This window comes from Benincasa hispida, chromosome 6, assembly GCF_009727055.1.
Source record: "Benincasa hispida cultivar B227 chromosome 6, ASM972705v1, whole genome shotgun sequence".
Classification (NCBI taxonomy): Eukaryota; Viridiplantae; Streptophyta; class Magnoliopsida; order Cucurbitales; family Cucurbitaceae; genus Benincasa; species Benincasa hispida.
This window is the reverse complement of record NC_052354.1, coordinates 4,774,841-4,846,929: the sequence shown is the minus strand read 5'-3', so window position 1 is coordinate 4,846,929 and position 72,089 is coordinate 4,774,841. Positions and strand designations below refer to the sequence as shown.

The window sequence follows — 72,089 nt, the reverse complement described above, 5'->3', positions numbered from 1 at the left end:
ATACACAAAAGTCATGTACTTTGTTTGCAAGGTCATGATAAGCAAGAACCAACAACATGGTTTATCCCTGAGTTGCAGTATACAGCTAGGAAACTTTGATTCGATGACTAGATTATATGCCTCACGATGGAGAGCACAATACCCACAAAAATACGATGTCCCTGCAAACACCAAAAAGGAACTAAACAAATGTCAAAATACTAGAAAAATAAAGAACTATAAGAGAATGATAAACATTGCATAAACATTAAAATTTAATTATTCATTCAATAATTCTTAGATAATACATAGCCACGCCAATATCAAATTCATAACATCTCTACTTTTAGAAGTAGATTCATAATAATTCTACTTATTCCTATAATTTACAGGTGCAGTGACACAAGCCATCCCTTCTACTTTTATCATTTCTGATTTCTCAAGACCCATCATTTCTTTACTTTAACATGATTTTTCTAAGCCCATTCTTTCCTAATCTCCCCATGGGAGCTGCACAAAGCTTCACCCAAATCAAAATCGAATAGTAAAAATATTTAACAAGATTCTAACCAAATTGGGTAAGGCTTAAGGGTCATCGCTGCCCCATAAAAACTCACCAAAGGGACTCAGTTCCTTGCTGTACAGTGTTCCATGCTGTACGGTGTTCCAAATTGTACAAAAACTGGGATCAAACGCCAGAATAAACTGGATGGATCGATTCAAGGTCCAACAGGTCGTGGGTAACGAAAATGAACGCTCAAAACCGAGAGAAAACGGCACTGTTAAACCACCGAGGAGCAAGAGAGAAGTAGTGTACTGCTGGCGGGTCCAAACACCGACGGAAGGCTGGACTGCAACCGTCGCGCGGCGGACGATAGACAGAAAGGGCGGACGGAAAGTGAGAGAGAGATTAAACCCTAAACAGGTATAACTTACGGCATGTTGGGTTATAAATCGGAGAACAAAGGGTAATTCAAAAATAACCTTTTTCAAATTTTGATTTTGACTTTTGAACCATTTTTAAAAAGGTTGTTTTTTTGACCCACAATTTTGAAAATGAATGAAAATAACCCTAATACCCTTCACAATTCAAAATTCACTAAACCCTCCAAACCCTCACTTTTCTTTTCCATTTTCACTCTTCTCCATTTCAAAAGTCCTCAATCTCACTCCATTTCTCTTTTCCCATTCTACATTTCCTTGTCATTCTCCTTTTCATTAAAGATCATTTGGGATTTTTCAACTAAGGTATGAATTTTCATTTTTTTCACTCAATGTGTTAGTTTATGTTAGGTGTTCTTGTGTGAATATTTGAAATCTATGTTAGATCTATGTTGAATGTTATTTTTTTTTCCTAAAAACATTATGTTCGACATTTTCTGAATAAGTTTGAGCCTAAAATGCGTTTCCAGAAATCGGTCTTACCCGGCCAGGCTTCATACCATTGTGACCGGATATGTGACCAGGCGGGCAAGTTTGAGGTTGCTTTGGGATAGATTTGGGGAAAATGGGAAGATTATGCCCGGTGGTAAACCGGGCGGGCCATATGTGTATTTCGACCAGGTATAGGCGGGAAAGAGAGGAAAGAACGAGGGGGAAGGGGGCAAAACTGCCCCCAGGTAGGAGTAGGTGGCGTTCAATCCTGACACGGCCGGGTAGGGGGAGGGCATCGGGTAGAGGAGGGTGTGCGTGGAAGTATTGGGACTAGACAATTGCTTAATACCATCGCCTAGTACTAAACGATTGTTTAGCTATTACTTAGCTATGATCGCTTAGTACTAAACGATATGTTGGATTTTCTAAACGATGGCACTACACGATTGTTTAGCTATGACGCGCGCTAAGCGATGTGATGAAGTGCTACGTGATAGCACTGAGCGATCGTTTAGATGTAGAGCTAAGCGATTGTGGCGTGGGAACTAAACGATACGTTTGATTTTCTAAACGATGACACTACACGATTGTTTAGCTACGACACACGTTAAATGATGTGATGAAGTGCTACGTGATAGGGTTAAGCGATCGTTTAGATGCAAAGCTAAGCGATTGTGTAGTGTCATCGTTTAGAAAATCCAACATATTGTTTAGTACTAAGCGATCGTTTAGTAATAGGCGATGGTACTAAGCGATCGTTTAGCTTTAGCAAACACTAGATGATAGCCATGTAGGGGGAGAGGAGCTGGGTAGAGGGGGCGGGCCGTGTAGGGGATAGCTAAGCAATCGTTTAGTACTAGGCGATAGTACTAAATGATCATTTAGCTTCAGCAAACACTAGATGATAGCCGTGTAGGGGGAGAGGAACCGGGTAGAGAGGGGCGGGCCATGTAGGGGATGCTTCGGGAATTTGGCCTGGTCAATATTGGATCAGGTAAGGGTATTTTGTTTTTTCGCTTGGCCCCGTATCCGGCTGGGTATGGGCCAGGCCATTTTTTAAAATTTATATTTATATATAATTTTTATGTTTTTTTTTTAGTATGCATTGATTTGATTGAATAACTCTATTCTTTATACATATATAATAATTTTATTCTTTATTTGATTGAATAACTCTATAATTGACATAGAAGTATAGCCATCATTTGTGTAGGTTGATTGAACACCACTATTCTTATAAGTTCACTACAAATTTTATTGTGTAGGTTGTTGATATAAGTTCACAAGACACGGAAAATGTAAATGTAATAGAAGGTCACAGTGATCGAATTAGGAAAATTTCTTGAAAATTTCTTGAAATGACACAATAAATGAATCAAAAGTACGATCTCCTCATTAACATACCTGAAGATCTTATCATTAAATTTCAAAAGTGGATGGACAACGTAGACCCTACTACGATGATTCGGAGGAATGCATATACTCAAATGGATCAAAAATGGTTTAATAGTCTGTTAACACCGTCCCAATGGATGAATGACGAGGTATATAACCTTTAATGTAGATTCTCATGTGTATATATGTGTCCCTATTTACTTAAACACTCTCATCGTGCAGGTAATAGACACATTGTTTATGTTCATAAAAATGAAAATGCAAGCCCAACCAAGTTTGTGTCATCGAAAATTTGCTATAGTTGACATTGTAGTTACGGTATATTATCTGACATTGTAGTTACGCTATATATTAGGCCATTGTCTGATTTTCTCGTTGATTTAAAACTTCTTAAGACGCGATCACCATAATATCGATTGGAGTAAGGTGACAAACGTATTAAAGTACGTTCATGGTAAACACACTGACTACGATGTAGCTTGGAGCAACATCGATGCTGTTTACATGCCTTTCAACCTCTTTAGGATGCATTGGGTGCTTCTTTGTGCAGACTTCCAGGTCAGAGCATTAATCGTGTTTGATTCATTGATCGCATTACATTCGAATGCATACTTGGAACGTGAAATGAGATCAGTGTACAAAAACTTTCCCGATCTACTTATTGTTGGTACGGTAATGGAGTCTCATAATCTTCTAATTGATCATTGGACTCTACGTCGAGATGCTTTCGTGCCTCAACAACATGAGAGTGGTGACTATGGTATGTTCACATATAATTTTTTTGAATATGATGTAACAGGGTCCAAAATAGACACCTTAACACAAGATAGAATGCAATATTTTCATAGACAATATGTCATTCAGATCTGGGCAAATAAAGCGTTGTTTTAAAAGTTTGTAAACTTCTTTGTAATTAATAGTTGAAGTGATTAATGAAAATTTATACTTAAAGTTTATAGTTGGGAGTGGTTTGCTAGATAAAATTTATTGTTATTCATCAAAGTATACCAATTCTCGACTGGGTGCATGTAAATTAGCGCCAATTCTCAGTCGGGCGCATGCAAAAATGAAAAAATTATACAAATTCTTGGGCGGACGCATGTAAATTGGTGCCAATTCCCAGTCGGGCGCATGTAAAAAAACAACAAGAATATACTAAATTCACAAAAATCTCATCCAAATTAAAAAAAAATATATCATCCAAATTCACAAAAATATTATCCAAATTCACAAAAATCTCATCCAAATTCACAAAAATATCATCCAAAATAAAGAATATCCATACTTCACTCGGCAATATTAAAAGGTTGATTGCATGTCGTTTTGTTGTGATCCAATAGTTCTCACAAAAGTCAAATGTACGAGGAAGTCCAATTCATTTGTTTATTTTTTTAAGAAAAAAGACTTCTTTTTTTATTGTGCAACGAACGATTTAAAAAATAAAAAATCATTATTATAATTAATTGCTGTTTCATTTTTTTTATGAAAACTATCTAGCAAAATAATTAGATAAAATAACTTCAACCTTGTCAACTGATAGTGAGAAAACAAAATCTAGATAAATACCAATACCTATGACAGATATAAGGATAGAGATCGCAACAAACAACTCTTGTGGGCCCGAATAAAAAAAATAAGAATTTTGAGCATTAAAAAGCTTGTATCCATAGAACATATGGCGTAACATAGATAATAAATAAATAGGAGTTAATATCATTCCAATTGCCATTACCAAAGTAATTAGTATTTTTGTGTTGCCCACATCTAGAACACCTGTGGACTTGACGAAATTCACCTGTAGAAGGAAATCTTGTTGTTTGTGGGCGATCTATTCTTGGAACTCTTTTTGGAGACAATGTTTCAACATCGACAAAGGTCGATGATTGTTTCCACTCCGAAAAGTGTCCAAGTAGTCGTACAGGTTTAGCATACACAACTAACACTGCATCAATAGAGTATACCCGTGAACAAAGAGAGGTAGTGTAACACCCCACACTTTTTTTTTATAATAATGTAATTTCAGTAACTTTATTTGGAATTTCAGTAATTGTTATTAGTTGGAAGGTATTTTTGGAATTTTGGACTTTAAGTATAAGTGCGGGAATTTAATTTTTGGCGTGAAATTATTCAATTTAAAAATTAATGGCAGGAATTAATTTTTTTTTTGAAACGGAAAGGAATTTAATAGTATAAAGTAGAATAAGGAAAAGAATTAAATATAATTATACTTATTTCCTTTTTTAGTTATTATTATTATTGTTATTATTATTATTATTATTCTTTTAAAAAACAAGATCTTTTCTCCTTCTTCCTCTCGCACAGTACCCCCTCCCGATTTCTTTTCTCTTCTTCTTCCTCACGCATGAAGACCCATCCGACCCAGCCTCGCTCACTGCTGATTCTTCCCTTCGGCCACCACAGACCTCACCGTGTAACCCTCTCCCATACCCTTCTCTATCCAGCTATCTGAGTCGCGCCGCCGCCCTCTTCGAGCCCAAACTGGAGGGGCCGCCGCTCTTCAGTTCGCGCCGCCCAGCCTTGTCCACGTTCGCAACCGCGTGCTGCCCAACCCTTGATTCGCGCGCCACTCATCCGTCCAGCCCTGCAGACCCTCGCGCCGTCGGTCCACCATCGTAGATCTGTCCTACGGATTGCTCGGGTTTCTGTCATGGGGCTGCCATTCAACTCCCTTCGCCAGTTTCTGCCGCCGACTCTTGGTTTTGACCAGATCTTGGATTTAGGTAAGGTCGATTTTGTGAGATGGATTTCTTGAAGGATTTTGACACCCATTGATTATTGGATTAAATAATCATTTAATTCATGTTTTGAAGGTTTGATTTTGGAGTCGAAATCTTGAGAGTGGTTGTTGATCAAGTTTCTTTGAGTAAGCTTTTGGGTATTTTGGATTTGAATATGAGGTTTCATAATTATTATTGGACTAAAATCTAATGGTTGTATTCATATGTTATGGTTGTTACTTCAAACCGCTGTCATCGTTTGGTTGTCTGATTTTATTTGTGTATTTTTTATTAGGGTAAGTAATCTTACTACTGGAACTGCCCACGGGTCAGCCATTAAATGTATGCTAGCATGATAAATGTATGTTATGACAGAATATTAACATGATAGACTGATTGTATGATATGATCAAAGTATGTTCTGATACAAGATCTGAGCTATTTAATTATATACAAAGACACTTAAATGCTAGTATGAGATGGTATGTGCTTTCATATGATTATATTTGATCTGATGATGTTGAGGTATACATGTAGTAGAACTATGATGTTGAGGTATACATGTATGTTGTAGAACTATGATGTTGAGGTATATATGTATGTTGTAGAACTATGATGTTGAGGTATACATGTATGTTGTAGAACTATGATGTTGAGGTATAATGTATGTTGTAGAACTATGATGTTGAGGTATATATGTATGTTGTAGAACTATGATGTTGAGGTATACATGTATGTTGTAGAACCATGATGTTGAGGTATATGTGTATGTGGTAGAGCCATGATATTGAGAATTATATGTATGTCATAGATTCGTACGGTGATGATTATGATATTGAGACTGTGCAAATGTTCTTACTGATTAGTTAGATGTCCATTAGATTTTGTGTTTCTTTCGGGATTCACCAGTTTGTGTTTCTTTCGGGATTCACCAGTTTATGTCTCCTTCGGGATTCATCAGAGGTAGTGGGCTAGGATAGGACTTAGTCTCCTTCTTGTTTCATGTGTATATGTGCCAAAGGTGAGAATCTAGAGGACATAGATGCTCAGCTTGACCCCAGTAGTGGGGTTACTTATTTTATACTCATTTTTTTTCATGTTGTTGTTTCAGGTAATGGTAGAGATGCACCGGCGATGGACAAGCAGAATTCGTGATCGAGCCACTAGGACTAGTTTTTTACGCTTCCGCATCATGAGATTTAGAGTTCTTTACATGTTTCTTTTAATGTTTAGTTTTGATGTTTGAAACTTATTATTAATAATTGTTTTTCATACTTATTTATTAACCTTTATAATTTATGGGTACCCTATTATTGTTTTTAATATTTGCATTTAATAAAGGACTTTTGAACTCCCCTTATCTATTTAGCATTTATTTCATCATAAAGGAGTAGGGGTGTTAAAAAAACCCGATAACTTGACTAACCCAGACTATTCAACCCAAACTGCAAAGGTTGGGTTAGGTTAAAGATGTTAAAAAATATTAAATTCGAGTTGGGTCTCGGGTTACCCCATTTCAGGGTCGGGTCAACCCAACCCAACCCGAATGTATATATATAAATAAAAGTTTAAAAAAAAACAGAACCAGTGACCCAACCCAGAAATTTTTGGTTGGGTTGACCCTCCAAAAAAGAACTAATAGAGTTCATTATTAGCTGACCCAAATTTTTGGGTTGGTCCACAAAAATCTTCCAACCCGGCCCAACCCAGACTATGTATACCCCTATAAAGGAGTGTCGTTTTAAGTTCTATGCATGTATGTTTTTCGTAACGGCCTAACTTAAGTCCTAGAGGGTCGGGTCGTTATAGGTAAGATCAATAATTCAAACCCTGCATGCAACAATGGCGTGTGAACAAGAGATTTCATAATAATCAAACATGTGACAAGTGCATGTTCTTGCGTGAATATTGACACGGCCTCCCAAACCTCCATCTATCACCTCGTACTCATGTTGGTCAATTGGCCGAACTTCATGTCGCTCACTTTGTTCGCCCCGTCACGAATTATTGCCATCGCATAGTCCAACAGTCTTAACGTACTGTTTGATGCTTCCATTTGACGTTTGTAATACAAGTCTTGTAACCAACCTCTAATATGGTCTAGAAATGAAGTGATTGGTAACTGTCGTGCATCTTTTAACACTCCATTTATGCACTCGACGAGATTTATTGTCATTTGATTGTACATTCTATTACATTGGTACACCCTAGCCTACCGCTCAAGACCAATATCCTCTGGGTATTTGCATGCACCTGGATACTCTGCAAATTGACTCCAATGGTACTTGAACACAGACTCACTACTTGCTTTTGGCTGTTTTATCGAAAATATCGAAAATATCTTTATTCTTAGAATTAACTAATAAATTAGCTTTCAAATGATGGATGCAGATACCATGAAATGCTTCTGGGAAGATTGTGATAATTACCTTTTTTATGCTAGGGTGTCTATCTGATACGATAACCAAATCATGAACTTACCCAATTGCACATCTTAATTGCTGAAGGAACCACACCCAAGATTCATCAGTTTCTCCACTAGATATACTCAATGCAACTTGGTATATTTGATTATTTCCATCGACCCCAGTCGCAAGTAGGAGTTTACCACTGTATTTACCCCTTAAATGTGTTCCATCATGCAGTTTAGAGACCCCCTAATGGAAGCACCAGGAGCCATAAAGACGTGCTTGAAATATTTATCTTCTTGTAGATCATATTTAAAAGCTGAACCAGGATTTTCAATTTGTAAGGCTTCACCAAATTTAGGTAACTTCTTGTACGATTCGTTTGATAACTCCCAAACAAGCACTAACGCTTCTTCCCTTGCCTCCATGCCTTGTCATAACTTAAACTCACACCATACTCTTGTTTTATATATTTGACAATGTCTTTCAGTCTATATGAACGACTAACATCTTCAAATTTTGACGAAATTAAATATCCGAGAACCCAACTAGAAGCTTGTTTATGATCGTTAGTCAATATTTCATTTCTACATGTGTGGACAATGTCATACTTAGAGATCTTAAATATTTCACAATTTTTCAATTTAGTGGCTCGAAGTCTCCATTTTCATTCTTTAACTAAGCATACAATTTTGCATAATGTTGTGGTCGACTTCTTCACCCTAAACTGAAAGTTTTCTCTAATTGCTAACATAGATAACCACATCTTTAAATCCTTCTTAAATATAAATATGTCACCAACTTGCACATCTTCAGAAGAATAAGATTGACCTGACATGGTGATTGTGCTACTAGAAGGATGTGACAAGTCACGACCCGTTGCATGTGACGAGCCTCCGTAGTCTTCGATTGTTCGCTCTTCTGCATGAGGTGTTTGGTGGGTGCTAATCTTGGGTTCTTCTTCATCGTCCTTCTCCCTCTAAGACCAATCATTGAAATATTGACCTTGGTCTACATCACCCCCTAAGTTATGACTCGCCAAATTACTAGGCGACGAAGTAAATGATAGGTTAAAATATATGGGGGAAAATTGACTATCTAACTCCATCTTCCAGCCTAGATGTTGAAGGGATTTCTTCAGTTCGTCGAACATATAAATTATTTGGATGAAATCCTTAGTTTGTTGAACACTTTGGAAGCGTGGATACGTAAAGAGGTATTATTGAGACCTCTTCTCATGTAAGGAATGTGTGTAGATCTTCATCATTCCAAATTACAAATGTAGAGGCTTTGGATCTCAATTAAAGTATACATCTTATAACAAGATTATACTCATCCGACATTATACCACTTATCCTATAAACTTTGGTCAGGAATTTATTATAGGTCATGCCCAACTCAATGTCAAACCCCTGCAACTCTTCTCCATTGTAATCCTTTTCCTTTTCATTCCAAATGCCAACGAAACAAATACAAACACGAGGCATTTTCCTAAATTTTATATAAAAAATGTATTAATATAATACAATTAAAAAAAATTAAAAAAACAAAAAAAAATATGATTATGTTTTTTGGCTCGGTGGTCCACCCGTTTTTTTGTGTGCACCCGGTCGGGTAACCTAGTGGAGTCGGGAATCTAACTTATTCAAACATTTATATTGCTTCCGGTGAAGCCCAGACGGGTAATTTGAACTCTTTTGCTTCCTCCCCAGTGAAACCCGATCGGGTATAAAAAAAATAACATTTTTTTTAATATTTCTTTTATAAATTTATAAATAAATATCAAATGCAAGGCATTATTAACAAAAAAATACATACAATTAACAAAGCAATCATAACTCAAACTCCAAAAATCAACCTCTAAAAATTTATAAATAAATATAAAATGTAGGGCATTGTTAATTTTCTCAGTAATTAGTGAACTATTGAGAATACATATAAAAATGAAATACATACCTTCTTATGACGAAATGTACAAAATTACAGCTTCATGAAATACAAGCTTTGGACTTCGCGAATTCGTTCTAGAAACAATTTGATGAAGAGAACTTTTTGTGGGGTTGTAAAAAAAAATTTGGTGGAGAATTTTTGGTGAGAAAAGTTTTTGTTTAATGGTTTTTGGATAAATTAATTTTAGGTGGAGAATATGAATTAATTTGGTAGTTGGTGGTTGAAATTGAAAGTGGGAATTTAATAAGGGGCATAAACTGCTTCAAAAACCCTTTGAGGCTGAACCGGATTAGACCTTGAGAAAACCGGTCGCTTAGCTCCATCGTATAGAACATTATCGCGTTGCTTAGTAATTCATCTATACGACCGTGTAGTGCCATCATTTAGAAAATCCAACGTATCATTTAGTTCCCACTCCACGATCGCTTAGCTCTACATCTAAATGATCGCTCAGCGCTATCGTATAGAACTTCATCGCATCGCTTAGCGCACGTCGTAGCTAAATGATCGTGTAGTGCTATCGTTTAGAAAATCCAACGTATTGTTTAGTTCCCATGTCACGATCGCTTAACTCTACATCTAAACGTTCACTCAGTGCTATCGCGTAGCACTTCATCGCATCGCTTAGTGCGCATCGTAGCTAAACGATCGTGTAGTTGCCATAGTTTAGAAAATCCAATGTATCGTTTAGTTTCTACGCCAATTTCAATACTTCCACGCACGTTCCTCTTTACCCGGTGCCCTCCCTCTTCTCGGTCCAATACCCGATCGGGGACTAGGCGCCACCTACTCCTACCCGATTTTGTCGCTTCCCCCTTGTCCTTTCCTCTCTTTCCGCCCATACCAGGTTGAAATACACATACGGCCCCGCCGTCTACCACCGAGCACAATCGTTAGCGCGCGTCATAGCTAAACGATCATGTAGTGCATCATTTAGCAAATACAACGTATCATTTAGTTCCTACGCCAAAGCTAAAACGATCGTGTAGTGCTATCATATAGCATTTAAACGCATCGCTTAGCTCCCGCAGGTACACGGTCGTTTAGCGTTCAACATCACAATGACCTGCACCCATTGCTATACAATCGTCTAACTTTTCTTCACATCATGTAACGTCTGGAATTAAACGATCGCTTAGCAACTGAACCTCAAAATGGGATACGATCGTTTAACTTTTCTTCACATTGCTATACGATCGTCTAACTATTTTTTCATGTTTTTTATATAAATATCAAATGCAGAGCATTATAAAAAAAAAAAAAAGAAAGAAAGAAAGAAAGAAAGAAACAATCAATAAAGAAAGCCTAAATCAAACTCCAAAAAGGTCATTATTTTTGTCAATTTTTTTTCAAAAATTATCGAACTATTAAATACATATAAAATGAAATACATACTTTCTTGCGGAGTATACAAAATTACAACTTCGTGAAATACAAGTTTTAGACTTGACGAAAGACTTTTTATTCTGGAAATAATTTGGTGAAGAGAACTTTTTGTGGGGTTGCAAACAAATTAAATTCGGTGGAGAATTTTTAGTGTTGGAATGTGAAATTTTTTTTTGTCAATTAATTTTGGATAAAATAATTTTTTTGTGAATTAATTTGGTAGGTTGGTTGTTGAAATTGAAGGTGAGAATTTAATAAGGGGCATAAGAGTAATTGTATAACCAATATTTTCCATGTTTACATCATTTTCATCATCAAGGGGTAAAAAAAAACTTGTTTTTAAAAAATAGGTCAGATACAAAATCAAACTCCAAATAGGTCATTTTTGTCAATTTTCCGAGAACAAATATGATTTTTACATAAAAATCATTTTAGGTCTTATATTTCAAAAATGTCTTTAAATTCGAATTTTTTCAAGAAAAACTTTTAATATTATTTTTGAACAAATTTAACTTTTCTTATTATTTTTATTTCTGATTTTTATATATATTTTCCTATTTTCAAACTACATTTATTATGGAAAGAAAAGATTCATTTTCATATTTTCAAATGGAGAGAGAAAATGCATTTATTTGTAAATACATTTAATGAATTTTTTCTGTTTTCATTGGTTACACATTTTTTTGCGGATTCATGATTATTTAAAATATCACTCCGAACATTTTGTTAGGAATTTGAAAATATTATAACCAATCTATAGAAGGACCTTTAATATTAATATTGTTGTTTTCAAAACTTATTAGAGAAATATTGTTGTTTTGAAACTTATTAGAGAAATATTGTTGTTTTGGGAATCCGAGGCTAGAGGTCGAACGTTGAGAACTCGACGAACAAAGAAAAAACCGTTGGAAAACAAACATAAGCCGAAAACTTCAACCTCGCAAGGAAAATCTAGGAATCTCGCTTAGGTTGTCGAATGGTTGAAGTTTCGACACACATCCACCTCGAGATTGCAAAGGTTTATTACTTTTCTTTTTTCCTCATAAGGAAATAAAGTATGAGGTGGTATAAGCTAGATTTGTGTACTCGCAACTGCTGTCTAACAAACTTATGCATTTTGTTATCAATTTTCGAATTAGACGGGAGGGTTTGTGGGATTGACGTGAGGGCGGTGGGGAATGGCTATATTTCTGGGAGCGAACTCACGAGATATGAGAGCCATGGATACAATTATGCCTTAGAATGAAAGACAATTCCCGAATTAGCTTTGTCTACGAACAAAGAGTAGATCCATAATAAAAAAAAGTGTTTGTGATGTTCCAGAAGATTGAAGCTGTAATACAATTAATGAAAAAATAAAACAAATAACAGAAGAGAGCGAGAGCGAGATTCCTTAGAAGAGAGCAATACTGAGGGAGCGAGATCTTAGGAAAGACGAGAGTCTTCACTTTATTTGAACTTTCCATAGATAATATATATAATATATATAATATATATAATATATATATATAATAAAAAAAAGAAGCTAATATCGATACTATAATTGAATAATTCCATTAACTATAATTGAATAATATTAGATTATTATACCATAATTGAAAATCATGTAGACAATAAATTGAAATATATTAGATTAATTATACTATAATTGAATAATTCATTAGACAACAAATGAATAATATTAGATTATTATACTATAATTGAATATCATTAACAATAATTGAATAAATTGAATATATTAGATTATTAATACTAATAAATTGAATATAATTAGATTATTATAATGTAAAACTTTAATTGATTACAAAAAAAAAAAAAATGAATATAAGTAATTATTATAAAAAGAAATTGAATATAACCAATAATTATAATAAAAAAAATTGAATATTACAATAAAATGAATATATAAAAAAAATTATATTATTATCATCAATCCCTAACTATCTGGAGCTCGTCTTTGAACGGAAGGGACACTTCCTTCGATTATTCCTAACTGGTTACAAAATCCACCATTCGTTTATTGAGTAGCTATTCCTGTCCAATCCTTCTCGTTGTGATAACGTGAACTTTTCGGGTGGTCAGTTTATTTTATGGTCGGGTGTCATTTCAATATTCAAAAGTTCAACAAGCAATTTGAAGATATCAAAAGAAATAAACGAAGCTGTCTAAGTTTTTTTGAACAACACTAGTTTAGAAGCAACTGACTTACACATGAGGAGGATTTCAGATATGGTGGAATGACGACAAATCTATCAGAGGTGCATAAATGGAGGTCTCAAAGAAGCTCAAAATGTTGCCTATAAATGCTTTTTGCTCAGATAACAATTTTTTCAAATGCAATGAACTAATTTTGAGAAAAAAAGAAGAGCAGAAATAAGGGATGCATTGGAGCATCAAAAATACCCCTAGGACCTTTGATCCCGATGTTTTGTACGACCAGTCCAATTCATCGATCATATGTTGTATTTGGCGGATTCGTACTACTGGAGATATCTTTGTAGACGTCCGAGAAGGCCAGGATTTATTTCGTTGGACTGGCATCTGATCATAGCCTTGGGTCGAGAGATGGAGGCCGAGACGCATACAGTTCCCATATGATCGTTGGAGAGTGCCACTATTCACTCTATAAGTCATAGAAAGTGTTGTTGGGGTTACCCTGTTGACGGTGAGCCCGGTCATTGGAGTGATGTACGAATGAACTAGGTTTAGAAGTTTGTCAACTGTACCTCGGTGCGACCCCACCTGCCGACAAGATTAAAGGATTGAGGTTAAGTTAAAATGGTTAGGGACACTGGACAATTTCGTGAGCTCACAGATGATGCAAGCGAAGAAAACCGTTCATAAGATATGCGCGAGCATATATACTACAAATGATGGATGGAAGTCTGTTTTTCAGATAAACGTCATTTTGTTCACTCGATGTTCTCTGCCACGTTAGCCTAACCTCCAATGATGGGCGGCGGTATTCGTGAGGGTGGGCCATGCTTGCCAATGGTTGTAAGACAACTAATGCAAAAAGCAACAAGACCTGAGGTTTGAGAGATAGCTGGGCCTCTCATACTTTTGCAACTATGGGCTTGGGAGCGATTTCAACAGTGGCTCCAACAAGCACATCATGTTAATGACGCTCAGTTAGTTTGGGACGGAGCCTACGATTTCTCGGTATGTTGCTTTTAATTCAATTTAATTTTATATAACTGATCTAGTTCATTTAAATTCTCAATTATATATTTAAAAATTTAAGTGTGAGAGAGACAAAATTTGTGTGACTAGGAAGCCACACATGTATCAAAAAGTAAGATACATGTTGATCTGCTTTCAACCTGACAGGTACATTCACTAAACCTAAAATTTGTTATTTTATTTACCCATTTTTAATTGTATTTGTCTTAATTTCTCCTAATATAAATGATTTGTGTTTCAGGTTATTTGGGAGTCCGTACAAAATTATTTGTGCATACTTTGCCTAATTTTGTATGAATGATTAAAACATATGGCGGACGATGATCCTCTCATATGTTTCAACTTGGTGAGTGGCATCTTCCTGACAGGGTGATGGACAATTCGGTTTTCGAGCAATATCCCATCGCCTTGAATATTGTGAATACCAGTAAATGCTGGCATGATATTGACGTAAGGGCTGGAGATTAGTCTAAAAAAGTTTGCAATTCTTGGTAGTGCGAAATGGCACTATCTGTGCAAGGTATTATTGACAGTGGTGGGCCTCGAATAGTTTGACGTAGATGTCACTCCAGAATCATAATTCCATTGGTATAATAATATCACAAGGACCGCTACATCACTCGTCGGGAGCAAGCTGGGGACATTGTAGTAAATGAATGAATATAATCTATTTTTTTAATTTAAATTTATTTTAAATTTGTTAATTTTTAATAATTCATTAGAGAAGTTGAACAACAGTAGACTTTGTGACGGTTGCGACAATGTCCGAACTAGAGGTTCCTGCTATAATGTAGTGTACAACCAAGTGATATGGAGATTAATTCCTATATGTACGATTATACCTATTGTTCTTTCCACCAGCTCCTAAACGTAGAGGACCTGTTTGGGAAGAGGATGAGTTGATGAGGTTGCACATAATGTAGAAGAGTTGCCCCTTATGACGCAGACGCAGAGTCAAACTGATTATGTTAGTCCGATGATGATGATCCAGCATTTGGTTCAGGAGATTATGACTCAGAGGTTGGTCCTTCGTCTTCATACGTGCATGGACACTGGTCGGGGTCGTGGAGAGCATAATGAATATTTATATTATGAAACGCCTGCAGAGGTACCAGAGCAACATCAAGAAGAACCCGAGCAACCTCAAGTTCAAAGTCGACGACGCACAAGCCAGCTCGAAATCGACGACATCCGTCTTGAGAACACATTGATTTTTGTAATTATTTTATATAAATGAGATATTTAATTTACATTTTTTATATTTTTATGAGTTATTTTATTTTTAATTTATTCTTTTTAGAGTTTAATAAAATAATAAATAAATATTTTTAGATTTTTTTTTTATAAAATGGAAAGTTAAAAAAAAGAAGAAGAAAGGATTAGAAAGAAGAAGGCGGAATGTGTAATAATTAAAAAGGAAAAAAAAAAAAAAAAATTTGTACGGTATTTCTCGCTCTCTATCAAAATCTCGCTCTCACTCTCGCTCACGTTCACGCTCACATGCTCATGCTCACTCTCGCTCCTCCGCTCAAAAATCTCATTCCGCTAAAAATCCCGCTCTCTCAAACTCTCACTGTCTCTCATAATCTCGCTCTCGAATTTAATTAGCTCGTTAGCGGCAAAAAGAAGGAGATTCATTAGCTCGTTATTTAGTCAGACTTGCTGAGATGACAGAATCCGTTTGAAAACAACAATATTTTCCCAAGAAAAAAAAAGGAAGGTCGAGGGATCAAAATTTGACCTATCCAGGTCGAATTTTCAACCCTCGATTTATTTAAAACAACGATATTTTTACAAATAGTTTGAAAACAACAATATTTTCCTAAATAGTTTCTAAAAGTACAATATCCTTTTAATTTTTCCTCTATAGAATATACCACAATATATAAATTCAATGTTTGACATAAATAACCATATAATACATTTATTATGAAGAGAGAAAATGCATTTGTTATGATTTTTTTCTCTTTTTCGATTGTAAAGATAAAATACATTTGATATATTTTTTCCATTTTTATTTGAGGAGAGAAAATGACATTTAATATGATTTTATTTTCTATTTAGTTTTTTATGTTGATTTTTGTTATTATGTGAAATATTTCATTGTTTGTTCACTTATATTCCGTTGCTTATTTGTACATATGAATTTATTGGTTTTTTCTTAACGGATTAATGGTTATTTTAAATATACCTTAGAACATTTTAACAGATTCATGATTATTTTAAATATACCTTAGAACATTTTGTTAGGTATTTGAAAATATTGTAACCAATATATGAAATATACTTCAGTTTACAAATTAGATATTGACTCAATTCTTGACATAAATCACAGTATAAACCAATATATAAAATATACTATAATATATAAATCGTCATAAATCTTATTTAACAACAATATATATATCATAATATAATAAGTCTGAATTAAAAAAAAAAAAAAAAACTCATTTACAATTTCCTACAAAAGCTAAAAAAAATGTACATATATATCACTATATATATAAAAAATAGGGAAAAAATAAAGTTCATCTTCCTATGGAGGTTTATAATACATAACCCTCAATCTTCACCTCTTCTTCTTTAGTCATGACTGTCATGGATCTTTCTCCTCGTCATCATCGACCAGATTTGCTTGCCCCACCATGCCATCGACCGATTCTACTCAACCTGTCATGGTTGATTCGTCCCATGATGTCTACGCCATTGATTTGTCCCAAGTCGTTCGTGACACCTTGTGTTGAGCCATCAATTCACTCCATACCATTGTCTACTGCCTACAACTCACATCAGGAAAGAGAGGAAGGAGGAAGGAGAAAAGAGAGGGAAGAGGAAGAAATGATTGTGAATTATGGGGGAGAAAATATATGAAATATATTATTGGAGGAAAGAACATATGCATGAGGGAAAGAGAGTATGCGTGGGAGAGAGAATATGCATGGAGGAGAGAGAAATACATAAATAATATCTATATATATATATATATATATATAAACGTATATGAGGGCTAAATTGTAAATAGTCACTTATATTAGTGAAAATAGAGAGGCAAATAGTTTTTTTTTTTTTTTTTTTTTTTTTTTTTTGGTAAAAAAATGAAATGTTCAAAACTTGTGTCTATTCGTAAGGCCTTTTATGTAGAAATCTCAACAAATATTTGCGAACAACCGGCCCATTTGGTAATGATTTCGATACCGTTTGAATCATTTGGTCGCGTTTGGTAACTATTTGGACCGTTTGATAATCATTTCATTTTTTATTTTTGGTTTTTCAAAATTAAGTCTATTTTCTCTCAATTTCTTTTTTAAGTACAATGGTTGAATTCTTGTCTAAATTTCAAAAATAAAAGCAGATTTTTAAAAGCTATTTTTTTTTAGTTTTCAAAATTTGGCTTAGTTTTTTAAACCATCGGTAAAAAGTGACAACAAAGAAAGAAATTTGGAGTTGGAAGTAGTATATATTGGCTTAATTTAAAAAAACAAAAACAAAAAACTAAATAGTTATCAAACGAGCTCTTAGTTCATTGTTTTTATTCTTGAAAATTAAGCATATAAATATTATTTTCACATCCAAATTTCTTAATTTGTTATCTACTTTTTATTGATGATTTAAAAACTCAAGTCAAAATTTGAGAACTAAAAAAAGTAGCTTTAAAAAACTTGTTTTTGTTTTTGAAATTTGGCTAAGAATTCAACCATGGTAAGAAATGGGAAGGGAATATGCTTAATTTTCAAAAACCAAAAAACAAAAAATGAAATGGGTAACTGCAACAAATGAAAAAAAAGGATTTTTTAGGAAAATCTTTACATATATATAAATTTATCTAGTATGATTTGTTAAATAAAAGGATAAAGAAAATATTTATCTTTCTATTTATTTATTTAGTTAAAATAAAAAAATAAAAAAAAACCTTTATGGTTTTAAATAGGGTTTCTTTATAAACACCACTTAAAATCCTAACTCTATTTTTAGAAAGCTTTTGACTACAAAGAAAGAAGAGAAGAAGTGCTAGATTTTTCCTCCCAAGAAAAGAAAAGAAAAAAAGAAAAAAGTAAGTGTTGCTTTCAATTTGGCTATTGACGTTTTTGCTAAAGGGGATTGTGAATTCTAAATTCTTTTGTTAATTTGGGATCGAACAATTTTTAATATTTTCTATAAAAAGTTTTATTATGGTTCCGCTACTTTTCTTAGTCAAAATTTCTTTTTCTAGGGTTCTTAATCATGATTTAAAGAGTTGGCAAGTGTGGGGTTTTTCCCCCAAAATTTACGACTTTAAATTTCTTGCAATTTAGGGATTGTTTTGGATCTTTTTGCACAAAAAGCTTACCAATTGATTTCAATATTAAATGTTAACTTTAGTTCTTAGTTTTGCTTTAAAAAGGTTGTGTTTGTACTGTTTTACAGCAGTTTAATTCTTAGTTTTGGATTTAAAAGTGTCAATTCTTTAATTAAATATTTGTAATATTGGGAGAACTTTTTTTTATGGAAAATAGAAAATTTTCATCATTAATTTTTTCTCTAATTTATGAATGTTTTAAGGGTTTTGAAAAGTTATTGGATTGGAAAATTATGTGTAAGTGTGGAGCATTAACTTTACCCTTTTCGGTTTGCATTTTTAAGGCTTTAAGAGGATTAAATCCAGAATTTTCAACTGCCACAACTGAGACGATAAATTTCTCCTGTAAAATTTACCGGAGACCTCCCACTGCCACTGCCAGAGACGACATGCCCGGTTCTAACTCACATCCCTCGTCATTCAATTCTTACCTTACCTTGTGCATCCAATTGACAGGGTTAATTGTCAGTACTTTGAACACCACAACTGTTCGAAAATATTTACAAAATATAGCAAATTTTTAAAACTATCAATAATAGACACTGATAGCATCAATATCTTTCAGCGTCTATCATTGATAGTTCTAAAATTTTGCTATATCTTGTAAATATTTTGATAGTTCTAAAATTTTGCTATATCTTGTAAATATTTTGGTTTATTTTTCTATATTTAAAAACAATCCATTAAAATATAACAAAATAACACATATATGGTGGGCCCCTTTAACAAGATACCTAGCACAATATTGATGTCCAGGGCAAAAAATACCATCGGTACTCTCAACGTAGTAATCAAAGTGCTAACAATTAACCCTCTAAAAAAAATAGGCTTTCTTTGGACATCCTCATATTGCAATATACTCATCACCACATGCATACTCACAATTTTGGCCAAATAATTATCTTCCTTTGGGTTAATAATTATTTGCATAAATTCATGAATATACACATCTTATATTTTAGAATAAAATTAATCTAGATAACAGAGGCTACTTTGGTAACATATTATTTTGACTAATCCAATCTAAAATATAAGATAATAATATAATAGTATTATTGTCCAAAAATAAAGGAGAACACCAAATAGTCTTTACCAATATTCACTTAATAATTGCATACACATAATACAATTAAAGCAACGTAAACATGTGAATATCACTAAATATCATCAATCAAATTTAAATTTAAATTCACCCAAACATCAATCAAATTTAAATTTAAATTCACCAAAAAATTGATCAAATTTAAATTTAAATTGACCACATTATCAATCAACTTTAAATTCAAATTCACCAAAAAAATCAATTAAATTTAAATTTAAATTCACAAAAAAATAATTCAAATTTAAATTTAAATTTACTACCGTATCGATCAATCTTGAATCCACAACATGATTAATCAAATTTAAACTTAAAACCACAACGTGATTAAAACTGGATTCACAATATAATTAATTTATTTAAACTTGAATCATCAATCAAGCTTTAGATTCAAATTCACAAACTTAATTTAAAAAACTAGATTTAAATTTACTCAATTATCAACTATCAAGATCATGAACCACCGACAAGATCAAATAAACAATATCAACAAATTTTCAATTGGCAATTGACCGATTTGATTCTCCAATCGACGTGCAGTTTCTTAGCTTGCCGACCATCGGCGTTGAAGCCTTGCTTCCACCACTAATGAAAGAAACTTGCGGCCATGGAAATTTTTTTTGGCAATTGTCGGCGATACAACAATATGCACAATCTGTGCATATTATTTTTTTTAATTCTTTTAATCACAATATGTGTTCATGCTTACTATTAATCAGAAAAATAAATTTGTGTTCATGTTGACTTATTAATCACAACAGATTGCTAAAAGAATAAAAAAAACAAAAAAACAAAAAAAAAAAATCTAAACAATTGGTAACACGATTCAATTTGTGGGCTTTGCTTTTAGGCGGTTTTCATGCCACAACAAAAATAATCTTTAAATTCTTTTACCAAAACGAAAATTGAAATCACAATACCAATGAAAAACTAATATAAACCAACAATCCAACATGAAATTCATGCTCTGATACCACTTGATAGCATAAATATTTAAATCTATATTAAATAGATTTAACCCTAGGATTATTCATGTTAAATTGTCAAGAATAAATAACATACCAGATTCCATTGTGATTGATGATAGCGTCGGGATGACGATGATTTTAAATGACTAGTCTTCCTCAACCAAAACTCCGAATACCCTTAGTGGGATCTTTTTCTAGATGGGATTCAAGAAATATTGAGTGTTTTGATAGATCGGGGACTATAGCCCTTAAGTCTCTTTATATACTAGTTCAATTAGAATTTCAATTAAACTCTAATTAATTAGAAATGCGTTTCTACCCATTAAGTCCATACTATTCAATTAGGAATTTAGGGTGTTAATTAATTAAATTACATAATAAAGGTTCAATCTAATAAAATAACTTAATATGATAAATTATTAATCCAATAGTCGTACTTTAATTAAATATACTATTATTTAAATATGTCTAACAATGTGTCGATTGGATTTCGTCTAACAATGTGTCGATTGGATTTCGTCTTGAGTCATTACTCCATGTATGAAATTTAAAACGAAAAACTTCAACACTAACTTTTAACTTTATTTATAAGGTGAGTAAAGGAAAACGTACATAGCTCTAGTCATGCTAAAACATGAAACTGTTAATGAATATCATACATAATTTACATTAATCAACACATAAAAGATATTTTCAATCATGATGCATTTGGCAAAACCAAAAATATCATCAATGATTCCCAATCTACCAAAATAATTACCTCAAAATTAAATTCCAACTATTACCAAAACCAAGTAAGTAAATCGATTCAATGTCCAACAGGTCGTGGGCAGTGTAAATGAACGCTCAAACAAGGGAAACCGGCACTGTCAAACGAAAGAGAACCAGTGGACAGCAGGCCGGCGACCGTCGGGCCGCAAATTTAAACTGAGAGAGAAAGTGACGCGGAGAGAGAGGGAGAGATCAAACACAGAGAGAGACGGTAACCACTTACCGGCGATACGGCAGAGATGAGGACACGGCCGTTGAGGGAGGGGATGCGAGCGGAGCGAATAGTGAGAAATAACAGTTCTCAGATTACATAACTATCACTCTTTCTTACACTCTTTTTGCATCTAATCTTTCAAAATCTTATATTTTTTTTTTCGAATTTTCTCTGAATTTGATTATTTTACTAAATATTATATTAAAATATTTTATAATTTTTCAAATCTTTAGCATAATTTATGTTTTTACAATTATATAAATTTTCAAAATTTCAAATGAATTTTTTAATTATTAAAATAGATTTTTCAAATTGATTATTGTAGTGTCATTTTTTAATTTGGAAAGATTTTTTAGAAGATTACATAACATTTGGAAAAATTAACAAATATGGTGTGTAATTCCATCGAGAAAGTCCAAAATAATCGATAAATTAGAAAAAGTTATTTTTAACAAATCTCGATGGTCGATCTCAAACAAGATTGACTGAGAAAAATTATTTGAACAATTTTTTAAAAAAACGTGCTAGTTTTATAAGGTGGAAACTTAAACATGTTATTTTTAAAAAATTTACGTGTGGAGCGATAAAGGAGGGGAGAGAGATATTTTATAAAAAGGAAAAACTGTCCAAAATATACCTCCAAGGTTTTCCTCTATAAAAAATAACACACTTTTTAAAATTCTGAAAATATTTTTCTTGATAATCTCGAACAAGATTGAGATCAAGACTGGGTTAAAAACGTGAAAAACTTTAGTCCATCACGTGTGTGGATTTACTAATAAAAGTTAGATTTTACCATTATGCTCCCAATTATTATTTTATTTTATTATGATGAAATGAGTGAATTTCTATCCACCAGTCAGCTTGCTTAACAAGTTTAGGATCTCAAATTTGCTATATAACATTTGGGGGTTTCCTCATCTTTTCAAGACAATTTTTTTTTTCTTTTCACAAAATCACAAGAATGAGGTATATATCTCGCTCTTGTCTTTATTAAATATGTTTTTCTTCTTACATTCATGCTTTTGAATCCAATAAAAGTCTTCCAACATCTCCACATAAACCCTCTATGTAAACTCGTTACAAAGTCATCAATCTCGTCCAAGATTAATACGAATCAAATCAAGATCGACTAAAAATGATTAAATCTCCAGTGAGACATTGAAATTTTTGGACCGAGATTCATCATTCTCCCCGTGATTTGTACATATTTTTTTAACTTTTTGTATATTTTTTTTTTATAGGATGTCTCGCATATTTGTTTGTTTCGGTGACAATTGGAAGGAGAATGGGAAAGAATATGTAGGAGGACAGTTGAAAAGTTTAATTGTAGACGTAGGGAAAAAGTATGAGTAATTTTTACGCTAAATATATAGAATAACTGGTCTAAATTCTGCTGACTTTGAAATGGTTAAAAGATGTCTAAATGTTAAGTTGAAGGTCTCAACTTTTGTGATTAGTAATCAAGAAGATCTCCATTTTTTCTTAATTGATAACGATTTGTCTCATATGGCTCTTCTAATGTCTAAGTTACCAATACTAGTGCAGACCAATAGGAGTGTGGTACCGTCATTTCCAATCCAGGTGGCCCAAAATATACCCTCATTTCTCTCCCACCTTGATTTTATTCCTGAATAATACATGAGTTCGAATGATGTGTGATCCTTGAGTCCATTAAATGATCATGTGAAACCACTAGATTTGGGAGACAATATGAATGGGTTGTTGAATAAAGAGTTGATTTTCGATATAGATAAGTCGGTAGATTCTGAAGTTGATGTTAGTTTGGAAAATGTGAATATATTTGAGACAAATGTTAATGTCGTTCATGGTGACTCACTTAACAGTCGACATCTGATGACCATAAAAGTTAAGTCGACAGTGAATGTAGAATCACACCATCCCTACTCTCGTTCACCTATCTCAAAAGAATACAGTGAAATAGCGGCCCATTAAAAACGAACATCAAGTCCAAGAAATAACCAACACATGTGTTATCAAGGTGTTAAATTATTTTTAAACATAGAGATTGTTTTCCCCAAATGAAAACAACATGTTAGGTTAGCAAGAAAATGGTCAGATCTGTGAATTTTTGGTACCAATGTCATCTATAAAATCGAGAAAAAAACTAAAATCCAAACTCAATACCAAATCAACAAAACAACCAAAGAAATAATTGAACTAAGTTTCAGTAAACTGCTCTCAGTCTTGATGCAGATCTCAAGTGAGATCGAGGCCCGAGACTAAAATTCATTTTTCAAATTAAGTGTGGATGCCTCAATCTTTAGGGTTTAGGGCATCTTATTTTTTTGTCTCGGTCCTCCACTCGAATGAGATCAACCTAAAGGGAATCAAATTCTCTCATAAGCGTGAGATCGCCTTACATTTTGTTTTTTAGTTTTTAAGGAAACAAAAATAGCAAAAGAAAACATAAATAATAATGGATAAACATTATAAGAAGCATGCTTTAAAAGAAGAAACAAAGGAATAAAGCGATAAACCTTTGTCGAATCCCAAACTCTTCATGTTTTCCTCTCCGCCTTCTCACAAATGTTTATTCAATGAATAAGGGACATCATCGCAAATGCAATCGTTTTATTAGAATCAAGGGTATAAGAGTGGTCTCTATCACCTTGGAGGAGGAAGAATAATAGAGAATGGTTGAGAGAAAAAAAAATTGAAAGGAAATCTAGATTAAGGACTAGGGTTTTTCACAATGAAATTTCATCCCCTAAATTAGCCATGAAAGAATATTTATATGGATAAGGATTTACCTTTTCTCCCAGTATTTCCCAATTTATCCTTAAGCCCAATTAATTAGCATACCAATTAAATAATCATATATATTAAATTCAATTTAATATATATAGTTAATTAATTAATAGATTAACATCACATGTTTATTTGCCTTCACCTCTCAAAATTAATTAATTAATTCTTCATGAATCTAATTCATAAGAATTTAATATTTGAATCTTATTCAAATATTTCGCTCTTAATTATAGATCACATCTATAATTAATCATATCATATTAATCTCATTAATATGTTATTCCATCAATTGACTTGAACAATTCAAATCATTTCTCCTATCTATCTTTTAGTGAGCTAACAAGTGGACCTTATGAACCTACAAATTAGAAGCTCCAATGATATGAGAATAGTTAATTAAACTCTTTAATTAAATTAATTAATCTTCATTAACTAGGCGGTCACTCCACTAAAAATCAGTAGTTGCACTATTCGCATTGTAGATATATTTGTATATCCACGAATATAACCCATCAACAGCGAGTCGACCCTTCACAAAGTGCAAATTATAGTTGAGTCAAATTATAGTTTTACACCTGTAGTTACCTCTAACTTCTTAAGTATCACTGACTCCTTTAATAAACAAATAGTTTATAGTCCAACTATAAACTAACACCTCTCGGGCTAGTGAGAGATTGAGGCCTCAATGTTCAAGACCTGAAATCAGCTATTAAAAGAGCAATTTATCTACTTTCCCTCAGGACGAAAAATAGTTAATTTCATTTTTTGTAGTTGTGTTCTCAGCTCCCTACTTAGAAAAATTTCCAAAATGGTAGGCTTGTTGAGTCGGCTAACAAGGCCACTCTCACCCATGAAAATCAAAGGATTGCCCTCATAAATAGGATTTCACAACTCACGCAGGATTAAAGTCAAGTCACCTATGGTCATTTTAGTGAAATGTAAGTCTCTTTCTAGTAATGGTATTATATAGAGAGATTATTCATTTCGTGGTCCGATCATATACAAACTCTTTGTATAGAATACCCCGCTCGCATGTCTCCACATGAACGATGAGAATCTGATCATTTGTAGCAGTTTATAATAATTGTAACTTCTAGAAAGCGGGTCGTATTTATAGTCTCACAAAGATACGGTACCTATCCTTATCCATCTACTATAGACCATTTTGGTTATCACTTAAACATGATCCACCTCTATATCTCCACATACATGTTATTCTCTTGAATTCCAAGGGGTAGATGTATGGGCTTTAAAACCAGGAAAAGGTAGAGAGAATTTTCTCCTTGAGAAAGTACAGAGAGTTTTTGTATGAAAGCTAGGGTTTTTCATCAAATGAAACCCCTTAGCCTTAAATGAGCCATAAAGAAGTATTTATGGAGAGGGGTTAACCTTATCTCCAAAATTTAATTTTTCCACCTTTTAAGCTAATTAATTAAATAACCATTATTTAATTAATTGGCACACTAATTAAATAACTATATATTAAATCACATTTAATATAGAGTTAATTAATTAACATAAATATCACATATTTATACTAGCCTCCAATCTTCATCATTTCTTAATCAATTAATTAACAATTAATCAACAAATGAAATAACTATATTAAATCATATTTAATATAGAAATAACTAACATATAAATATCACATATTTATATGTATAAATCTCTTCATGAATTCAATTCATATAAATCTAATATTTGAATCTCATTCAAATATATCTCTCTTACATAATTTGGATTATAGATCACATCTATAATTAACCACATTATATATGAATCATATTAACATAAAATTCCTTCAAGTGATTTGAACAATTCAAGTCATTCCTCATTACTTATCCTTTAGCGAGCTAACAAGGGGACCTTATGGACTTACAGATTATAAACTCCAATGATGTGAAATTAATTAAACTCTATAATTAAATTAATCAATGTTCATTAACTATCGGTCACTCCACTAAAGACCGATAGTTGCAATCTTCACACTGCAGATATATTTCTGTATCCACAGATATAACTAATTAATAGCGAGTTGACCCTTCACAAATTGCTCATAACTAAAGTCGAGTCAAATTACCATTTTACCCTTGTAGTTACATCTAACTCTTTAAGTACCACTGATTCCTCTAATGAACAATCAGTTTATAACCCAACTATAAATTGACACATCTCAAGTTAATGAGAGGTTAAGGCCTCATTGTTCAAGACCCGGAATCAGCTATTAAGGGAAAAATTTATCTACTTTCTCTAAAGTTGGGAATGAGTGAATTTCATCTTGTGTAGTTGTGTTCCCAGCTCCCTACTCGGACAGATCCCCAAAATGGTAGACTTGTTGNCCAGCTCCCTACTCGGACAGATCCCCAAAATGGTAGACTTGTTGAGTTGGCTAACATGGCCACTTTCACCAATACAAATCAAAGGATTACCCTCATCAACAGGAGTTGACAATTCACTAAGGATTAAGGTCAAGTCAACTATGGTCATCCTAGTGAAATGTAAGTCTCTTCTAGCAACAATGTTATATAGAGAGAATGTTCATTTCATGGTCTAGTCTTATACAAACTTTTTGTATAGAATACCCCCGCTCACATGTCTCCACATGAATTATCAGGATCAAATTATTTGTAGCACTTTACAACAATTGTAACAACTACAAAGCGACCCGTATTCGTAGTGTTATCAGGATAAAGTACTCAGCCTTATCCATATACTACAGACCATTTAGGTTAATACTTAAACAAGATCCATCTGTATGTCAACCACATACATGTTTTAAGTTTCATAAAATAACCTTGAATCTTAGTTTATCAGATTAAATTAATGTGGTCTAAATCTTTTTTTAAAAAAAAACCTCTTATTTTATTAAATATGTAACTTGTTTTTACAAACTACAAGATATATGAAATTTAGGACTACTATATCTAACATTTCTAACCTCTGTTAGATAAATAGCCACTCTGTGTTCTTTGGCTTGATATGTCTCAACTACTTGATTGACAATCAGCTAGGAATTTTTTAAAATAATTACGTTGGTGACCCCAACTTCAATAGCTAGTTGTAGTCTAGCCAGGAGTGCTTCATATTCTACCTCATTATTGGAGACCCGAAACTTAAACCTCAAAGCATATCAAGTCATCCTTCTTCTATTGACAACAACTGCAAACCAGCTCTGCAGTCTTTTCTATTGGATGACCCGTCCACATAGAGTTTCCATAGAGGGTCACCGAAGCTCTTGGTTTCAAGTGATGTTTCCATTATGCACACTTCCATGTTATCACCAACAAAGGTATGTGGAGTGAATTTAGCAACGAAGTTACCTATTACTTGACCTTTTATTACTGCTGAAGGACGAAATTGAATGTCGTATTTACCTAGCTCAACTGCCTATTTCATCAATATGCTTGACGCTTCTGGCTTTAACAACAAAAATTTGGTTAAAACCATTACCTTATGCACTTAGAAATATGGGCGTAACCTTCGAACTGATGCCACTAAAGCAAAGGCAAGCTTTTCTACCTAGGGGTATCTCATTTCTACCCTTACCATTGACTTGTTTGACTGTCGTCTTTCATCCTCCTTGATTAAAATGGAACTAAATGCAGAATTAGACACGACAAGATACAGGAAAAGCTCTTCGTCGGGCACGACCTTGGAAACGAGCAGGACTGAGCTCAAATAATTCTTGAGTTTCCTGAAAGCCTACTCACATTCCTTCGTCCACTCAAAGTTAGTTTTTTTTTTCTTAATACCTTAAAGAATCGAAGACACTTATCAATGGCTTGACCTACAAATCGATTAAGGGCAACTATCTTCCCATTCAGGCTCTATAGATATTTCATTGTCTTAGGAAACTCTATCTCCAACACAACTCATATCTTGTCTGAATTTGATTCAATTTCTTTTCTATTGACTATGAAGTCTAGAAACTTGCTGGAAGCCACTCCGAAAGCACACTTTTTCAGGTTCAGCTTCATCTGATATCTTCTCAGGACTCTAAAGGCTTCAGCTAGATCATCTACATGGTGGCTCACTTTCTTGCTCTTTACCAGCATATCATCCATATAGATCTCCATTTTTCTACCAACAAGATGAGTAAACATTTTATTTACCAGAAGTTGATAAGCGATTCCTTCATTCTTGAGCCCAAACGACATTACAATATAACAATAGACATCGACCAGTGACAAAAGAGGTTTTCTCTTGATTTGGGATATGCATTCTAATCTGGTTATATCCTGAATAGGTATCCATGAAGCTTAATAGTTTTTGGCCATCAGTAGCATCAACGAGTTTGTCTATCATCAGAAGTGGGAAGCTATCTTTTGGACATGCTTTATTGAGATCGGTGAAGTTGATGCACATTCTCCATTTTCCATTAGCTTTTTTTACGAGTACTACATTGGACAACTATTGCAGGTAATGGACCTCCTGAATGAACTTTGTTCATAGTAGACCATCCACTTGCTCAACTATTATCTCATTACGAGCATGGTTAAACGATCGTCTCTTTTGGCGCATTAGTTTGTGGCTTGGGTCAATGCTAAGTCGATTCACAATCACCTCCCGGCATGTCATCTGTAGACTAGGAAAATACGTCTGCATTGCTTCTTAGAAAAGCTATAATAACTTCCCTCTCGTTAACTTCCAGCCTTGTCCCAATGCTAACTCTCTGAGTGTTAGATAGTAATGGAATAGACTCTAGTGGCGGCTAGCTCGCCCCAAGGCGTAAGCTCAGTTGCTTGCTTAGGATTGGCTACATTGTTTGGGTTTGCTTCATCAACTAACGAGTCGCCCACCATAGATTTCGATGTATGTGCTTCAATCTCGACCTCTTCCATGACATAAGGAGCCATCTCACCTTCCTTTCTGGTCTAGTGATACCATTAACGACATGCACTACCTCTACATTTAGATTTCTCATGGTAGTCTGATAACTGAAGGGAATCCAATCCCGTAAAAGCATGTGATCAACTTATAATTTTGAAAAACTATTTTGTAAGAAACTAAAATCAGCGATCGCATGGAAATATTCAAAGGATAAACATACAAAAGGACCTAAACATTCTTATAATGAAGAAAAAGGGAAAAAATGAACTCACCCTTATGGATTCTTTTCCTTCTTCACGTTTTCCCCTCCAAAGGTCACAAACAATCTTGAGCTTATCAACGAACAAGAAAACCACCTCTAAGCTACCTTGTTATTCTCTTGGAATAAAAAAAAGGATTAGAAGTGTGGGCTCCAAGACCTTTTGATGGAGGAATTTTTAGAGAGAAATTCTTTTTGGAGAAGAGAGATTTTTTCACAAAAACAAATCTTACCCTAAAAGGGTTGTAATAGTATATTTATGAGAAGAGAGTATAACCCCTTCTCCAAGCTTCCACTTTCCTCCTTTTAGCTAATTAATTAATTAACTATTTTTTAATTAATTAGCATATAAATTAAATAACTATATACAAAATCAAATTTAATATAAAGTTATTGTTGAGATTGGTGTCTTAATTCTCTAGAGTCTCATAGTTTGTAATATACACATTGTTAGGAATAAAATAAAAGTTACTTCATTCTAGCATTTACTCATATCCAATAAACAAAACTCCATGGTTATCGTATGTAAACTTAAGCATGTATATGATATATACAAGTGGATCATGCCTTAAGTGATAACCTAAATAGGTATGTAGTATAAGGATTAAGATGGGATACCTAATCCTGGTGACACTACGGATATAGCCCGCTTTGTAGAGGTTTGCAAATATTGTGAACTACTACAGATGATAGATCCTGACCATTCATGTGGAGACATACGAGTAAAGGTATCCTATACAAAGAGTTTGTATAAAACCGGACCACGAGATGATTCATCTCTATATATAACGTCGTTGATACTGAAGACTTGCATCTCACCTAAACGACATATGTGATATGACCTCAATCTTGAGTGTTTTGGGAACTCCTGCCTTTGAGGACGGTTCTTTGATTAGTATGGGTGAGAGTGGCCAGATTGCCAACTCAACATGCCTACCTTTTTGGGGACTTATCTGATTTGGGAGTTGAGAATTCAGTTACACAAGATGAAATTCACTCATTCCCCGGAGCAGGGGCAAGTAGATAGATTGCTTCCTTAAGGGCTAATTCTGGGGCTTGAACATAGTGGTCACAGCTTCTCTTTGGAAGAAAGGACTGAGACATAGTAGGACTATGACTTATGTTTATTAGAGGGATCAGTGGTACTTAAGGAGTTAGATATAACTATAGAGGCATAACGGTTATTGGTCGAGCTGTACTTACGAGCGATTTGTGAAGGGTTATCGCACTGTTGATTGGTTAAGATGGACACATAATATATCTGTAGTAAGAAGATTTCAGCTATCGATCTTTAGTGGAGTACCTGGCAGTTAACGAATGGTGGATCCCGTGACTAAAGAGTTTAGTCAATTATTTACGTACCGTGAAGCTTTGAGCTATAGGTCCATAAGGTCCCCTTGGTATCTCAATGGATTCAAGTTAAGGATCAGTTCTTGGTGTTGAGGTTAAATGTTCAAATTGACAAGAGGTAATTTGATTATAGATGATATAATCGGTATGATGTATGAGATACATCTAGTGGAGGGTTAATGTAAATGAGATTTACATTAAGGACCATGGAATAAAAAAAGAGCTATGGTTTATATGTTACATGAGATGAAATATTAAAACTATAGGTTATAAATATAGTATGGTAAGTTGATTATCATTTATATTTATAATAATGTTAAGTATTGAATAATTATCTCTTTTTCTCTAATAACCAATTGAGTGAGAGGTTATTGGTAGTTTCATGGTAACCGTGAGATAAAAAGAAAAATGTTTTCCTAAATTTAGTAAGATTTGCAAAATATTGATTTGAGAATTCCAATTTCGAAAAGTTCTCACAAAAAGGTTGTCAAGTAAATAAGATTTACTAAACGACAACTTGGAGAGACTAGAGAACCGTGGAGTGTTTCTATACGATAGACACTCAGCTGGCCGATGAGCTAAACGATCGCATAATTTTAGCTCGCATAGCTTTTGTTAAATGAGTGGGCATCGTCTATGCGATAGACTTCTACCATCTCCCACTTGCTCAATCGTTTACACGATTGTTCTCCTTTGGTTTCTGCCTCTAGCCAAGTCTACACAGAACCCACACTCTGGATTCTCACATCAAGAATACCAAGGTAACCTTTTTGGTGGTGTCATACTCAACTTGACACAGTCAAGGTTCTATGGAGGCCGTTCGGGGTGTTCATGACTTAGAGATCGTGGTGTTAGAGTTCGCTGTGATCGTGAAGTGTAGAGTTTGTGATCAAGGGTGTTGAAGATGAGTCTTTAAAGGTATGTCAATTCTTTCCCTTGATCTTTAGAAAAGCATGCTGTAATTTTTGTTTTATGCATAGCCTGTTGTTTCCGTTTGTGTATTGTAAATGTTAATGTTCATATACGATTGAAATTTGGAACGATCCTTTTGCAGCTCATGGAAATCTTCATGTTCGATTTCCTTCAATTACATAATTGATTAACATACAAATATCACATATTTATATGCATATATCTTTTTATGAATCCAATTCATGTAAATCTAATATTTGAATCTCATTCAAATACATCTATCTTATAATATAATTTGAAATATATATCATATCTAATAGAATTCGCTATACTTTGTATTAATCATATTAATATAAAATTTCTTCAATTAATTTGAACAATTCAAATCATTCCTTTTTACAATCCTTAGCAAGCTAACAATGGGACCTTATGGACTTACAGATTAGAAGCTCTAATAATATGAGATTAATTTAATTAAACTCTTTTAATTAAATCAGTCAATATTCATTAACTATCGAACACTCCACTAAAGATCGATAGTTACACTCTCGCACTGTAGATATATTTCTATATCCATGGATATAACCAATCGACAATGAGTCGACCCTTCACAAATTGCTCATAACTACAGCTGGGTCAAAATGCCGTTTTACCCATGTAGTTACATCAACTTCTTAAGTACCACTAATTCCTTTAATGAACAAACAGTTTATAGTCCAACAATAAACTAACATCTCTCGAACCACTGAGAGGTTGAGGTCTCATTGTTCAAGACCCAGAATCAGATATTAATGGAACAATTTACCTACTTTCCCTATGATCGGGAAGAAGTGAATTCTTTCTTGTGTAGGTATGTTCCCAGCTCCCTACTCATACAGATCAAAGAATTTCCCTCATAAACAGGAGTTCACAACTCACTCAGGATTAAGGTCAAGTCACCTATGGTCATCCTAGTGAAATATTGGTTTCTTCAAGTAACAATGTTATAAAGAGAAACCAATCATTTTACGGCCCAGTCTTGTATAAAATTTTTATACAAGATACCCCCACTCACGTATCTCCACATGAACAATATGGCACATATTGTCTATAACATTTACAACTCATGTAACAATTACAAAGTGGGCCGTATTCACAGTGTTACCAAGATAAGGCACCCAATCTTATCCGTTTACTACAGACCTTTTAGGTTATGTCTACCACATAATGTTCAAATGACTCATATAACCTTAGATTTTAGTTTATTGGATTGAATTAATGCAGTCTAAATATCAAATAAAATATCTTTTATTTTATTAAATAAATAATTTGTTCTTTCAAAATACAACTACAAGATATATGAGATTTAGGACACTAAATCCAACAATCTCCCACTTGTTCTAAAGTGAGTTGGATGTGCAGTATCAAATACAATACGATAAATTAAAGCATACAATATACCTAATAAAATCTCTCACTTGTCCTATATTAGATGACTCATATCCCGTAGACCCAGACTTTTCAGGTGACCCTAAAAAATTTTAGTCGTGAGAGTCTTTGTAAATAGATAAACAATATTGTATTCCGAAGCAATCTTTGTGACGATCACACCTCCTCTTTGCACAATCTCTCTAATGAGATGATATTTGTGCTCAATATGTTTTCCTCGTTTGTGACTTTAAGATTCTTTGAAATCTGCCACAACACCACTATTATCACAATAAATGGTGATAGGCAAGGTCATGTTTGGAAAGACTTCTAAATCCGTCAGAAATTTTCTAAGCCAGACAACTTCTTTAGCAGCTTCATAAGCAGCTACATATTCTGCCTCCATAGTGGAATTTGCAATACATCCTTGCTTAATGCTACGCCATACTATAGCCCTTCCATCCATAGTGAACGTTGATCTTGATGTGGATTTTCTAGAATCCTTATCAGTTTGAAAATCAGAGTTAGTGTATCTTGTAAAGATCAAATCCTTAGCGTCATACACAAGCATATAGTTTCTCGTTCTCCTAAGATACTTGAGAATAATTTTAACCATTGTCCAGTGATAAAATTCTAAATTGGATTGATATTTATTGACCACTCCCACTGCATGACAGATGTAGGGCCTAATACACAACATGACATACATAAGACTACCTACTGCAGATGCATAGGGAATCCGTCTCATTTCCTTCAAACTTCTTGGGTATGCTTATAACTAGACTAAAAAAAAAAAAAAAAATACACCACAAACTTAAGGAAAAAGATCCAAGGATTAAGAGTCCCATGGTTCCCCATAGGAGAAGCCCCCGACCACTTAGAATAATAAATAAAGATCTTAGACTAAATATCAAACTAATCATTTGAGGAGGACACAAAGTGACTCCATAGACACGCTTATTATGGTCACGCCAAACATGATAAATAACAGCATACCAAGCAACTCTTTGACCCTTATGCTTCAACCAATTCCCATTGCTAAATTTACAAATCCAAGTGAGCTTTGTATCCTCATACGATAATCTATGGGAGCACCATACCCACATAAGCATGTCCTCTCAGATAGCCTTACTAAAAAGACACTCAAAGAGTAAATAATCCCTGGACTTAACTCGACCAGTACACATAACACAGGGATATCAACACACCACTAGCTAACACAATAATCAATAAATATACATTTTACATTTTTATAAAAAATAAATTAGATTGTTTATTATTTATATTATATTCATATTAGTAATATTTGATTGCTTATTTTATATATTTTGTCGACTTTTTTATCATATAATAAAAATGCTAATTAAGCTTTCATGTTATATTCAAACTCATAGACTAAAAATATGTATGAAAATATTGAAACGTGGCAAAACCAAATTAAAACATCTAAAACAGTGAAGAAAAAATTGAAATTACGTCCCCAAAATCATGATTAAATCGAAACAATGTTTCGATTCAACACTTAGAAAATAAATGAGAAAAATGTTTGATATGCTAAAAACACATTTTATTTTTCAATTTCCATTTTACTCCTAAAAAGTCCTCCCTCCCATTACTAAAAAAATTAAAAATAAATAAATAAAAACTCCCTCTCTCACATTAAAGATTATTTTATTTATGACAATTGGACTGTTTTGGTTACTTGAGACACCGGCAGTGAGTTTATCCAAACCCAATCCAATTTTCCATTTTCATTCCATTGTCTTTTTGTCCACAACTTATTTTGAACTTCAATCCTCTCTCTCTCTCTGTCAAATTCAATCAAACCCAAATACACCATATCCCAATTTTCCACAATTCCCCTGTTCTCACCTCCACATTGCTTCTCATATGCCTTTCTCTTCATTGGCAGTTTCATATAATCCTCAAAAATCCCCTCTGCGCCTCTGATTTTTTGATACTCTGCAGTTGAATTCGAAGAATCGAGGAAGTTGGGTGAGGTTTCGATTCGGGGGGTTCTTCGGTTTCCTTAAATTTTCAGTGGGTTGGATCTTTTTTTGACTAATTTTCATTTGATTTCTTCTGGGTTATTTACCCTGTCTGTGTTCTGGCTACTTGATTTCTTATAAGTTGTTTCTTGTGTTTTTCCCTTATTTGTTTTAGTTTGTCGGTTGAGGAACCTTTAAGTATTGGCCGCCATGGAAGGAGCAGTGGGAGCTGAGTTTCAGGATTGGGAGGTGCTGCTTCATGATTTGAACCCCGAAACTACCCTAACTGCGGCCGGAGAGAAATCGACCCATTTTGGTGGAATTGAAGGTGAGTTCGATTCCGATAGCATAATTAAATCCGACTATTTCTCTCTTGATAATCAGGGACGGCGAGGGAGAACTGTACCTGAGCCTGATCTTAATGAGGAAGAAGGTTCGGTTGAATCGGACAATCCTAGTTGGATTGATCCGAGTTCGGAGAATCGGTATGGTCGGGTAAATTCGAGCGAATTATGGTCTGATTCTGGCAGTGATAGGTCGGATGAGCGTAAATTTAACGAACTTGATTCGAAAACTGAGTCCGGAATCGCAGAATTTCTTCAAGGTGATGCGGAATTGAGTGGTAGGATTCTGAAATTAGAGAGTTTAAAGTCCCATGAGAGCAAAATCACTGACTCTGATCCAAATATTGAATTAGCTTTAGACGAATTTGATGAAATTCAATCCCAAAGCAAGGTTTTGAACAATTTCTTGTCTGATTCTGGTGAGGATATTGTTCGAAGTGGCTCAAAAGTAGTGAAGTTGGAAGAAGGGAAAGAGCATTTGGATGAAAACAAGAATCTCCAAATTGAAGAAACCAAAGTCAGTGCAGAATCTGGTAGTGAAGATGGAGATAAGAGGAAAGTAGTTTGGTGGAAGGTTCCATTCGAGGTGTTGAAGTATTGCCTGTTTAAGGCAAGCCCTATCTGGTCATTCTCTGTAGCAGCTGCTTTGATGGGTTTCATTATTCTTGGAAGGAAGCTCTACAAAATCAAGAGGAAGAGCCAGAGCTTGCACCTGAAGGTTATCTTGGATGAGAAGGTAAATTCAGTAAGAATTTATATTCCAAAGAAATTAGATGCTCAACTTTTGTTACTGTTTGTTTAAATTTGTCTGATGATATTGTTTTTGTTCTGTGGTATGATACTGCACTTTTATCATAGTTTAACTAATTGATTGCTACACACGGTGAGGAAATTCTGAAAGTTGTTGCTTGTTGGGTATTGTGCTGCATATTTGTGGTTCTCTTCTTGGTATAATAGTAACAATTTAGGTGAAAATTCATTATTTCTCTTTATATTGATATATGTGAATCAAGTTTAATAGAGTTTCACCTGTGCTCGTTGTTAGTGTACGTGAGTGGTGATAGTTGTTTGGGTCCAACAGGATCGGTGCTCGGGCATCGAACTGTCGGTGTCAGCTTCTTCTCATTGTTGTGCCAAAATGTGAATCAAGTTTATTACAATATGCTGTTCAGTGTACTTCCTGTGGACCTTTTTTCTTACTGGAGGTTTTTTCTTTTTCCGAAAATTGTGTAGTGTAGCTTAGTTTTGAGGGAGAGATTAGCTTCTCCATCTATTCGATTTTAGCATTGAATGATACCTTATGACACTTGGGCAGGAGTCAGTCCTCTTTTTGTGGCTGATATTCAGCAACATAGACAGTAGTTCCCCTCCCCCGTTTTTGTTGATTTTGAATGTCTCTTTGAAGTTTTTGACGGCACGAACTAATTATTACTTGCAGAAGGGATCTCAATTCATGAGTCGAGCTGCTCGTCTTAACGAAGCCTTTTCAGTTGTGAGGCGTGTTCCAATTGTTCGACCCGCTCTCCCTTCTGCCGGGATAAACCCATGGCCTGCAATGAGCATGAGTTGAGGATTCTTTCCACAAGGGATGCAGATCAAGTCAAAGCAATAGTTTCTCTCTTTATATATGTAAAAGATGTAATATTCTACAGGTTCCAATCTATGTTCTGTACTAATACAAGATACTTCAGCATCAGCAGTTTGTCAAGTAAATTTAGATGATGGCTTGTCTCTGATAAAAACTTTCCCCGTTTCATCGGTTTTGTCATGCATTTTCATACAAAATTTACCTTTTAGAACTCTGTATCATCATGTATAACTTTTATATTTGGGACGGGCGGATTTGGTATGGATTCAGCGGATTTGAGCACACTTTATGCTCTTTATTTATATATATATATATATATAAACCAGACATAATATCAAAACTACTAGCTAATCTAATGGTAAATCTGCCTTTCAGCCACTTCTAGAAATAGATTCAAGTCTCACTTATTACATTTATTTTTACTAAATTTTATAAAGTCTCTCTCAACAAAATTTTTGAATCCGCCACTGAAATGAAAACTTAATCTAATTTAAGTTTAATTAATTACTAGATATAGATATATTATTTAGATTTAATAAATTCAACTAATACGTAATTAATTTATACTCATTAAATTATTTTTAGTAATTAAATAAAACAATCTGATTAATGTTTATTGTAAAAAATCAATTAATGAATTAATTAATATAACATCATATAAAATAATACCGAATATAATTCACTGACTTTCTTACATCTAAAGTATTATTTAATTTTGATTTCTTTGTACAAAATTAGTAAAACAAATATCTATATATATATAAGGTAATTGTTTTTAATGAAAAAACTATTAGAAATATTTTTAAATTTAGTAAGATATCATCATCTATCAATGAGGTGTCTATTAGTGTTTATTACTGATAGAGAATAAATTTTTATATATTTGTTGATATTTTGGTTCATTTTGCTATATTTAAAAGTATCTTTATTTAACTCTAGACATTAATTAATTGAGAAATAAGGGAGAAGTTGGTTGGTTATGTCTAATTTTCTCCTTTCATGTATCTTATTATTTCTTTTAAGACCCATTTGGTTTATAGGAATAAGAGGTGAAAATGGGAAATGATATTCTAACCATACAAATTTTTAACTTTAGTAATGAGAATATCTTATTCCAAGAAATTTCATATTCTCATCCATGGTTTCTGTCTCTTACTTTTTATCTTTTAATTTTATTTGTTTTTTTTTCTTTGATACTGGTTAATTTATTTAAATTTTATATACATGTTTAAATTAAATTTATAATTGATATATATAATTAACTCTATCAATAATAATGCTAATATAATAATTTATTCTATTATTATGAATTAATATGAAAAACCATAATTTTTTTAAAAAAATATGAATAACCATAATTATATTTGCTTAAATCCCTTTTCATTGGTAATATATATTAACATTATACATTATTTATTAAAATTATTAATTAGTCTTTAAAAAATATTAATTAATCAACTAAAAATAAAATAAGTTAATTTTTTTTCAATTAAACAATCTTATACACTTGTAGTTCTAGTTTTAATCTATAATCATAGTTTTTTTTTTTTTAAATTACAAACATTGTTTGATGATTTAAAATCAATTAGTTTACATCAATTTTTTTTTTTTTTGTATAAATATAAGGCTTACAATTGACATTAAACAATTAGTTAATTAACTCTTTGATTAACAAAACTATATATAAAAATAAAAATAAAAAAGTAGATATTTAAATTAGTTACCAATATTTTTTAATAAAAATTGATAATATAAATGTACAATATAAAAAATTTAATTGACAATAAATATTATTAAACTGAAGGGTGAGTGGGAATTGATTTAATAACTTAATGTATTGGAAATTAATTTTTATTAATTTTATACTTTATAATTGCATAAAAATGTGTAACACATTCCCAGATATCATATTCTCATTCACATACATAACCAAACACAGTCATATTTAATTCTCAAACATCTTATTCCTAGATATCCTATTTCAAGGCATGAGACATCTACAAAATCTTAATCCAAACGATCCCTTAAAAGAATTTTAGGGAAAAAAAAATTATTTTAACCAATAAACTTGTCACATTGTATCAATTCTATAAACTTTTAATTCTATCAAGTTATACATCAACTTAGATAAATATTATAAATCTAATCTTGAAATTTTGAAATATATTGTAATTTTAACTCTCAAATAAGTTTTCTTTTCAAATATCGTCAATCAATGTTTTATACTTTCCCCCTCTGCACTCCACTACTAAATTGATGCCTTAGAGTGGATTTAGATCTATTGATGCCAAAGTCTGGACTAAACTAGAAACGATGGTTACGGGTTACTTTGACACTATTAACCATCTAGCGCTCCATGTTGAAGTTTAATTAAGGGTGTGTTTTGTTTAACTTTTTACGTATTTAATTTTTAAAAATAAGTCATTTTGAAAAGAATCAAAGTAATTGACAATCACTCAAAATAATTTCTGAAATACTTTCAAAGTATATTTTACAAAAATTTTATTAAAAGAATTCAATTTAAAAGAATGACTTTTTAAAAAAACTTTTTTCTCTAGTCCATCTAAACCGACCCATCTTAAAAGGACTTGACGTTACCATAGATACACTTCCCAATGTGGATAAAAGGCAAAATTCTCCTTGGTATACCTCTCTCTTTTACCTCGTTGGGCAATCATCCTCATCTTTTAAAACGTATTTGTAAAAAGGTTAAAAGTTCATGATTTAATTACTTAGTTATGTATTAGATTTCTAGATCCAAAATTCTCCTATATATACCTCTCTCTTAAACACTACCAATACACAACATTTCAACATCCTATAATCTCTATTTTTACATATTTCTCTTTTTTGCTCTTGTGAGATCAATTGACCAAAAGAGAAGCGTTCTTTGGGTATAAGCTATACAATGTTTTAGACTTTTAGTTGGATTATTGTTTCCATTAGAAAATATTTATTGCATCGATTATTTATAATACCTTTCTTGGCAGGTCACATACCCATTTTGAATTTTGCATGTACTCAATTCGGTCATCATCTACACACTCTTTTGAATTGTTCATAATATTATTATTAGTATCAATTTTACATATGCCAAGAAAACATAGAAAGCTTTGCAAAGTCGATATGATACTAAAGAGGCAAGGATCAAGATACATTGATTCAAGAAGACAATGAAAATCTCATCAAGGTAAATCTAATCTTTTCTAATGATAATTTACCTAATGGTCAGATACTTAAAAATAGTCATAAGACATGAAAAAGAATAAATAATAAATCTTACATCTCTAATAAGAAATATCCAAACAAGTAAATAGGAACCAAATACATCCTCAATAATCAAAACTAGTTTGTTTTGTTTGTGATCTTTACAAATTTCGAAAACAAGAATTTTGCTTCAAGCCAATGTTGTGGATATGATAACTAATATATATGTATAAATATAAAGGTACAAAGGAGTGGAAGTGTGGAATTTAAAACAGATGTTTAAAATTGATTGAAATGTTTGAGCTCTTATTGTTTAGTAAGTTTGAATGAGAACAAATTGTACCAAAAAAAAAAAAAAAAAAAGGAAAGAAACATACATATTATACAAGTAATTTCCTACACAGTTAGAAAAGAAGCTTAATGGCCCCATTGGCTTATTAAGTCGCACATTTGAAAAGGAGCCAAAAAAGACACGAAAATATACATATCATTATAAAAATGGTAGCAGAAGAAAGGTTAGCCTAGCCACCACTTATGGGAGGGATAATTGCCAACTCATCTTTATCTTTAACAATTGTTGTCTCAGTTGTATAATCCTCATTCAATGCCAGAACCACACATCCAAGGATCTCTTCTAGCCTAGGAAATTTGCCTACAATCTTGTCCAGACAATCCTTGGTAGTACTACCTGAAGGAACCTCCAATAAAACGTCATTCATGCCCGTAAGATCTCGAGCTCTAGCGAAAAACAAGGCCTTGATGTGAACCAGTTCCTCTACTTTTTCCCCACCTGACCTATCTGCAGATCCAAATCCATCTTCTCCTTCCATGTCTTCCTCAGTGAACAAAACCCGTGTGATGAATTCACCGCGGCGAATGGTGTTACTACAGAAAAGATATGATGAAAATGGTTATTATTTTCTCAAATAGCAGAATGGGACGAGAAAGTTACATTAAATCATGTGATCTAATCAGAATGTGCCATTCACTGCGAAGCTAAAATAGCTGTTTTTCAGAATATGAATGAAATTTAAGCCTTGGATGTTCGTAGTACTGATTCCTCCTTCATAGCATTACAAATTTCTATCATGATCGATGTTAAACGTAATGGTAAGATTTAGCCCATCAGTGGAATCAGGTAGAGTGATCCAAGTCCCCTTTTTTCACGGTGGATTACAATATATGAGAGATGGGAGCTTCTGCTAGGACATAAGCCTCACTTTACTCTTTTTTGGTCCCAACTTGTGGAAAAATTCAAAAAAAAAATGCTCTTCTTACAGTGAAGTAGTTTCTCTAAGAACAGGAGAAGAGTCTCCTGGGAAGGGTGGAGAATCTCATGTTGTTGGGTCATTTCTATTTGAAATGGTGTATGATAGGAATGTTATTGGAGTATTAAAAAAAATTGAATGTCGAGGGGACACACATGTCCGAATTTTTTTCTAAAAAAATCAAATACATGTTTGATACCGATTTTCTGCACACTTTGAATTTGAAGTATTTGTGCTTCATAAGTAATAAGTTAGGGAGTTTATTATGAAATTTGGTTATAAATAGAGGAAAGATGAATGAAGGGGAAAAATATTTTGGTGAGTGATCTAGGGTTTGAAAGAGATATCAAGAGGAGAGTCCAAGTACCTTGAATACTTAGTTTATCTTGTAATTATGTTATCATTTATATTTCAATATATTTGGGTTAGTGTAGTGAAGGTGGGTTTGGGTACAAAATCATTTAGTGAAATATGATTATGAGTCCTTGGGTGGGACAACAAATGAGGCAAAAGTAGAACGTCATTTGCTGTCATATTTTGTCAATTTTATTTCATGTTTTCGACTAGAAAAGGGGCCTCTCTGTTTATTTTTTGAAAACCATTGGATCATCTTCCATAGGTGGGCTCTCAAACTTGTAGTGCATTTTTTAGCATCTCTAGGTTGATATCGAAAATTGCACCGGTGGTGAATTTATATTTCTTGAAGGAGATGATAACTTGTAGAAATACAAGTTATTGTGTCTCAAAAGTTGGAACAATTAGGATCTTTAATGATAAAATCTCATCATTTTTAGAGAAAACACATGGAAGTACTCGAACACTATCAAACTCATACAAAAAAATGTTTATTGCTAAAATACTGCGGCACTAACGCATGATATTGCAGGATTTCAACAAAGTCTAACGCATGATTAAGAAAAGTGTCGCAGGCAAAGTCTAACGCATGGGACATGCATCGGAGGGATTCAACGCAAGGAAGATTTATTGATTCTGCGACGCATGCCCACAAGTATTTTAGCTCGAGAGAGAATTATTGATTCGTGTACAACCACTCGAACAATTAGCTCAGAATCAATAAATCAAAAATGTCTCTCTCGAGCTCAGAAAAGTGTCAACGCATGCCCACAAGAATTATTGATTCGTGTACAACCACTTCTATTGATTCAAGCTGTTTGTGTCAAATCACCACTTGCAAGCATGGGGATCTGCAGCGGGCGGTGTCTGAAAAGGCATCTGAGTGTCAGGCGGACCAGGGTATGGAATTTGATGCTGTCCATCATCAAGTTGAAGAAGACCGATGCCTATAAATAGAAGAAATCTCACCAGATGAACTGGCTGAATCTTAGATCTTTTTAGATGCTTAATTCTGAAAATTTTGAGACCGTAGAGCTGTGCTTGGTGCCGGAAGACAAGAGGGAAGAGAACCACCACCATCGCGATAAAAGAGAGAAGGAAACTGAGCTCGAGAGAGACATTTCTTCCAATTCTTCCAAAAGTGGTTGTACACGAACCCAGAATTGAGCCAAAAAGGACAAGAGGATTGTTATTCTGCGGCTTGACTCCTTTATTTCACTTATCACTTTAATCTTCTCCTTTGATTAAGTGTTGGTTTGTAAAGACAATCAGTTTATTTATAAATTCACATATTTGATCTATCAACTTTGTCACTGTTTTATTTCTTGTTATGTCGGATGCATCTATAACTTCATGCAAATATCCGTTTTGAAACGCTTAAACCAACTAAATCAATTTGGTAAAAGTAGCTTTAGCTTAAATTATTTGAGAGAATAAGTAAGCCAGCATCAGTTAGAAACGCCTAGTATCTAGGATAGACGCACTTGGTATTTCATTACATCCTTGACTGATGCATACATCCTAGAGATAGTATTGTATGATATTGTCCCATTGAAATGCCGGAATAGTGTCTAACGCAATAACAGAGATAAAACAAGTCATCTCATTCGTATCATATTCTTGTTTTTGGTACATCTACTTAGATCGACGCATATCACTTGCATTAAAACTCCATTTTCTCACACCCCATTCTCTACTCGACCCTTTTGTATCTTCTTGCGCACACACAAATTAGTGTAAATAATCATTTCTACATAACTTAGGATATTTCTACAACAGTTACACGCAAGGCCTGCGTTAGCTTTAATCTGAATTGCCCTGTTCGACCTGGATTACAGGACCTGAGTTGGATGTTACTTGATTGAGTCAGAAAAACTTGACGTTATAGAGGAGTGTCATGCGTCCTGTTGCACATCATTAACGCATCAACGCGTCACTAACGCATCACAAACGTATCATAAACGCATCAACGCATCATTCACATTTACACTTATTTTTCCAATTATTTTATACAATACACTCCTAAGCTCGAATCACGAAATCAACGAACAGGAGAGTAGCTCGGTATACCGCAAAATGAGAAAAGCTAAATACCGGTGTGGTGTTGAGCCAAATTCACTCCAATGCATTAGAATCAGGTTTGAATATAGCTCAATTGGTAAAAAATTAGTATAATTATATTAATCTATGCACATCCTTGTGCATGGCTTACCTAGGCCATGCAATTGCATGGATTCAGGGCTGGCAACTTTTATGTGCTGACCCATGTTGGGTCAGCCTCTCATAGCAAGTGGGGTCGACAAATGGTCGAGCTCCTCCTTGCTTCTTTCTTTCTTTTTTTTCTTTTGTCGTACTAACCTCCTTTGAGGTCAATTGAGTTAGGCAACCGGGCTGCCTTGCCAACCCTCATAGGTTGGCCCTTCAGAATGGAGGGTCGGCAACCCTCATTATTATTTTTTTTTCTTTTTATTTAATTTATTTTCTCTCACACATGTATATACATATATATATTTACTATTTTGCATGGCCAAAATGCATACACAACAACGTTGCTCCCAAATGGTTAAAAGTCATTTAAAAGCTAATTGGCTCAACCTCCTAGCTTGAGCTATTCTCTAAGCTCGATTTCTCTTTCTTAGCTCAATCTGCTCTCTTAGCTCGACTTGCTTTCTTAGCTCAAATGGGTCGAGTCAATTAAGGTCACTTCTCAACTCGATTACCTTTGCCCAAATCTTGACTTTAACTCAATTAATTATGTTTAATTTTACCCTCCACAGTTGTCCCTCTCTCGAACCGGATTGTGCATAGCCTTTAAACGAGGCTCGAGAATTCTTTCTCAAACTTCAAAGGCATCCGTTACTTCAGCTTGGTCTTGGTAAAACTTTTCTTTGTTTTTCGTGCCAAATTTTCTTATAAAAAGGATTCACTTGGCCACCAAAATCCACCACTCTATTTTTCATCTTTCTTCCACTATTCCTAAAGGTAATTTCCTACTTAGCTTATTCTAGTTCATGGAGAACATCCAAGCCTTAGACTTTAGGATCGATGTGTCAACTAACTCCAATGATATCAATTTCGTTCCCAATCAAAGGCCTCGAAATTGTATTCGGAGGGAGCGTGGATTCCGAAATAATGATTTGGCTCCCCATTTTCCATCCTCGGGTCCCTTAACCATAGATATTCTAAATTTCTTTAGAAATAAATTTAGGATTTCTGACTCGGTGCACATGAGAATCCCTTCCTTAGGCGAGGATCCATCTTACTCGCCTTTAGGTGAGTAGCTTTTTATCCTACCATGTTCACCTATAGAGTTAGGCCTCCAGTCCATCCTTTTATTCAACAATTTCTACCTTACGTAAACGTGACACCTCTTCAACAATTTCCAAACTCTTACTATGTGTTACTAGGTTGTTACGTTCTTTGACTTCAACTAGAGAACCCAAATCCATTATCATAAAGGAATCTATGTCCCTTCATACTCTCAAAAAAATAAAATCTTTATCCGACTCTTATTATGTTACTATTAGTAAAGTAAACTCCATTGTTTCATGTCCGCCTACCACAACGAGCTATATTGGCATCATCTTGGTTCATACTTTCTTTCCATTCAAGTAATGAGAGTTGTCTTTTTTTAAGTTTACAATGAGCATTTTTAGTCTTCTAATTTATACTCAAGCAACAAGATTCTTTCTCTCATGAATAAAATTACTCAGGCATGAATGGAGGGAAGGGGGCAAAGAACACTCAAAACAAAGGCTAAAACTACAAGCTCTAATAGGTCAAGTTGCAAACTCGACCTACAAGCAAAGGCAAGCTACGAGTTTGAATAAGTAAAAGCTAAAGGGGCAAGTTTCAAAAGGTCAAGCTACGAGCTCAAGCTGTGAATAAAAGATGGATACAAAGCTCCATAACAAACACTGAAATTCAGCTAAGTTCCAAGCTTAAGCTGGCAGTTTGAGCCGCGAGCAAGTTTACATGCTCTAATAAAAAAATAAAATAAAATAAAATAAGAAGCAAGCCCAATGAAAGCAAAAAAATTATTCGTCTATATTCCTGATGTCACCAAGCTCTATCAAAGTTTTTTAACCAGGAAAGTCTGAGACACACTAGAGGAATGTATCAGTGAAGTTGATGCTGAGGAGCAGTTGGCAAGGCTTGGCTAGCAAAAACACCCACGCTATCGAGACCTCAAGTTTCATCGTCTCGCCAAGCATCGACTTCGTATTGAACGAAGTTGTAGTCGATGTACCACTCATAGCTAGCGTGACCCCATACTGAAGGCTTAGCTAGCAAAAACACCCACGCTATTAAGTCCTCGGGTTTCATTGTCTCGCCAAGCATCGACTTCAAATTGAACGAAGTTGTAGTCGATATACAATGCCCATAGCTAGTGTGACCCCATTCTAAAGGCAGTCAACCTCCATCTGACAGTATGCTTGGAAGCTCTCAGCCAAGTATTTTGCATCTGATAGATTGGCTCGAACTTCTTGCAGTTCAGTATAAGTTGTGGATAACTTCTCTTTTAGCTCATTGACCGAATCATCATACTAAAATTGAAGTGTCGCTAAAGATTTTTTAGAGTGGACAAGCTTGATGGATGTCTCAGCATACAAAGTTGAAACTCGGTCAAATTTCCCTCGAGAGACAGAATTTTGCCTGAGAATTTCCATCTCACGCAATCTCGCATGGTTTTGTTTATGAAATTCCATCTCGTCACTTAACTTCTGGCAAGACATCAGCAACTAGTAGGATGCCTATAAAAAAAAGAGAAAAATGAGAATATGTATATAGATAGTTGTAAATGTGAGTATGATCTTATAGTCTCTTATCATATGAAGGTACTATTAGGCCTATACAATACCTAACCTTGAGTCAGCATGCCATCGAACTAGCATTTTTTCATTTACACCAGACCATTCCATAGCCTGAGTCAGGTATGCAGCTTTATCACTTTTGAACTTATATGGTCCATTGAAGCCGAAATGATATGGAGAGGACGAGCTGGATCCTTCAGCAGTTGAAAGGGTTGGGATTATCACTGTTTGATTAGAGATATTGTGATAAGGAGAAGTACGAATGCATGGCCGTTGGGAAAGTGGTTCGTTGGATGGACTCTGAATGGAATCAGACCCCATCACGTGAACCTATAGAAGTTACAGCAAATTTGGGAATGCGCACACGAATCCCCAATCCGGCCTCCATTCTTTGGCGCATAGTTTTGCAAGGAACCATTTCTAAAAAAAGGGGGGGAATTAGATAAAGCTTCAAAATAATTCTCCATAGCTATTTGTGTTTCTTTAAAAATAAAAAATAAAATAAAAAGAGAAAAAGAGAAAACCAATCAAACCAGTATGTACTAGGAGGTCGAGCACAAAGGTGTCGAGGGCTTCTTGTTGAACCAAACTCGAACCATAGCGGAGCAGTCAAAAGAATTGAATCTCGGAAGGTAGCAGTTGCGTTGGTCGAGGCAGTCTTGCAATCAATTGTACAAAGCAAAAAAAATTTGTCATAATAAGTTATAAAAGTTGGTCCCGATCGAGCGAACATGTGAGAAACTTAATAAAAGCCCGAAACTCGATCAGGACCAGAAAAGGACCTTCGCAGTTTGATGTGAGTCAGTCGCCACTAATCGGACATGAAATAATGGAGTTTCCTTTGTGAATAGTAACATAATAAGAGTTAGATGAAGATTTTATTTTCTTCAGAGTACGATGTAATGGGATTTGGGTTCCCTAGTTGAAGTCAAAGAGTGTGCCAATCTAGTAACACATAATAAGAGATTGGAATAGTTGAAAAGGTATCACATTTACTTAAATAAAAGGATGGAGTGAAAATCTAACTCCATAAGTGAGCATGGCAGGATAAAAAGCTACTTCACCTAAAGGCGAGTTAGATGCTTTGCCTAAGGAATGGATTCTCATGTGCACCGAGTTAGGAATCCTGAATTTATTTCGAAGGGAATTCAGAATATCTATGGTTAAAGAGACTGAGGGAAAGTGGGAAGCCAAATCGTCATTTCGAAATCTACGCTCCCTTCGAATACAATTTCAAGGCCTTTGATTGGGAACGAAATCGATATCTTTAAAATCAATTGACACATGGATCCTAGAGTCTAAGGCTTGGATGTTCTCCATAAGCTAAGTAGGAAATTAGCTTGAGGAATCGTAGAAGAAAGATGAAAAATAGAATGTGGTGGATTTTGGTGGCCTTCGTTTAAAGGCTATACACAACCCAATTTGAGAGATGGGCAACGGTCGAGTTTAAAATTAAACCTAGTTAATTAAGTTAAAGTCAAAATTCGAGCAAAGGTAATCAAGTTGAGAAATTACCTTAGTTAGCTCGACCCATCTGAGCTAAAAAAGCAAGTCGAGCCAATAGACTAAGCTAAGAGAGCAGGTCAAGCTGGAGGATTGAGTTATGAAAGCAAGTCGAGCTAAGAAAGGCAGGTTGAGCTCAGAGAATAGCTCAAGCTAGGAGGCCTAGCCAATTAAACTTTTAAATGGTTTTTAGCCATTTGGGAGCAATGTTGTGATGTATGCATTTTAGCTATGCAAAATAGTAAATATATGTGTGTGAGATAGAAAATAAATTAAATAAAAAGAAAAAATAATAAATAATAATGAGAAGAAGGGTCGATAATTTGTCAACCCTCCATTTCGAAGGGCCAACCCTCAGACAGCCCGGTTGCCTAGCTCAATTGACCTCAAAGGAGGTCCGTACAAAAATAAAATAAAAGTCAACAATTTGTCGACCTTACTCAATATGAGAGGCTGACCCAACATGAGTCGGCACATAAAAGTATGTGCTCCCACCAACATTTGAATCCATGCAATTGCATGGCCAATGTAAGCACAAGGATTTTGCATGGATTGGTGTAATTATTTTTAGATGATTTATACTTATTTTACGATAGGATTTTTGTAGGAAGATAATTATTTTTAAAACTAATAAGAAGTCTATTTTTGTTTCATGTAGTTGAATAATTAATTAAATCATTACTGTATTAAAGAGATGTACCAAGCGTCAGAGTTCTACCCAAGAGTCGAGCAGATTGAAAACTAAGTATAACGACTCAGATAATGACGACTCGGATGGGTAACGGGTAAATTAAAGACCGATAGTGCATGGAAACTGAAAGGTCGAGCCCACTTCAGTTGTCAAATAGTCAACCTATATACTTTTTTAGTCATGATCAAAGGAGGGTATGCTCTCAAACTTATACTAATTTTCTACCAATTGAGATATATTCAAACTTGATTCTAACTAAGCATCGGAGTGAATTTTGCTCAACACCACACTGATGTTTAACTTTGCTCATTTTGCAGGACATCGAGCTACTCCCCCTCGAGAAATATAAATTCACCGTTGGTGCGTTTTTTTGGTATCAACACACTATTTTCTCATTTTAGTTGCTCAACCCAACCTTCATGCTCTCTTTCACTAGAAGCCTAAAATCCCTTAGGATCTCTTGTCTGGTCAATTCATGGAGACTTGAATAATAGATTACAAAAAATTAGAATAGATTATTTAAACTTTTGGTATTCGTGTGGCCTAAAATTAGGGGTGATGCAGGGACTGATCCTTTTGTTCTGGGCAGAATAACCTCCGATCATATTGCAGCTATCATCTGGTCAATACATGGAGACTTGGATAATAGATTACAAAAATTTGGGATAGATTATTTAAACTTTTGGTATTAGCATGGCCTAAAATTAGATAAAGGAGGTTTGGACTTGGAGTGTGGCTTAGTAATAGAAAAATGCATCCAAGCTTAAATGTGGCAAATAAGCACTTCAAATGTCAGCAATATCCAGGTTGGCAAATGATTCAGAAACCAACCGAGAAAACATATTTACTTTAAACTGATTCATTGACAAACTTCAGAAATCACAATAAGTAATTACCAAATAATAGAGATTTCACTCATGATAGTCAGCAAACATCTCCATAAATACTCTCTCATTGATGCTACTTTCTAAGGGTTCTTTTTCTAGAATGTAAATTGAAAGATTTTGATTTACCAAATAGACCTATCGATTAATCTTCCCTAGTACCAATTCAATTTCACATCCCATATTGCAAAATTGGAACAAAATCGTTCAAACAACCTAATTTAGCAACCAAATAAAACTAAACATGTGAAATCTAATCCGCCTATTAGATTCCAGGAACAAGTTCGATGCCTAATTTTTAGTGTTTTCCTATTCATAATATCGATCAGAGTTAAAGCCAAGGGATGGTGGAACCAAACATCAAAAGACAAAACAAGAAATTTGCAGCTGAAGAATGAAATTTTAAAAATTGAAGGCAAAAAACTTACCCTAAACTTTGGGGCTTCTAAGGGTTTGAACAACTAGCGAGCTTTCATAGAGCTTCTAAGGGAAAGCTTCAAGGAAACACAGAAGAAGATAACTATTTCGATCGTGTGCTTAGCTTGGGAATATTTACTACCCATTTCTTTATCGTGAATTGCTAACATTTTGAATTCAAAATTAAAAATTTAAAAATTGAAAATGGCTTTCTACTTTCGCCAAATTTGTTGTCCCACCCAAGGACTCATAATTACGGGTGTACACAATTCAGTTTGGTTCAGTTTTGAACAAAACCAATGGCCCCGAACATGGTGTTTTTCTAAAGTACTGAACCGGTAAAAACCAAACATTCTCGATTTCAGGTTTTTAACCGAACTTCTAGTTCGGTTTAACTCGGTTCAACTCGACTAAAACCACTGTTTTTAAAAATAATAATAATAAATAAATAAACCTCGTCGTTCCTGGGTATTGAAGAATAATGTTTAGATAGCAGTTGAAATTTCAGGATAAAATTTTTTACCTTGCTACCATGGAGGTCTGGACTTGAAGCAATGGAGCGAGTTGTAGAGTTGCCGGTGGACTTGGAGCCATGGAGCCGGGCTTGGTTTTGTAGTGTTGTCGGTGCCGACAGGTGATGTGGAGCTGTCGGTGGACTTGGAGTCATGGCGGTGGCATGGAGAATCAAGATCGTGGAGTGGAGTGGAGGTGGCAGCGGACTAACGGAGACGTGGAAAAAGGATTTGGTAGTGAGGACTGCGGGAGATCGTGGGTGGTGTAATGGAGGGAGCAAAGGATTTTAGTGTTTTGAATCTTTAATTTGGTTTGAGGAGAGGCTAAAGAAGTTGTTGGGCTTACTTGAGCTCTTTAAATTAAAAACTAGATCATGAATGGGCTACTGGCAAATTGGGCTTTTTAAACCATGGTGAATATGTAATGTGTGTGTATGTATACACCTCTGTTCTGTTCGTTTTATCCCATTTTTTAGCTCCAGAACCGAGATCCTAACCGAACCAGCTAGTTCTCTCTTCCAGTGAACCAAAGACATCATAATTTCAAAGGAAGAAAAGGGACCAAACCAGTCGATTCGTCCGATTCATCGGTTTGGACCGATTTTTGCACACCCTTACTAATAACCATATTTCACTTAATAATCAGTATGCAAACCCACCTTCACTACACTAATAGCATAATTACAAGATAAACAAAATGTTCGAAATACTTAGACTCTCATCAAAATATTTCTCCCACTCTCCGACTGGACTTATTACTAATGTACCCGGTACTGTACCCCTCTAATACTCTAATAACATTCACCGCCCAACACTCCTCCACAAGAAAAGCATCGACACGTCACGCATCCACCAACCCACCGTTTCTGACTACAACAATCTTCGTTTGTGGAAATGACCCCCACTGATAATTTCCACATGGATGTTGGCCTTTTCACAATCCTTTATTCCCAAGTTCTCACCTCTAACCATCTAACCTTCAATTGACTACCATCCTTCTGTGGAGCTCATGTCTCTGTTGCTTTGAACTTCTCAATTGAACATTACCGTCCAAGCCACCATACCTCCAACTCACACTTTCATCGTCAACAACATTTTCTTCTTTTTTTCTTTTGATTATTTGTAACACTGCTTTATTTCATCTTGAAAAGATTGACACAGTCCATTTCCATCATCAACTCTCCACATAACTTTGTATAGAACTGAATAGCTCTGATAACAATTTACTAGAACTCAAATTTGTTGGAATGTAAACGATAATAGAATTATCAGATAAACTAAACGTTTGAGGTACTTGGACCATCCTTCTCTTGAGGTCTCTCTCCTCTAAATCACTTTCCATAATATTGCACCCCGTCTTCATTCTCATTTTCTCTATGCATTGTGTTCGTACGACGTGATTAAAAGTTGATGCATACTTTCATTTGTTACTCTGGAGGGGGTTGACTAAAACTATAATGTTGGGTAAGTTCGGATTCTCATGCATAACTATAACTTTGATTTGAACCCATACTTGAAATCGATATTTATAAGGAGAAATATAAATTATTGGGAAGCGTCTCTTAATACACGGGCTTCCTAATGGAAATTCCTCTCCATAAATTAATTGTTAAAAAAAAAATTGTCCAATTATGATCATGAGAAAATTAAATCTGGTTAACAGATCGTGTAATGAGACAAAAAAGGTCTGCAAAGAATTTTACCTTGCCGCCGTGGAGGTTTTGTGGTGCTGCCGGTGCCGACGTGTTGTGTGGAGCTGCCGGTGGACTGGTGGAGGCGTGGAAAAGGGATTTGGGAGTGAAGACTGCAGCTGAGGATGGAGGGGTCAAAGGCTTTTAGGGCTTTAATTTTCTAATTTTTTTTCCCACATTTTTGGTATTGGGCTAACTTGAGGAGAGGCTGAGAAGTTGTTGGGCTGGGAACCGGTCTTATCTAATTTTTTAGCTCCTGAATCGAGAGTCAAACTAAACCGATAGACCGATGAACAAAAGATACCAAAATTTTGAAACAAAAAAAAGACCAAATCAATCTATTCAATCCGATTCATCAATTTAGACCCCGAACTCTCCCACCGGTACCGGTGAACGAAAGACACCAAATTTTTAAAAATAACTAGATCAAACCCATTGATTTGATCCGATTCATCAATTTAGACCCCTTTTTTAAGACAAACATTATTTAAATATTCAAGATATTCTACACATTTTACTAGAAAAACAAACATGATTATCAAACAATGAAACACCTATTTCAACTACCCTGATTTCTAGAAAAACAAACCACCCAAAAATTCATAAACACTATTGTTTTCTTTATTTTATCATCTACCTTTTAAATGGTGTTTTAAAAAACTAAGTTAAAATTTGAAAACTAAACAAATAATTTTTAAAAATACTTAATTTATACGTGAAATAGTTTTAAAAAAATCAAGGGTAAAATAAATGGTAAAGAAAAAATAACATAATTTTCAAAAACCAAATTATTATCAAACCAATCTTTTCTGCGGCTGGAGGGATGAACAAGGCTACAAAGCATACTAAAGTAAACTCCGGTTCAAAACTAGGCTAGATTGCAGAATTATCATAATTCATAAAAATCATATCCAATCAGAATCAACCTCTTGGTCATCAAAATTCTAAAAGGTCTATTCTTCGAATTAAAATGGTTCCATCTCACCAAAAACATCACCATTAATGAACAACTTGGTACAAAAATACAAATCTCTTAGCAAAGGAAACGCAATTGTAGCTCTCTCAAGTATTTGAAAATTCACTATTTTCCAATCATACAAAAATAGTCTACGTTCTAAACTAAAAATATATTCAAGATTTTTGCAAGTGCCTATTTAGACCTATTAGTAATTTGACATTAAAGAACAAAGATACATGTAAAGGGGGGAATATGCAATCGATTCTACAGTGACTACTTTCTTCCGCCGCCCCCAACTCGAGGCTTGCCTTTAACCTCGACCTCCTACATCCAAAAAGGCAAAATTCTCATATTCCAACAACATTCTAAACAAGTACAGGGAAAAGAGAAACAATAATATTATGCACACCATACCTGCGGAAGGTGCAAGTAAATGTAAGTCTTTGCTGTTGCTGGGTTGTGATTTTCTGCCCCTTTACTCCAATCGTAGCACACCTACACAAATTCCACATGTTGAATTCAGCTCACTTACAACTTCTTCCTAACGTTCTTTAGAACATAAACAGAAGGATTCCCGCAGTTTGCTTACGGTACACCATATCATATGTATAACGGTAACTGTGACGGGCATGAAACACCAAGGTATTTGTACAGCTTGCACCCACTAGGGTCTAAAATATTTTCAATCAAGATGGTTGGGTTGAGGCGTGATAGGAATTTGCCAAAATGAAAGAGAGACATTGTAGTGGGAACAAAGAAAAAGATAATGAGGAAATTCAGGAGCCATCCCCTAAGCCCCACTTCCGAACTATTTGAAATGTTTATCTACTATTTCCAAACCCTCAACCCACGAAGTCTATTGGTAACAATTACTAAACCTAACATTGAATGACTAATATAACCTAATGTAATGCACGTTGCTAAACATGTTGAAAACAACGGTTTATGATAGGTGTTCGTGTAACCTTTTGAGGGGAAGGTGGTCAGCAAGCATCAGCAATTAAAAAAAATTATTATTATTATAAATAAATAAAGGAAGGAAAGTGAAACGTACTGAATATGCAAATATCGACCCATCCTGGTTGAAAGTGCTACAACTTATGGGCTGACTACACCGTGACATGGCCTGAAAGCAAAAAAAGATAACCATTCACTATTCATTCATTAAGATCAATCCTCAAAATATTATTAAGATGTAAACTTTTTTTGGACATGAATTTTCAAGATGTTGATAAGATCGGAGAAAAAGGTGGTATTATCTGGCACATTAAAGTCACACACTTACATAGAACAGTTTATGTGGGCGTGAGATATACAGTTTCTGGAGTTCGGTGCTGAGAGATAGGACAAATAATTTTCCTTTAACTTTTTTATTATAGAAGTAACTAATCGTAAAACTAAAACAAATTATATGCAGACACGTTCTTGCAATTTTTCTCTCTTTCCTTTTATCCCTCGTGTTAATATAGATCTTTAAGCATACAACACCGCCAATATATATATATATGAGTGTGTGCTGAACTGAAGGTATTGCACAGGTTCATTTAACTCAAGTACATCAATACATATTAAGTTCCCGTCAGTTTTTAGCTCAATTTAATGCTGTCATAAATTAACATACTGATCTCTGTTCATAAAGCTAATATAAAAGATTAAATTGAGCCACAAACTAAGGGGCAGTTTGTTTTGGAGCATTATCCCACCAAACAAGTTGTGTCAGAAAGTTGTTTCTAAACGTAGTTCCCATGCAACCACAAGCTATTTTGTAAATATGGAAAAAGAGTAAGGGTTATAAAGTTAAAAATCTAATAAAGATCTGAGGCACCTTCAGCCTCTGTTTGCTATCCTTGTCCCAGAAATTAAAAGCACCATCCGACCCTGCAGTCGCAAAAGTGTGATGCACCTGAAAGAAAGTGTGGTTCAATAAATAGCAAGATTAAAGAACCACTGATCAACATACAGCAAACAAAACTTAATTGCTAGGTGGTAATCACTTACATTCAGAAAAATAATTAATAACCACCCCAAGAGCACACCGATAAGAAAAACGTACTTGTCATTTTAAAAATAGTCAACAGGGGGGAGGGGGCGGAGTTATGGCAAGGTGGTAGAATGGAAAGGATCGAGTGTATTTCTTCAGAGGGGAAATGAAGTCTAAGGCCCCTAGCTATAGAAATAATAGGAGTATTAGTATGGTATTACTAAGGGGTATAAAGGTAATTCGATAAAAAGTTAGTTATTGATAACTGCTATAAATAGAAGGCGTGGGAGTGTTAGGAAAGTGTGAAGAATTTTATGTGAGGATTTCCTAATTGGGAATTTAGGAGAGGATTTCTCCGCCCTCTAGAATGTGTTGAGGTGTATTATAATTTCTTCATGATATTGCAATATAATTCTACCTGTTAATAGTCTTGTTTGTTCTTTGTATTCTTGAGTTTGTTCTTGTTAGGAGAGATCCTAACAAATTGGTATCAGAGCTGTTCTTCTTGGGTACTCTTTTTTATTTAGTTTCGCAATGGGGGAACAAGAACCGTGGACATGGGAACGGCTGCGTAAATGGACTGCTGATCATAAACGTGAGGCAGCAGAGAGAGGAGAAACTCCATGGACATGGGAGCAAATGCGGAAATGGATGGCAGATTGCAAGTGTGAAAGAATTGAAAGAGAAATCCAGGAGAAGTTTCAAGAAACCCAAAGAGGAGAAAAGAGAATGGTTCGATAAACAAGGGAAGAGAGGGTGGATGTTGTTGGAAGAGATATTTCAGAGCTTAAAGGCTTGGTGCAAGAAATGGCCAAGAATGTCAAGTAGTTATCAATGGTAGTCAATAGGTATCGGTGCTCAAGGGGTGAGATCAAGAGCTCAACCTCGATTGTGGATGTTTTGAAAGTCCAAGGGGAGATTGAAGAAATCGAGCGAGAAGGAGAAAAGAGAAGGTTGAACAACGTGAGGGTTAGATGTTTGCAAACCAATACGGAAGAAATACAGGGAGACATGAAAGCATTGCAACAAAGGCCCAAGGATTCTTTGCAAAGAGATAGAGAAAGAGAAGAGAGGAGATTAGTAGCTATGGAAGCAAAGAAAGAAGAATCGGCTAAGAAAAGATCAAAAAAACAAGAAATGCTTGTGGCAGGAGTTGAATCTGAAATTTCCAACGAGCTTCCAATGGAAAGCTTATTTGTGGAAGGATCTTCTGAAACGTTGAAAGGCAGTGATGAAGAAGGAATGGTGCTTGTTCCAGCAAGTTTTGTTGAGAGAAAATGGACACCAAAGATAAAAGAGATGCAGTTGATAGAAACAAAAGAAAAGAAGGAAGAGAAAAAGAATAAGGACTCGAAGATGGAGAAATCGAAGAAGAGAAACCTGATAATTCGTGTCTATCGTCGGTGGCAAGGGGTGAGATGGTCAGAGACAAGGACTCAATGGAAGTGGAAATGCCGATCACAGGAGGTAGAAGCATCGGAGAAAAGGGGTCAACCATTACTAATGAGAAGGCGACATGGCAATCGGAAGAAGAAACGAAGGAAGGAGCACCTAACGGCGAACACATGATCAAAAAAGCGAGGAGGAAAGCTGGCGAAAAATCAACGCCCGCGACCAATGGTGGGCGATTGAAGAAATTGTCGATGCTCAAAGATGCAGAGGATGGTTGGCCGAGATGGAGGGAGAAGAAGCCAATGGTTCATGGATTGGGATTGCGAAAAGACCGACAAGCAGAGTCGCTTTGGATCACAGTGGGAAAAGATGGAGGGGGAAAGTCGTGGCGGAAGAAAGGCATCAGGGCGAACATCGCCAGTCAGACAGAGAAAAAGATTTGCAATCGAGAAGACCATTTGCAGGAAAAGGAGGTGGAGATGTTGTGCGACGGAGGTGGACGAGCAGACACACGAATGGAGGTTGTGGGAATGCAGGTGGCAGCGAAGTCACAAGCATGTCCAGAAGTCTTCGCGAAGGTGGTGTCCAAATTTGCAGTAGGGAACGGGCTACCAAAGGAGAAGAAGGCGTGGGAAAAGGAAAATTTTCGAAGAGAGGGAAAAATTCTCTACCCACGTGAAGTGTCAGTTGGTGGGCCCAGTGGTTGGAAAAAAAATTGCAACAGTAATTGTAGACACGTGCCTGGAGAGAATAAAAATACCTTAGCCAGATTTTGTGTTCTTGGGCTGCATTATTGACTGAAGTCGAGAAAATTAATGGAAGCCCATTTATTTCTAGGGCTGGAAGGAAAACGTGGCTGGAGGTGGGTACATGGAAAGGACAAAGTGACAGCATGATTTTGGGCCTGATTATGGGCTGGAATTGCAAGAAGCTAGTTGCTATTTTTATGGAAGATGAGGTATGGGCTCAGAAGGGTTTGGACCAGCATATGGATCATGGGCCTAGCCCATTAAGGAAAATTTCTAAAAATTAAATACCAATATAAATGGCGTGGAAATTGGCCCAGGGATATACAACTTGTCAAATGGGATCACGTGCCTTGTGAGAAGAAAGACAATTATAGAAGTTTATGTGGTCATGGGCTGTTTAATGGGCTGAATGCAAGTGAAATCACTACAGTCCAAAGGATTTCCAAGGCTAAAGACAATTTCTTCCAAGGAGGCTGGGGCTGGTAGAGAGTTCAAATTTTTTATTGCATTAAAAAAAAGTGAGTAAGAACAAGCCCAATTTTGTGATTGTATTTTGTAAGCACACCTAGAGGAGAAGGTGTCTTCGAAGGGAGGAGTATTGTAAGACACCTAGCTATAGAAATAATAGGGGTATTAGTAGAATATTAGTATGGTATTAGTAAGGGGTACAAGAGTAATTCAATGGAAAATTAGTTCCTGAATATTGCTATAAATAGGAGTGAGAGTGTTAGGAAGGTATGAAGAATTTTATGTGAGGATTTCCTAATTGGGAATTTGGGAGAGGATTTCTCAACCCTGAGGTATATTGTAATTTCTTCATTATATTGCAATGTAATTTCTTCATTATATTGCAATGTAATTTCTTCATTATATTGCAATATAATTCTATCTTTCAATTCTCTTGTTCGGTTTTTGTATTCTTGAGTTTGTTCTTGTTAGGAGGGATCCTAACATGAAAAGAAAAGGTCAAGTAAACAGTTGGTTGGAACATGATTGCAAAGCTTTTGTGTACTGACAGTTGAGAGTTGGTAATTTAAAAAAGAACAACAATTATTTTCATAGGCCAAATGGTTTAGAGATTCCTTATAGGGCCAAATAACCAATGGCACAATGTGATGGTTAGAACTTAGAATCCATGGAAAAGAAGATTTTGGAAAGTATTACTAAAACTAAAAGATCAGGAGGCACGAGCCATCGATGGTGGATGATCATCACTGGATATGTTTGAGATAAGTGAAGGAAGCTTGTAATCTTTAGCAGCTAATTGATGCACTCATCTTGATTGGAGGTAGAAAAATCCAGGATTTGAACTCCACATACACACACACACACACAAATTTCATTCAATCCACTGATCACTAATTGGTAGGTAGGTTTCCTTTGATCTTGAAGGAGTTAGTTGATGTATTGTTGGGATTTTGTGTTAAGATTTTGGAGTTTCTTGGATCTCTATATGCTGCAAAAAATAAATAACGTAATACATTCTAAACTTACAGGATGGAAGTTCAAGGAATTGACAGAATAAATCTCAGACCCATCCCTGTGGCACTTGAAAGTGAAATTCTTATTTGCCATAGACTCATCAAGGTGATGGACACCAACCCTTCCCTCTATTGAACCAACCTGGAATGGTTAATGAAATCAGATCAAGCAATTTCACAATATGAGTAAAATTATTTGACTCCGTAAAGAAATAAGAACCTTGAAATAGTAGTAACTAAAGTATCATCAAGATAGAGTAAAAGAATTATACATGAAGGAAGGCAAACATTTAAACAAATTAATGCAAGGGATGGACATATTACCAAAAAACCTTGCTGATCAGGAAAGGCAGCTACACATCTTGTTTGATACTTCAAGGGTGAAACAATTCTCTTATATTCACTCTGTCACCACTTAACTGTATTAGACTTGAAATATGAAAGATAAAAGAAATTAACATTTAAAAGAAGTCAGAAAGACCCCATAAACAAATGTTAAAAACTGAAATTTACATAATATTATACACAACTTCAGCTATTACATTAGAGGCAGAGATAGAGAGAGATGATAGGAAAAATAGAAAACAATACCTGAGGAGTTTGCAAGTTAAATACTATGAGATTTCTATCCGCAGTACCAACTACCATTAGTGGATGTCTCACTGACATTGAATAACAGCGATCAGGAAGTTGTTGTGTATGTACTGGGTTTGGCTGCCTTGTATCCCAATACCTGAATTGATAGAAAACCATAAAAGAAGTTTCATCATAATAAGAACACATAGGTAATTCACCACTATCTATGATTACTCTTCCACATGGTAGACAAACAGAAGGCAAAGGGTGAACATGAAGACCAAAAAATGACAAATTGTCTGCCTCAGAAGGGCACATTTGATACTTTTCATCGTATTAACAAGTGACCGGAATGGTGCAAGTCCCAGAATATCAAAGCAAGTGCAAATGCTGAGAGAGAGAGAGAGAGTAGGGTGCTTCATGGATATGAACACGCTGGTTTCCAGCAACATCATCTTTCAAAATGAGATGAATCTGACTAATTAAAATGATCCAACATATGATTTCATGCTAAAACGAAATACAATCACACTCATAGTTATTCTTAGGATGAAACATATCACAATGAAACCATTTGAGGAAAAAATTAAGGAGCAATACTACACATCAACCCATACCATCAAGTAAAAATTAAGGAACAACCATTTGAGGAAAAACTCACACTCAAACTACATCAACTCATACCATCAAGTGAGTATACCATAAAAAAGCAGAGGTCAAAGCCACATATCTGGCTTACACGTGCCTTGACATGAACAAACACGTGCCCACATAAATGAATGAAACAAAGATCAAAACAGGCAAGTGAGACAAATTGTGTGAAACTGACTCGGAATGTTTTTTGATGTTCCACAATAACGAACTGAGCTTTAATCGTGAAACTGTGCTACTTGTATTGAAGAGAATATATGAATGTCACAAAATGTTCAAATTACTTAAAGATAAATTAAGAATAAACAAATTAGCGTTTACTTTAATGTCTTGTCCCAACTTCCAGAGACCAATAGGCTCATCTCGGGGATCCATGCAACTTCTTTGACGGGTGCTTCATGCATGGCTACAGTCATGGCTTGACCACCGGCCAATAGGGGCCACATTTTAACTTGTTTGTCGCAGCCTCCAGAAAATACAGTCGTTCCATCGTCCTTCCATGCAGAGCATAGAACCTAAGCCAAAAAGTAATATGCAAAATAACTTAGCCACGTTTGGATCTTACAGCAACAAAATTCTAATTAAACTAGAACATCAAAACGAAATTGTTATATACCGGTTGATCGTGGGATATAGAAGCCTTAGGCGTACTGGCAACATTACCTGCATTTTGCATTATCTCCCAACAACGAACCTGCAGAAGCCATTAAATATGAAATTATGGAATTCATAGACCTCGAATGCTATATATCAGTTTGACATTCTCTTAGCTAATTCGCACAACATCCAAAGGACCAATTGAAAATAGCAGTCAAAACTTCCTAACTTTCATAAAAGTAACCCCTAATCTGAATAGGAATAAAAATAATGATTAAATAAGCAAGTAAGAGCACAAAAAAGAGGGAAAAGAAAAGGACCTGATTATCCCATGAAGTCGCAACCAAGTGATTGGCCTTTGGACTAAAACTAAGGCTCGACACAGAATCACTGGGAGGCTGAGCAACCTAAAAACAGACATTTAGAAAGAAACATGTAAGTTTAAACCACGCAAAACTAAGCATTGAACTGATTTACAAATTAAGTGGAAATCCAAAATCTACAACCCACAAAGCACACATCAATAACAGCTTACCTCAAAGGATTTATTAGGATTGGGGTTCGCAAATGCAGACATTCGAAGCTATCTGCAAGTATCACAACGTGCAACAACAAGTGACTTGCATGAAGCATGAGTATATTGATATTGTTCTAAACGGCATTTAACAGAAGAGAGATATTTGGAGAGACTGGACTTTGACTGCGTAATTACTACATGTATTATAACTTTAGTTTCAGCATTTAGTACCCACCTACATGTTGTAAATTTATTCTTAAAAACCTTAAAGAATGACCGAAACTTTTTAAAATTAATTCTAAAAGACCTTAAAGAATTGCCCAAACTTTTTATTCAAAGTCGCCTTTCGACCTCAAATGGACTGTTTGAACATAACAAACTTTTCTCAAGGCAGCCCCTTAAGCTAAACAAGCTGAAACTGTGCAAAGAAATTTCCAAAAAAAAAATTAATCAAACTGGGTAAGGATTAAAGGTGATTGTTAACCATAAAAATCTCACCAAAGAGACTCAATTCCTAGCTGTAGAATGTTCCAAATTGCTCAACCCGAACGAAGTGGGTAAATCGATTCAAGGTCCACCAGGTCGTGGGTAACGTAAGTGAACGCTCAAACAGAAGGAAACCGGCACTGTCAAACGAAAGAGAACCAGTAGACAGCAGGCCGGCGAATCTGAGAACCGACGAACAGCAGGCCGTCGACCGTCGTGCGGCGAATGTAAACTGAGAGAGAAAGTGGCTCGGAGAGAGAGGGAGAGGGTTTTATAAAGGCGAAAATGCTACGGATAGTACAAAATATAGCGTCCAAATGAATTTGATGTAGCTCCTCATCAATGATCGAAAATTGAGATATTGGGTATTAAATATTCACAGCGGTGTGAAATGGAGAAAATATAATATAGTAATAAAATAAAATAACTAAAATTATAAAAAATTAATAATATGAAAACATAGTGGAAATTTGAGGTGGATTTGTGATCAATGTGTGTGATTTTAATATCTGCCAAATACCACTATTTATAGGCAAAGTGACAAGTAGGATGTGGTCTTATATGAACACCAAACATGAATAACTGCAAAGCGCGTGGACAACATGAATATTGATACATGACTTTTCGGGCACTAAGTAATGGGTATCTATTTATTTGTATAATATTTATAATACTCCTATATATAAATATATGAAATATGCCTCGTTAAAACTTTACTAGGAAATGTTCAATTGGAAAAAACCTCAGTGAAGGAAAAATAGTACATATTTCACATAATATATACTCCACTATATACTCCTAAAAAAATACAATATATTTACCCCCGTGAAAACATCACTTAAGATATTTGAGTCGCTGCATTCCAATGTTGTGCATCGATTTTTCAAAAGTTGCGGTTAGTAATGCCTTTGTAAATAAGTCTGCCAAATCATCCTTCGAATAAATTTCTTATACAGTGATGTGGTCATTTTCTTTGAGATCGTGAGTGTAGAAAAGCTTCGGTGAAATATGTTTTGTTCGTCTCCTTTAATATATCCTCTTTTGATTTGGGTTATGCAAGTTGTGTTGTCTTCATATAATATTGTTTGAAGATCTTTATTAAAAGACAAGTCACATGTTTCACAGATGTACTGAGTCATTGATCTTAGCCATACACATTCTCGACTAGCCTCATGAATTGCAATAATTCAGTATGATTTGAGGAAGTGGTCGTTATGGTGATTGCCATGATATAGCAGTTCCTCCACATGTGAACAGATAATCTCTTTGAGATCTAACTTTGTATGGATCAGATAAATATTCATAATCTGCATGATCAACTAGGTCAAATTTTGATATATTTAAATAAAACAAACCTATATCGGTTGTTTCTCGAAGATAACGGTGTATACGCTTAATTCCGCTCCAATGTCTTTTTGTAGGAGAAGAACTATATAGCTAATCAATTTACTGAAAATGCAATATATAGAATTCTATTATTAGCAAGATACATAAGTGCACCAATTGCACTACAATATGCTACTTAAAGACTAAGAAATTATTCATTATTGCCTCGAGGTCAAAATATATCTTTCTCTATATCCAATGAATGGACTTCCACTATAATATTTGATGAATGTGTGTTGTTCATATAAAATCTTTTCAAAAATTTTCCTGTATAAGTTGACTGATGAATAAATATTTCATCTGCTAAATACTTAATTTGTAAACCAAGGCAAGATTTTGTTTTTTCGAGATCTTTCATCTCAAATTCTTTCTTAAGACATTCTATTGCATTTAAAAGCTCTTCAAGAGTTCCAATTATATTCAAGTCATCAATATATACAGTTATAATAGTGAATCCTGATTGTGATTTCTTTATAAAAATACACAGACATATTGGATTATTTTGATATCCTTCTTTATCCACTCAAGTGATTGTAGCATATATGTCCTAATTGTTTCAATTCACATAGTGATCTTTGTAACTTTATTGAATACAATTCATGAGAATTTGATGTCTATGTTTCAGGTATCTTAAATCCTCATGGGATTATCATATGCATATCATTATCAAGAGATTCATATAAATATGTTGTGACTATATCCATAAGATGCATATCCAGACTTTCATACACAGTCAGACCAATTAAATATTTCATGTAATTGCATCCACCACTAGAGAATATGTCTCTTCGTAATCAATACCATGTCTTTGTGAAAAACTTTATGCAACTAGTCTTGCTTTGTATCTTGTGACCTCATTATTTTCATTTATTTTCTCACAAATACCCATTTGTATCTCATAGGTTTGACACTTTTTAGTGTTCGAACTACTAGTCCAAAAACTTATCACTTTGAAAGTGAGTTTAATTTGTCTCGATTGCTTCTTTCCACTGAAGCCGATATTTTCTATGTCGACATTCTTTAATAGATTTTGGTTTAGGATCCTCATTTTCATATATAATATCAAGAGCAATATTATACGCAAAAATGTTGCCAATAACTACAGTAGTTCGATTTCATCTTTTTCCTGTCATGACATAGTTTATTGAAATCTCATTATTATCTTTAGATATTTCACCTTCCTCACTAATCATGTCGAATATTTCTTCATGAATATTTACATCATCAACCAAGTAGTTTTTACTATTAATTATTTTTTGTTTTCGAGGATTTTTATCTTTGAAACCCACTGGTCTAGTAGCTCAATGGATTCAAGTTGAGAATCAATTTTTAGGTTAATTTGAACATTTCAAATTAATAAGAAGGAATTTGATTATATATAATATAATTAAATTAATTCAATTATAGTTGATATAATTGACATAATGTATTTGATACATTATTGCATAATTGGAGGAACTAATATTTGAATATGATTCAAATATAATTTCTATGAATTAGATTCATAGTTATTAAATTTAATATAAATATGATTTATATTAATTGCCATAAAATAAAGCAAAAGAACTATGGTTTATATATTGTATATGATGCAATATTAAAACTATAGGTTATAAATATAATATGATAAGTTAGTTATCATATTTATTTATATTTATTAATTATTTGATAATTAAAAATATTTTTTTTTAAATAACCACCCTTAGTGGGTGATTATACGGTTTTATGGAAATTTTTAGGATAAAATGAAATTTGATTTCAAAATATCAGATGACAAGACGGTTCAGATTATTAACTATCGAGTGACTATACGATAGCATTGAGTTTACTAGACGGTAGCTTTCTCATCTAAACGATCGAGTATCAATTCTATACGATAGACTTCATCTTTTACATGACACGGTCATCGTTTACTCGATCGTCTCCTCCTCCACTTTAAATCTTCCCTCAAACCCAAATAAGCCAGAGTCCACCACTTCTGGATTCTCACACCGAGAATACCAAGATAATATTGTGGTTATGTCTGATCTGTTGGAGATCGAGTTTCAACTCGTTGCTGTTCGAAGGAGATTGTCTTGCTCGTTGCGTTCATGTTGTTCGACGCGTTGGTGAATGATCGAGGGATATACTTGAAAAAGGGTTCTTCAAAGGTAAAATCTCTCATCCTTTGTATTTAATTCAAAGCATGTTGTAATTTATGATTTAATGCATAATTTGTTTCGTATGACTGTAAATGTATGAGATCTTTCACAATGGAGTTTGGGCGATCCGCTTCCACTCATAGGTCCTCTATAATTAAAGTTCCTTCATGTGTGACAGATGACATTGGTGCCTAAGATTCGTACTTTTGACTATTTTCCGGCAAACCTAACTTGTTGTTTTCATATGGCAAAAACAGTCTCGAATATTAAGAACAAGTTAACACCTAAGTAGTTGTATGTATTTAGGCATATTGTTTGTGGTCATTTTTTGGATGTTAAGTTAGTTTTTGGGCATCTGTGTCGTTATATTCTTTTGAGGGAGGTACAAGAGGATAGAGAAGACGTCATCAACTTTGACTTACTGGAGAGGAAGGTTTCTTTCGTGTGGGAAGAGTTTGATATAGTGATGGGTTTAAGATATAGGCCCAGATGTGTAGTTGAGTTTGATCAGGATAGAGCCCTTAGGCTTAGGAAGTTGTACTTGGGCGATAAATCCAATATGAATGGGACTCAGTTGGACAAGGATTTTCCGGATATTTAGTTCGAGAGCGATGAGGATGCATGGAGATGAGTATATTCTATTTCATCGAGTTGGTTATGATGGGAAAGGAACGAAGGTAACATATGGACTGGACCATGTTGAGGGTGATTGATGTGTGAGAGAATTTTTGTAGCTATAACTGGGGCTAAATGATATTTATGAAAACTCTGAGTAACTTACAAAGTGCACTTAAAGAGAAAGTTGCAATGTACAAGAAGAACCCTACAAATACTAAGTCGTCTGAATCATACAGCTCATATGGATTTTCATTTGCATTCCAGGTTTGTTAATTTTGTTTAATCATAATTGTTATTGGTACTCCAACTTTATCATGCACTTACTGGTGGTGTTTGTTTTTTGAATGGGTAGGTTTGGTATTTCGACTTAATTATTTCAGCTATAACCCAACTTTTAGCTTGTTTATGATCGTGTTTTCTTAATATCATATGGCAGGTGCGGGCACTAACATATTTAGTAATTTTGAACATTTCAGAGTCTCTCATTTTAATGGCCCCGGCCTTCCATTGGCAAGTCAATTCTACGCATCTTACAATATATAACTTCTTAGAAGATCCGTCGACACGATACTGGAAGTTCTTCCTAATGGCAAAGATAAACAGTTTCTTAGAAAAATCTTTTTTATTTTAAAAACATATTACCAACCTAGACATCTCATATAGTAGACTCAGATGTGACGACGATGGTGCTCGTGAAAAGCATCTAAAAGTGCTTTTATTACCTTCAAATTTAGAGCTACTATTGCTAGCTTTTGTTTGGTTTGATATGGTTTATTGAGTGATTTCAGGAAGCCAAGCATCAGGAGCAGTTGTGCGAAAATGAGCAAAAACCTAGGGCAAAGCTCCAATTTTGAGCAATAACGGGTTGACTATGGAATTAGGAAGAAATCAAAGACCCGAGATCAAGAAAAGAGGCAAGTTTAGAGAGCAATTCAGAGGAGCCAGCGTTGGCCGAGCATTGCAACGTTGCTCCTTGACGCTGCAGACCCAAGAGCAATTTGGAATAGGGCAACATTGCAACGCTACGACTTCTAAACGCGGCTGGCATGACGCCAGCGTTGCAACGCTGCGAGCATATTATAAATAGCAATGTTGCACCGCCAGGGAGAAAGAGGTAGAGCCAATTTTGAGTGATTTTAGTCTGTATAAAAGCCGAATTACAGCAGTTCTGATCGTTTTTTGTGGAAGACTCGAGATTTCAGTTAAGAGTTTATCCAAGATCGTCTCTAGGCTGTTCATAACGGGAAGATTGATCGTGATTGCACTATTTTGTTGAAGAACAACACGAGATTCGTGGTGAGAGTCAAGGAGATCGTGATTGAAATTCGGACCTATTGAAGGGAGATCATTCTTCTACGTTAATTTACTTTTTGCTTTAATGATTGATTATTTGTGGTTGTTATCGGAATCATGTGTGGCTAAACTCTATTATTTTAGGATATTTGTGGATTTTAGGGAATGTTACTTTGAACAATGAATTTATAGTTGATTGATTTTGCATGGATTTCTAAATTATTTGTGCTTAATGCTTTTGATTAACTGGCCATTAATTAAATGAACCTAAGTTAATTAGATGTCTCGAGAGAGAGTTTAATTAGCTAGACCTAATAATTTAGATTGTTATTCAAAATTGCATGAGAATGAATTTAGAATAATAAAGGGTACGATTGAAGGATCTTAATGTTGTAACTATTCAAGCAATAATAGAGATTCGGGTCAATGGATAGTTATTAGGATGGTTTGAGCTCAAGAGAAGATTTCCTGATTTTTAGAACTTCTAGCCTCAATCTATCAATTTTAATCAATTGCATGTCACATTCACTATATTCCCTAATTGAAACAACACCCTCGAATCTTTTTGCTCTGAATTTGTTATTGTGTGTGTGATTGAGTTTTCATTAGTCATAGTATAGATACAAATCAACTTTTGGGTTACCTGAATAAAATTAACAAAGAATTGCGATAGCTAAGTTTAGGAAAATTTCGCTCACGCTGGTCCCTGAGGACGATACCCTATTTGAGATTTATTACTTCGATTGTGTACACTTGTGCACCGCATCAAGTTTTTGGCGTCATAGCCTGGCATAAATTTTTTTTTCCCCAAACTTAATATTACTAAGACTAAGTTGATATTAATTTGGGCATTTTTGTTGTTTTTTTTTTAATGGTTGGAGAATCCTTATATGCGAAGAAGTCAACAGGCTGAACTTGTTCTACTTGATCCTGAACTTGAACAGACTTTGAAAAAGGCAAGAAGAACCAAAGAGTTGATTTTGACGCCATGGGAGATCTAGGGGAGCCATGAGAACCATCAGAGACTTTTTTCAACCAATTGTTCCCACAACCTAGATAGGCATAGTTGAGGCCCCAATCAATGCCGATAATTTTGAGCTAAAACCTGACCTAATTCAGATGGCACGGGACCTCGCATTCAGAGGAACTCCATATGAAGATCCACATAAGCATATCCACTCTTTCTTGGAAATTAGCGAGACGGTAAAAATAAATGGAGTCTCTTCTGATGCCATTAGACTGAGATTGTTTCCTTTTTCTGTGCAGGACAAGGCTAAAGACTGGCTGGAGTCACTTGCAACTGGAAGCATAACCACATGAGATGAGTTGGCCCAAAATTTTATGAATAAATTTTTCCCTCCTACAAAGACGAGAAGATTGAGAACGAAAATTGGCACATCCAGATAGAGAGAGGACAAGTAGTTATTCAAATCATGGGAACGCTATAAGGAGTTGTTGTGGAAGTGTCCCCAACATGTGTATCCTGACTGTTTACAGATCTAGTTGTTCTACAATGGGTTGACAAGTACAACGAAATCCACCTTGGATGTTGCTGCAGGCGGCTCAATCTTTGCAAAAACTATTGATGCTACTAGGGCATTATTAGAAGATATGGTTGCCATGAGTTATGATTGGCCCTCATAACGGTCTCTATCTAGAGCAGCTGGTGTCTATGAATTCAATGAGGTAAATGCTTTAAAGGCGCAAATGGCCACTTTAACTTACGCCATTAATCTCTTGCTACAGGTATCCAATCGTCGATTGCATTGATGGCGGCTTGTAATTCACTCACTTCACGGGAGGTATCTAACTCTAAGCAGGCAAATTATGTACGCCAAGCTAATAACTTTCAAGGAGCCTATCAAAATACCTATCAGATGAACCTACCTACACATTATCATCTAGGTTTGCAAAATCACGAAAAAAATTTCTTATGCTAATAATAAAAAAATTTTGTAGGCACCTCCAGGTTTTTCTGAAAAGAAACCATCTGTGGAGGCTTTGCTTGGGGATTTCATAAAAGAATCCAAGAGTAAAACCAACTTTCTGGATAGCATGGTAACGAGTCATGGGAAAGCTATTAAGAACCTTGAGGTTCAGGTTAGCTAGATAGCTGCCACATTGAATACGATGAACAAAAGAGCTTTCCTAACTGTACGGAGAAAAACCCAAGGGAAGAGTGCAATTCAATAACGTTGAGAAGTGGGAAAAATGTGATGCATCCTCTGACAGACTAGATAGAGGAACGGGTAGTATTGAGTCCATCAGCTGATCTCAATTCAAGGAAAAACGGGTGATGTTTTTGTATCATCCAATTCAGGGAGTAATTCTGGACTTTCTCCTGTTGTATTTGAATAAAATTCCTTATCCCCAGCGTTTTCAGAAAAAGAAGTAAATGATCAGTTTGTTAAGTTTTTGGATATCTTTAAGAAACTTCATATTAACATTTCTTTTGCAGATGCATTGGAACAAATGCCAAACTATGTGAAGTTTATGAAGGAGATGCTGTCTTCAAAGAAGAAATTTGAAAAGTACGAGACGGTGAACTTGAACGAGGAATGTAGTGCCATATTACAGAAAAAGCTATTGCAAAAATTGAAGGATCCTGGAAGTTTCATGATTCCTTGCACTATAGGGAATTTGACGGTAAATAAAGCCTTATGCGACTTAGGAGCCTCAATTAATATGATGCCTTTATCTTTGTACAAGAAACTGGACATAGGAGAGGTGTAGCTGATAACGATATCATTGCAGTTGGCATGTCATTCCCTCACTTACCCTCATAGTGTAGTAGAGGATGTTTTGGTTAAGGTCGACGATTTCTTATTCCCAGTGGATTTTGTGGTCTTAGACATGGAAGAAGATGCTTAAATTCCTATTATCCTTAGACGACCATTCCTAGCCACTAATAGAGCATTGATTGATGTTTACGATGGCAAGCTTACAATTTGGGTAAATGATGAAGAGGTAAAGTTCAAAAATTTTTCATTCTTTCAAGCCCAATGAACCCGTAAGCTCGTGCCAAGAGATCAAGGACGTAGATGGTAAAAATCCCGAACAATCTCATGGTAAAGAAAAAGGCAAGGAAAAGGTAAGTTGTCCTAAACAAACTCCCGAGAAAGGTATAGTAAATTTTATGGATTATATTCGTAAGGGAGATATTGAACTTGTGGATGAGGAGAGAGAAGATTATGCCTTTTCTGATAACTGTTCTTCGACTAATTTTTCATGTGAATGCCAGTATGGGAGAAAGTTATATATTTCAGGTGTTGCTGTGCACATAATGATGAAACCACCCTGAAAGTTATCTGAATTGGAAACCTGGTCTAGCTAAAGACGTTAAACTAAGCGCTTCTTGGGAGGCAACCCAAATGTTCTAGTTTTATTTTAATTTTTGTTTCAGTTGTTATTTGAGTAGTCTGTTTGTTTTTAAGATAGAGAGCCACCTCATGATTGGTTTGTTTTGATCTTTAGGTTGGAGATGATACTCGAGTGTTTTTAAGCACCAGTTTGCCATTCAGTTTCGTGGATCCTCACTCATTTCCCAAGCTTGTATCACTCATCTGTGTGTGATTGTTCTAGATGTTATGCATTGGGGACAATGCATCCTTTTAAGTTTGGGGTGGGGGTACGTACTGTCACACCCCCTCCCAGTTTTCCTTCTAAAATCGGAAGAGGATATGACGGTAGCAGTTATCGACCTACGTGCCAGCACTTACTACCTAACTTAAATAAACCTGCTTAATTCTGAATATGCAACGACTTGGCACAAAACACATCCAGGAAATTAAACAGTGCAAGTCTTAAATGCAGTTCCAAAAACATACATATGTCCAACAAAAAAAAGATGACCAAAATAACATGTGTCCCAAAAGAAAATGAGTTCCACAAGTCCCCGACTCCTTTCCAAATGTGTGTACATCAAAATAAGTTTGATGTAAGCTTCTTTCTAAAATTAGCCGTCAAAAACTTGATGACTAAAATTATGTGAGATGCAATATGCGATGCATGTCTTAGGTTATGCGTTGGTTCTCATGCTTCGGTGGTCATGTGTTGGAATGAAAATATGTGTAACTCTTATATGCGATGACCATGTATTCCTGTCACAAGTTTTCTTGTGCTCACGCCAAGTATAACGCGAACGCAAGTTTCTCGGGTGATCCGAGGTCGAACTCAGGGACTTGTAACTAAATGCTATGCGGTGATGTGTTTACGGCAAATGAATAAAAGAATGATGGGGGTTGTAACTACAAACTACTTCTACTCCTAACTAACAGACAAAGCAATAGAAGTATGAATGAGTGGTAGAGACACGGAAACTGTTGACGCGTAGTAAATGCATGGAAAAATAGATAAAATGGTGAAGATGTCTTCATCGCAACCCTTAAGATTGGCCGCAAGGGCAACCTCAATCAATGCAAGCTATGCGATTATGCTACACACACTTGTGCCTAATTCTAGGACACATGCGATGTATATACAAAGTGTCGAGAGGCCTTATTCCTAAGTCTCTATTCCTGCTCATGTGCTCCCACACATAAACAAGATGACCATACCACTGTATCCTACTTCTTGGACGTATGCATTATCCTCTCCGTAGGGTGCATACGCTGTGTAATAATAAACGGAGCTTATCTCTAAGTTCCCCATTCTTGCTTATGCGATCTGATC

General features: G+C 34.8%; 4 protein-coding genes and 1 long non-coding RNA gene across 10 annotated transcripts in view; 1 reads left to right on the top strand and 4 right to left on the bottom strand.

The window, feature by feature from the left end:
- The window catches only part of LOC120080133 (pentatricopeptide repeat-containing protein At1g71490), a 3,627-nt gene extending 2,694 nt beyond the window's left edge, over positions 1-933 (bottom strand). The window contains exons 1-2 of one of the 2 annotated variants that reach the window (XM_039034702.1): positions 597-933; positions 1-181 (exon numbers count right to left, since the gene is read on the bottom strand). The exon at positions 1-181 is cut by the window's left edge and continues 2,087 nt beyond it. In XM_039034702.1, the coding sequence (XP_038890630.1) occupies positions 1-2 (2 nt within the window). In that variant the 5' untranslated portion in view covers positions 3-181; positions 597-933. The remainder of the gene's footprint in view (positions 182-596) is intronic. The other variant, XM_039034700.1, reaches the window with a different exon arrangement.
- Positions 934-35,113: 34,180 nt separating this feature from the next.
- LOC120080116 lies at positions 35,114-37,535 on the top strand. Of its 3 annotated transcripts, none has more exons than XM_039034678.1 (3): positions 35,114-35,326; positions 35,495-36,399; positions 37,102-37,535. In XM_039034678.1, exons 2-3 carry the CDS (start codon positions 35,530-35,532, stop codon positions 37,231-37,233), a joined length of 1,002 nt encoding a protein of 333 aa, XP_038890606.1. In that variant the 5' UTR covers positions 35,114-35,326; positions 35,495-35,529; the 3' UTR covers positions 37,234-37,535. The 3 variants fall into 3 exon arrangements, with proteins under 3 accessions (XP_038890606.1, XP_038890604.1, XP_038890605.1); XM_039034676.1 differs by having other exon boundaries at positions 35,114-35,371; XM_039034677.1 differs by having other exon boundaries at positions 35,114-35,375.
- A 3,276-nt stretch (positions 37,536-40,811) lies between these two features.
- On the bottom strand, positions 40,812-52,780 carry LOC120079777 (molybdopterin synthase sulfur carrier subunit). 3 transcript variants are annotated; one of them, XM_039034161.1, is made up of 3 exons: positions 52,605-52,780; positions 50,401-50,466; positions 40,812-41,343 (listed from the first exon to the last, which is right to left on the bottom strand). In XM_039034161.1, the coding sequence occupies exon 3, from the start codon at positions 41,286-41,288 to the stop codon at positions 40,980-40,982; it is 309 nt and encodes a 102-aa protein (XP_038890089.1). In that variant the 5' UTR covers positions 41,289-41,343; positions 50,401-50,466; positions 52,605-52,780; the 3' UTR covers positions 40,812-40,979. The 3 variants fall into 3 exon arrangements, with proteins under 3 accessions (XP_038890089.1, XP_038890088.1, XP_038890087.1); XM_039034160.1 differs by lacking the exon at positions 50,401-50,466 and having other exon boundaries at positions 52,605-52,775; XM_039034159.1 differs by lacking the exons at positions 50,401-50,466; positions 52,605-52,780 and adding an exon at positions 50,913-52,594.
- LOC120079778 lies at positions 43,941-50,391 on the bottom strand. The gene is made up of 3 exons (XR_005482347.1): positions 47,428-50,391; positions 46,947-47,314; positions 43,941-46,834 (listed from the first exon to the last, which is right to left on the bottom strand). It is a non-coding gene; the product is annotated as an uncharacterized LOC120079778 (long non-coding RNA).
- A 785-nt stretch (positions 52,781-53,565) lies between the features above and the next one.
- On the bottom strand, positions 53,566-62,309 carry LOC120079923 (protein RAE1). The gene is made up of 12 exons (XM_039034379.1): positions 61,993-62,309; positions 61,513-61,564; positions 61,298-61,384; positions 60,997-61,074; positions 60,702-60,895; positions 59,745-59,886; positions 59,478-59,558; positions 59,167-59,295; positions 55,376-55,453; positions 54,605-54,676; positions 53,965-54,045; positions 53,566-53,874 (listed from the first exon to the last, which is right to left on the bottom strand). The coding sequence occupies exons 2-12, from the start codon at positions 61,552-61,554 to the stop codon at positions 53,824-53,826; spliced, it is 1,035 nt and encodes a 344-aa protein (XP_038890307.1). The 5' UTR covers positions 61,555-61,564; positions 61,993-62,309; the 3' UTR covers positions 53,566-53,823.
- Positions 62,310-72,089: the final 9,780 nt, after the last annotated feature.

Bases quoted from the DNA above. Each gene is read 5' to 3' on its own strand.
- LOC120080116 (XM_039034678.1), top strand. From the start codon at position 35,530: ATGGAAGGAGCAGTGGGAGCTGAGTTTCAGGATTGGGAGGTGCTGCTT. The intron at 36,400-37,101 runs GTAAATTCAGTA...TATTACTTGCAG, and splicing joins AGGTTATCTTGGATGAGAAG to AAGGGATCTCAATTCATGAG.
- LOC120079777 (XM_039034159.1), bottom strand. From the start codon at position 50,983: ATGGCTCCAAGTCCACCGGCAACTCTACAACTCGCTCCATTGCTTCAA. The intron at 41,344-50,912 runs GTAAAAAATTTT...TCTTTTCTGTAG, and splicing joins CAGACCTCCATGGTAGCAAG to TAACACCATTCGCCGCGGTG.
- LOC120079923 (XM_039034379.1), bottom strand. From the start codon at position 61,554: ATGTCTGCATTTGCGAACCCCAATCCTAATAAATCCTTTGAG. The intron at 61,385-61,512 runs GTAAGCTGTTAT...GTCTGTTTTTAG, and splicing joins ATCCTAATAAATCCTTTGAG to GTTGCTCAGCCTCCCAGTGA. The intron at 54,677-55,375 runs GTGCCTCAGATC...TTTTGCTTTCAG, and splicing joins ATAGCAAACAGAGGCTGAAG to GCCATGTCACGGTGTAGTCA.